Genomic DNA, 72,089 nt, shown 5'->3' with positions numbered 1-72,089 from the left:
AAACTGTTTTCCTACTTTCTCTTCTCTATACAATCTTTGTGCTAGCAATACATTCCCACCAATGCTGGATGAAGTTTTCTGACTGTTTAAGTTCTTAATCTCAAGATAAAGTAGGGAAAGTGGCATTGAACTAATCCATTCTTGAAAACATCTTAACATTATAAGCAGAACAAAGTGGTACAAAATGTATTCAGCCTCACGGATTTCTCTAGATTGTAACCAGAATAGAAAATGGCAGAATGTATTAATTCCTAAGATAAAATTATAATGAGAACAGAAAATGGTGCGAGATGAATTAATGTAACGGCAGGCTTCTGTCTGCAGAACTCGGCACTCTCTAAATACCACATTGCAGCGCTCTGTAGTCAGCCTCTGCCTTGTAATCTATATTTTAAAGATGCTCTAAAGATAAAGCCAGACCATATTCTCGTCTCCAGGAGCACCTGCCACAGCACTCTGGACACTGAGGGGCCCCAGGGAAGGGGCGAGCAGACTTACCTTGAGGGAACAAAGCAGATTTTGCATAGATAGTGGGAAGATTTTTATTATTGCAAACATACACTGACATGCTTCCTTCCACTGCAGATCATCTTAAATCTGGAACTCCAAAAAAACCTTAGTTGAAGTGGTCGTGGTTACAAAAGAAAAATTTGCTCTTTGTCCAAAAAAAAAAAAAAAAAATTCACATTTTGCAGTGTGTAACTACTTGGTGTTTTCTGTTATTGCTTTTGGGGGGTCCAGGGATGACCCTCATCCAGGGTGGGATGAAAATCCAGGGTGATTGTCAAACAGATACTGACCCAGTATGTGTCTGATGCTAGATTGTCTTTTTCAGTATCTTTTATCGGTATTATAAATATACTTACTAATAGACCCAGCGTGAATTTAGGGAGAGAGTTGGTAAATGCAGATGAATATTATAGTAACATACCTGCATTGTCATTCTGATGCATATTTTTATAAGCTTTGTGCTGTTCAATGAAGTCAAATGCGTCCCCATAATAAGCAACTTGAGGTTCACAGCTTCAAACACTTCAAAGGTGACTGTGGTTCCAGAAGGCACAGAGGAAAACCTCGAGTGGTCATACTGGAACTTTCAGATATTCAATAATGCTGGTTCCACATAGCTTTGCATCCTCCAAAACCTGATCTGATTGCAAATGTTTAATCTAGAAATCTGGTCTCTGAATCAGAACAGGTTTGAAGATTTGATTGGCAGCAATATTGCTCTTGTTTTGAATTTTCATGATGCAGGAAATTTGAATCCAGATTTTTCCCTCTCTCCGTTAATACCACGACATGGGGCATGGCTAGTTTATCCAAACCATGAATCAGAGTTTTAAATAACATCAGAGCAAAGCATTAGCAGTCCTATCTTATCATGACTGTTTGTGATTTCGGAAGAAATCTGCTAACTCGATGATAATAAGCAAGAACGAATTGCGAATTACCAGAATGTGCAAACTCCAGATGATATTGAGACCCAGGCTTAGGCACTTTTAAGTTTTTCTTTTCACGTATACCTGCCAAAACAGTTCTGTGGCATAACCTCCTTAAACAAACTTGGTGACTTATGACTGTACCTTTCCCAGGACAAATTTTTGCCTCCCTGCCCCCCTCCATCTGTCCCTTTGGTCCTGCCCTTACACAGTCAGGCATTATTGCCTTAGAAGTACCTTGGAAATAAAGCTGTTTGTTTGTTTTCAGCCCTCTGACCTGTCTCTAAACATGCAACCAATAGTATTATAGCCCCTTTCATGTTTCATTAAAAGACAGAGAAAGAGACTCAGGATGAAAACCCCAATTTCCTTCGGAAATCAACACCTTTAAGTGAATAGTACTTTTGAACTCATATTTTGGAAACTGGCAGCTTCTTTCTCTGGAGAAATTTAACCTAACGTATCTTCTCCCCACTATTTGCACACTCAGTACAGGCAACATTTGCATTTTCCTTTAAAACCATAATAAGGAGAATTAAAACCCTATGATTAAGCATTTAACATAAAATTAAAGGGACATGGCTATTCATCTGGAAAGTACTACATACCTAAAATTCAATCAGATCTCAGATTTTTGTTTCTATACAAATTGCATTTCATAGATTTGATATTTATGCCCATATTTTTTTCAGACATGGTTTACAATATTTTATTCATATCTATAGCATCTTAGGGGTGGGGTGACAAATTTTGGTGAGTTTACCACGGGTTGGACTTTAACTTCTCTGAATAAATTCCAATTCTTCTTTGCTTACCTGACTTTCATTAGGCCGAACAGAGAGGGGTACATAATAGGCATGAGGCGACTACAATAAATATGCCTGACTTCATGAAGCTTATACTCTAGAAGGTAAGGCAGTATTCTGAAACCAACTTTTGTACAAAAAAGAACTTTACATATGCTTAAAAAAAAACCTAACAATTTAACAGTAAAGTTTGAATATTTGGAAACAGAGTTCAATGTAGATTCTAATCTTCTGCTGTATTCCATGATAAATACCAGGTATATTAAAATAAAAACTGTAAAGAGGAAACAAAAGTTGAATATTTACCTGTTCTCTGTATGTGGAGGGACTGTCTGCATTTGAAAACAAGAGAAAAGTACTACATGGAAAGAAAACAAATTTAACTAATTTTTAAAAGCCCAATTCAAAAAAATAAATAAGATTAAGAAACAAGAAACAAGGAAAAGCATTTGCCACAATGATGTAAAAGGTCTAAGTCACTTATTACATCAGGAGCCCATGCGCATCAGTATGCACACAAGACTGCAGAAAGAAATAGGCACGGAGGCAACAAAGGACAAAAGAGGGAACTCAAGGGTCCAAAGAGAAGAAGACATTTACCTTCACAAATGTGCAAATAAACATAACATAAAGCTAGAATAAGTTACCGTTAAATAGCAAAGATTATAACGGAGGCAATATTTGGTGATGGCGCTAGTAGAATGAGATGGTCACTTCATACCCCACTCATGAGAGTGGAATTGATGGGGCCTTTCTGGACATCAGTTTTACATATGTCAACAGCCTTAAAAATATTATTTTCTTTGTGTCCACAGTGTATTGTTAGGCAAAAACAGCAAATTACAAAACAGTTTTTAATCATATGATTCCATTGCTCTTCCATAGAAAGAGGGGAAGGATGGACAGAGGAAGGCAGAGAGGGTAGGAGGGAAAAAGGAAGGAAGGAAGGGAGGGAGGAAGGAAGGGAGGAAGGAAGGAATTGGTACAAAGACAGTGGTAATTTTGTTTTCTTCTTTAAGTATCAGGGCTTTTGTTTGTTTCTTTGTTTTTGCAATAATTCTGCAATGCAATCAGAACAGAGACTAAGAAACTTGCAAAAAAAGGCTCACATCCTTTGACCTACTAGCTCCCCATTTAGAAAATCATCCAAAAGAAATGGCAAAAATGTAGACAAAGAGTTACATACAAATATGTGGTTAAAAATGAAGACAACATCAGGAGACTTTAAATAAATTCTGGAACATCCAAAAGATAGGCTATTATGCAGTTGTTATAAATTATATGTCTAGGTTTTCAGTGACATGGTAAAATACACTTGACAAATTTTAAGCAAACAAAATAAAACAAAACAGGGTATAAACTGGATAAAAAGGATGACCTCAAACTCAAAAAATGTGAAAAAGACTAGAAAAATAAAACCCCAAATGCTAATGGTTGTTATCCATGAATAGATTAATTATTGAGAATTTTTTCTTGTCTTTTGCTATGCTTTTAAAAAAATTTTTATGCCCTGTTATATTATGTACTTTTGTGGTACATTTTCTTTTTGTATTATGTACTTTTATAAGCAGGGGGAAAAAAATCCCTAGATCTTCTGACTCTCCAAATGAAGTTCTTTCCATTATATCAGAGTGTAACAGTTTTCTTCAATAGAGAGCTTTGCCTCGGACCAGAAATGATAAAGTGTTCGAAAAGGGCCATGATGTCTGCACACCACTGGGAAAATAAAATTTCTCCCAACAAGCAGCAGGCATCACTGTCCTCTACCTACTTTGCCCAATGACACACCAGCTAGCTAATGTCCATTATTTAGAATGACATACTACAGTACTAAACACAAGCAGCCAATAATCCATACTCGGGGGGACATCATTTCTAGAAACACAACCTCCAGAAGGTCTGCTTTCCATTAATGATGTGCTAACTCTCAGAAGCAAGGATCGGTGCATCGCCACGTGCAGTACCTCGGATGGCTGCAACGCTGGGTGCATTGAATAATCGCTAGATAAACATCTGAGCACCAATTGCAAAAAGATACTCCTGTGGGTAGTAAAAAATGTTCTCTGTTTGCAAGTTGAGGCTTACCCCTGTGTTTTGGAGATACCTGAATTGGTTTGGCTCTTTTCCAATTACAATCTGTTCGTAATCACCTAGGGTCTGTAACATCAAGCAGTGTTATGAGGGAATTAATTCTTTCTATGTGACAGTTGTTAGTGTAATTCATGTCCTTGTTTTTAATTGCTGGATCAAATTACTTTGTAGATTATTTCATATTTCATCCCAAGAGAAAGGAATAGAAAAAATGTACAGTGCCTGTGGTGACTTATTTGTTTAGTCTACCCAGAAAAAAAAAAAAAGGCAGAATTAAAAAGATTGACTTTCTAAACAACATGGCTCTTCTCTATCCTTGGAGTATATTTTGGATGAATTTAGATGGAAAGTTAGCCTGAGTATATTCTTTCTGTTTAAACACTCTAGGAACAAAGTTTATTTTCATAATGGTTCTGCCAAAATAATGGCCATAAAGGTCACAAAGCAATATCTCCTAATAAATACCTTGGAAAGGATTTACAATTCAATGCTCTTTCGTTAAAAGAAGCACCTTGAAGAAATTAATGAGATTTAGAATAATTTATTAAGGAGCACCTAATAGACTCTCTTGAGATTCAAATGTCAAGATGTTTAAAAAAAACACAAAAGAAACTTAGCAAATGCAAATTATATTTGGGAAAAAAAGACAAAGAGTATTTGAAAAATCTCACAAATGTTTGTTTTTGCCGTGCTGAAATCTAATTCTTGTATTTGAATATTTACCCCACATTTTATTCATTTTTCAGTCAGACCCATTAAATGCTTTTCAGCCTAATGTTTGGAATCTCAGAAAGAATTACCTAGGTATTTCTTAGGTGTCTTACGGGTTGAGAGTTTACTTGCAGGCTGACAGGGAGGTGAAAGCCCAGATGAAACAAGCTCAGCTAACTGGAAAAGCTATAGAGAAAAATTCATTGCTCTATTTATTTCCACTTTATGATGAGTTGAGTGGAGACCAGAATGTATTTATAACAATGGGACACTTGAAATGAACTGTTGCTGTAACTGTCCAAGGCCAGCCAACATTCATATTGCCTCGTAAATAGTCATCTTATAAAGTAGACCTGACTGATAAACTAAAGAGGAATTATAGATCAGTGATCACTTAAAAGCAAGCGGCAGGGACATTGATAAATACTGCCGGGCTGTGTGGCAAATAAAAAACCCAGTCATCATTAGAGACGGAGCGGCAATTTGCTGATTGCTGGGAAATGACGCCAATAGACAAATGAACAGACCCACTCACTTAGGGCAAAGGTACCTTGTAGTTCAGGTAACAAAGTACTGTCAGCATGGAAAGGTCCTTGAAATAGGAGCTGAACCTGCTTCCCCTAAAACAGAAGACATATATACAGACACAGTGTTGAAAAGCTGGCAGCCCTGAATCAGTTTTCTCAGCCAAAGTGCTGAATGTATTATCGTCACTGTCATTTTTGAAAAGGGAAAAGAGGTATCTGTAAAAATAGTTGTCTTTTCCACCTCTGGCACTATCAAATGATTACTAAGAATTCCTCTGGTCACTTACATCTCTCCTTGTAAACCCAGTCCATTCTAGTCTATTAGACGAAACTGAGATGGTTGCATTAGTTTAAACATAGGCTGTATGGTTCTCTATTTGAAATGTTGTTTGTTTGCTTATGTGTTGATCAAAAGAAGCAAGTTACCTGTTACAGGATAACTTGATTGACAACTGTAGGTTTTTCTAGCCACACTTGAGCCGCTACAAAGCAAGTCTCCAGAACTAGCTCAAAGGCCTCTAAATAAGTCTCTTTAGGAAGACAAGGGGAAGGTGTGGAACTACAAGGACTCCACGGGGTGGGATGCCCCATGACCTTTGTGCTTCACACCAATTTCATTTTGACTGGAAACAGAAAACCACCATCTGAGGACTTAAAGGCTGCTCATTTGTAACAATAACTTGCCTGTGCGCAGTGCATTAGCATTTACAAGGCTCTGTGAAGTGTGTGTTGTTACCCCCTTATGAAAGGAGACTGAGGCTCAGAGAGATGTGGGACTCACCCACAGAATGAGAGATGGAGTCTTCGTTCCGCCCCTTACAACTCAGATGTTCTGATTCTAGCTTTCAAAGCCCTTCCCCCAATTTCGCTGCAGTAAAAACATCATTTCCCCCTAGTTTGATTCAAAAAAAGACCTGTAGAAGAAAATCAAGAGCAGACATGTTATTCTTTCTATGGCTATCTTCAAATATACAAAAGAATTAAACTAAGAATGATCAAATGGCAACAATAGAAAGCAGAGACTTGCATACGTGGAGGTAGGTCATCTTGCATACTGGAAGCGATTGTGAAGCCAGATCTAGAAGAGTTGAAAGCATTCAAGAGGATGGTAAGTTAATACTCCCTAGAACATCATCACATGATAAAATATACAATCATTAGCAAATAGAACAGATGGACAACATATACTGATTTTAATTTTATATATTTGCTTCAAAAGAAGAGTTTTTATTTTAAAGTACAGTTAATATGATGAGTATTTCAAGATATTTACTGTAAGTTTTCACATATAGATTGACTGTTGTATTGATTACCTTTTGCTGGGTACACCAACCATTTAAAATTTGCTAGTTTAGGGGCGCCTGGGTGGCTCAGTTGGTTAAGCGTCTGACTTTAGCTCGGGTCATGATCTCACAGTTTGTGAGTTCAAGCTCCACGTTGGGCTCTATGCTACCAGCTCAGAGCCTGGAGCCTGCTTCAGATTCTGTGTCTCCCTCTTTATCGACTCCTCTCCTGCTTGTACTTTCTCCCTCTCTCAAAAATAAGTAAGCATTAAAAAAAATTGGTAGTTTATAACAACATTTATTTAATTTAGCTCACAATTTGGGTTGGCTAGGATAACTGGAATATCTGAAGTGGTTTTTTGGTTACGGTTAGCTTGGCCAGAGCTAGACGGTCTAGGATGATCTTACGCATCTCATTTTTGGCAGATTGGTCTATAAGGGTCTCAGTTGGATAGCTTGTCTTTGTTCCACATGGTCTCTCAATATTTGTTTGGCCAGCATAGATTTCTTCTCATGTTGGTTACAAAGTTCCAAAATGTAAGGAAGAGAGAGGACAAGCCCTAATATGGACAAGCCTGTCAAGACTCAATTTGTCTTGTGCTTACTAGGGGACAGGGAGATTGGTTTGTTAACAGACCTTATACTGAAAACTGAAAGATGAATGGAAGTTAGATAGACTCAAGAAGATGTGAGGTCCAGGATGTGAGATGTGAGGTCCAGATGTGAGGTCCACCCCATGGATGAAGGGGGTGTTAGGTACAAAGCCCAAAGGAAATAAAGCATCTGTGAAGAGATAGAGTCTGGTCTGTTTCAGGAACTGAAAGACTTTGGTTATGGATGAAGCCTGAGTGAAGTGCTAAGTTGCAAGAGGTAAATCTGGAGAGGAAGGCAAGGGATAGATGACAGGACTAAGGCTATTTTTTGGGTACAATGAGACATCATTAAATGTATTTTAATAGGGATATAATAAAACCAGGCTAGTATTCTAGAAGAACCACTTTGTAGCTGAAGATTTGATTAGAGAGAACAAAGCTGTAGGAAAAGAGACTCATTAGAAGGCTCTTGTAGTGACTTGTTGCTTTAAAATCTATTTCTGGCAGATATTAGTTTAGCTATTCTAGGCCCTTTTCTCCTTCTTTTTTTGTTGTTTTCATGGTCTGTCTTTTTTACATCCTTTTCCTTCCAACCTCTCTGCATCATTACATTTATGATATACCTCAGATACACAGCATATAACTGAGTTTTGTTTTTTTATCAAGTCTGGTAATATTTCTTTTCTAACTAGAATATTTAATCCATTTACATTTAACTTGATACATCAGGTTTAAATTTACCATCTTAGTACTTTTTCCCCATCTGTTCTTTGGTTCTTATATTCTTCTTTCTTGCCACATTTTATATTAATCAAATAATTTTTATTCTATTGCCTTCTCTAGTATCTTGTTAATTATATAAAAATATATGTATGTATATATATATATATATATTATTTTTAATGGTTACTTAGAGACTACAGTCTGCATCCTTGACTTACTAGGATCTCTTTTAAATTGGTACTTTTCTAACAAACCAGAAAATGCAAGGATTTTACAAAACTTTAAGTTGTACACATAGTTTTAATCACACTATATTTTTACAATTATTGTTCATTCTGTGTTCATCTGGATTTAGCTATTTTTTTTTTACCTTTTCTGTTGCTGTTTATTCCTTACTGTATTTCTGTGCTTCCATCTGGGATCATGAAGAATCCCTGTGTATTTATTTTAGTATAGAACTGGTGGTGAATAATTCTATCAATTTTGGTGTTCCTGTGTATGTCTTTATTTGGCCTTCATTTTTCAAGAAGACTTTTGTTGGGTATAGAATTTTAGATTGTTATTTTCTTTCAACAACTTAAAAGTGCACTTTCTTCTAGGGATGTTATCATCCAAGGCAGAAAGAGGGGGAGAACATCCAGGCTTCTCACATTCTTCTGCTCTCCTATTTCCTTCAGTGCCTCCTGCTACCTGAACCCAACTAGAAATCAGCAGACATAAGAGTCCTGTAAACACAGCCTGTTGATGTCTATCCTCTGTGACGGATCTCAGAACACAGGCCAGGCAAAGAATGGGTCTGAAGGCAAGGACACAAGCTTGCATAATAGCTAACATTTATAAAGTGTTTGCTTTGTACCTTGCACCATGCAAATCAAATTACATGGTGTATCCATTAGAATATACTAGATTATGCTGCAGTTTAAACAAACAAATAAACAAAAATCTCATGGTCTAATGAACACAAAAGTTTCTATCTCAGCTATGTTATGTGCTTCAAAGAGACTGGAGGCAAGTCCTGATCTACACATAGGGGCCCACACTGATGACAGCTCTTTAATCTTGTAGCTACACTAACTGAAATATGTCAACTCTTTGGTTGCCACCAAAGTGGAAAAGATCCTGGAAAATTGTGCCTTGCCTCTTCACTTCTCCTCAGAGCTCACTCAACAATACTAGCCACATGGCCCCCAGCTAATAGTATGGATGCTAGGAAGTGTTGAGAAGCACAGGGAGTATTGGTGAGTGTTACTGCCTTTCCTACGCATTGATGATCTCATTTAATACCCAGCTAATAGAGTCTGAAGGCCTCACTGCACAGGTCATTGGAATTTTGTTTTTCTAAGTTCCCCCTCCCAAGTACCTTCTGGGAATTCCTCACTCAAGCTCACATGTTCCACTACCCCCTTCCCAAAGTCAATTGTCATCTCTACCAGCCATCTTTCCTGGGTGCTGTATGAGACCCAGGAGGTAAATCAGCTCTTGCAACTTTTATTTGACTTCTCTGAACTACATCAGCTCTCTCCATTCTACTGTTTAATCCTAGGATGGACACATATAGCTCTCTTAACCATACACAGCACACATAGACGAGACAGTGGTATTTAACAAAATTCTACAGACGGCTTGGGGATACTAAAAGGTAGTTAGAAACAGAAGGGGAAAACTAAGATATTAGCTAACTTCTACTTCTAGATCTTGTGCTTTAATAAGTGGTTACCTTCTGGTTATAACCCTTTTCTTGGACTCCTCAGCCTGCTGTAACATTTACAGTGGTCAGACCACAATGGCAGTTCTGTTTCATGTCCCTCCTACTCAAGAGGACAGATTTGCTCCTGGCATTCAAGAGAAGAGAAATACTTCTCTCTCAGCTTTACAGCTATTTTCTTCAGGGAAAAAGTCAACTCTTAGACCACAGTGTGTGGTCTGGTCCTAAGAGCGCAGACAGGGCAATCACAAAGTTTGATGTTCAATTTCCCCAAATCTAGATTATACCACCTGAAATAACATCACAAGTGGGTTTTCAGTCCAGAGTAGACTTTTGCATTTCCCATCTGGTTCCTTTTAGGTCTCTGCACCCTCCAGTTAAAGGTAAAGATATGCTTCTCCATCTATCCTATCAATCATCTGGTTTCTGCTCCTGATCTCCAGTGAGTAATTTTAAGACGGAACCTATGTGTATGTGAGCATATGCATATACATATACCCAAGAACAAAGAACAATGTGGTGACAATTAAGTTTTAAAAAATCACATTTAGGAAAAAAATCTTTTCAAGTGCATAATCCTACTAAAAATATATTAATTTGCATTTCTAAACAAAATGTGCGACATGTCAACTTGAGGCATTTACAGGTTAATGGGTGACAATCTTCAAAAATGATGTGTGCCACATTTGCTTTACCTTGGAGTCAGAAAAGGTAATTATTTTCATAAGTCAATTATTTTCTTAAATCAAAGAAAGGCTTTTCCAAAGATAAACTGATGTCTTTACTGGTGGAGATAGAAAATGGCTAGAAACTTTTAAAGGACATCTCACTAGTATTAAAATAAATGCCTACCCCATTGGATATCTCACTACATTTGGGATTGATGCCTAGGGGAAGGAGCTGGGATGGAGATATATTTAATGGTTGCATTATAGGAGATTTTATGGTTGCACAGTTGTTTGTGTTTACAGTTGTAGATGTAAACAAGAGCAACAACAAAGTAAATTTTCAGTGATAGAAATTAAAAGTCTAGAGCACCATAGTCCGAGAGAAATATAACGTGAGCCACACATGTAATTTTAAATGTTCTAGTAGCCACACTAAATAACTAAAAGAAAAAAAAAAAAAAACTAAAACAAAAAACAACCAACAGGCAAAATTAATTTTAATAATATAATTTAATAACCTGATATATAAAAAAGGTACTAGAGGGTATTTAATATATTTACATTCTGTATAAATATAAAATATACTAAAATATATAAAGTGTTTAATAGCTATGGGTGGCTAGTGGATACCAGGTTGGAGTGTGTAGGTCGAGAGGCATGGCTGGATATAGAGATTCAAATGGGGCAACAGGATCCATTTTTCTCCCCAGTTTCTCTATTATGTTTTCTCTTTTGGGTTCATTCTCAAAGATGCTCCCTCCTCGTGGTGGCAAAATGGCTGTCGTACCTCCAACCTACATCTTTTCAGGTTCAGGGCCCATATTAAAGGAAGCTTCTCTTTCCTCAACAGTGGGAACAGAAGTCCTGAGCCAGGTGGCTGTGTATCCATATCTGAAGCAATTCCTGGAGCAAAGAGACCAGAACGAAGGTTCTAAACACATGACCACTCCAAATTCAGTCCCATCAAACCACAGATGCTAAGAATAAGGGGAGGGCCTAAGAGCAAAAGGTGCTATCACCAGAAGAAAAGTGGCTGCTACTAGGCAGCAAATACTGAAACAGAAACAAATGGAAAAAAAAAAAAAAGCAGAGGTTCTCTTCTAGAAATCAGCAGAGTGCAGATGGCAACTGAAGCCCAGGTGTTGATAAAATGTTTCAGGATTACATGGAGAGAGTGTGAGGACAGCAGAGCCCTGACGGGCCTCCACATGCCTGGCACATGCCACGGGCCTCCACATGCCAGGGAAGAGAGACAGAAAAGGGGGAAGAGAAGGCTCAGCTGTGACGCTGACAGAAGGGGGCTGGGGAGACTGCTAACCCACAGAAGCCAAAAGGCAGAAATTGTTTTGAGTAGGGTATGGCATTGAAGGCTGCCAAGGCCCCAGCCAGATCATCACCAGCAAGTGTTCAATCGCTTGAATGAAACATGGGCCTGACTGACCTTGGCAAGAGCAGTGTTGGTGGAGCACTGGTGCAGGAGGTAGATCTCAATAGGTGGAGGGTAGGTTCAGACGGAGGTGAAGAAATGCTGTCCAAGCATGAGAACCCTCTCAAGAAGCCTTGGTGCAAACGGGAAGAGAAATCTAAGGTGGTAGCTTGAGGAGGTCACTACATTGAGAAAAGGCTTATTAAATACACTGTATACAATTTATTTAAGTACCAAATGTTTTTACAGGAAACCAAAAAATGTGCAGTCCAGTGTAGAATTGGGTTTTAATTCTAGCTCAATGACTAGACCACCTTTAGCAAGTTACTTGGCTGCCCTGCCTTAGTTTTCTCATTTGTAAAATGGAAGTATTTACGCTGTCTTCATAGGTATGTTAGGAGGAGTGAGTGAAATAATGAATGTAAAAAGTCCTCAGGTACTGTAATGATTATTATGTCCCTCTTCATCAGCCATTGGTGAATGAGCATACTGTTTCTTATTTCTGTGCTTCTTTGCTTTGTTTAGGATGCTTCTTGTCTTCTACCATTAGCCTGGTGAACTACCGCTCACTCTACAGGATCCACATAAGAATGACTTTCTTTCTCCTGCCTCCTTCTCTGTCTATCCTCCTTCCACAGATGCTCTCGGCAGAGATGAAGCATGGCTTTGCCTCCACGGCCCCTGTGCTGATCCAAATTGCCTGCCATCACTGAAGCGGATACCTAGACGCTCCCGGTATCAAGTCTTCCTGTCTGTAATTCTAGAAATTCAGTCTTCACAAAACAAGAACCTTCCCTTTTGAACTATTCAGACTTCATCGTTTGCATTTCTCTTTCTAGCTTTGTGTGTTCCTCTTGGTGACAGCATAATTCTATGCAACACAGAAAAGCTGGAGGTACAGTTCTCCATGTGTTGCCTTCAGATGACAAATGTATTCTGCTGATGCCTTGGGCAAAATGCCTCCTCCAAAATGCCATTGTCTGAGAATGCTTCCTCCTGCAAAACTCTAGCCGTGGTTACAGGGTGAGGGATTTTATGGACAGAAAGCAAAGTTGTGTTTCTCTCTTCCGGATCACTCAGAAGTTCAGTCCTCTATGGCTGCTTTCTGCAATCCACTCTGTAATGTGGCTCCTGGGGTCTTTCTGCACCTTCCACCGGCATCCTTATCCTTCGGCTTCTGCAGCTGGACTTAGATCTGCCTCCTGCCTCCTCAGCGGCTTTTGTTACTTAACTCTTTCCCACCTTCTTGTGTGTGATGACGGTGACTGGCCTTTGCACGGAGGAGGGGTAATGGGGGCAAGGAGATTGTGACTTTGTATTTTGTGTAAGTCTTTGTGTCTGCTTTCTTTGAATACGTTCTGCCTTTTTACTTCATTTAAACTACAAGAATATACACCTGCTATGTTTATACACTCAGGATTTCTCTGTACATCCCTCCCATTCAGGGAAAAACTAAATGTGAATGGTATTGTCATGTTCTGGTGCCCCAGAAACCGCAGTGCCTCTGTGTGGATGGGGCAGAGGGTTAAACCCTGAGGGTTAGCAATCCTCACCTTTCAAATGACTGCAGCTCTTGAGGGACTTGCTTGATAGCTGTAGGTTATAGAAAAAAGTTCAGGAGAGAATGGGTTTCAGATATTACCATTTTGTTGGTTATCTCAAAGTACTGCTATTGAGATATAATTGCTTAGAAACGGTTAAGAGGTATGGATGTATGTATGGATCAATGGATACAAAGATAGATAGATGGAGAAACTTGGGACATATCCAATTGGCTGTATTTCTGAAACTAAATATTTTGCTGTTTAGATGTGTTTATTTCATGATGGGGATTTCTTTATATTCTGGGAGCCCAGAAGATTAAGATAGACTCCGTGCTGCTGAGGCAGAGTCCGGAACGCATGGCACAGTGTCTGGAACATAGCAGAGGACCAGTGAATGTTTACGAGGGGAACTAATGCTCCATTTGGTCTATTCAAGTCAGAGCCAGCTCCTCTGTGCTCTGTCCTTGTCAACAGACTCCCAGCCATGGAGGTAAACCAGAACAGACTGATGGATTTCACCCAAAGTTGTTAATCCGTTAACAATTGGCTGTAAAAGTATGCTTATGAAAACAAAACGGGAAAACTAAAAACCAGATTTGCAGTTGCAGTGTAAAAATATAATTGCCATGCGTTAGCAGAAAGAAGGGCCCCATGCAGATTGCAAATGATATTTTAATACATAAGGAAAATGTACTGGATTTAATGAATTTGCTTTAGCCATCAGCAAAACAGAATTTTGGATTCACCAGACCCGAATTTTTTGGTTCCTGCTGCTATTCATTTTTTTTTTCATTCAATCATTATGGGGGGGGCGGGGGAGGTTGGCGGGAAGGGCTCCTGACCAGGCAATTCTACCACTTATCAGGTGTGTGACCATGGGTAATTCACTTAGCTCTCTCAGTCTTGATTTCCTCATTTGTAAAATGGGTGTAAAAATCTTCACTTGTTGGGTGGTTGGAGGAGATGATGTGTATAAAACATCAAGCAGAGTGCCTGGATCACAGAATCGGACTCAAAAAAATAGCAGAATGTGCTGCCATGGCTGCTGCTACTGCTCGATATTGGGTGGGCTTATACCCCCTGTATTAGTCCTGACTCCAGACAAAGAGAACCAGTATACTGTGTGTGTATTGATATATGTATGTATATGTTTATATGTATGTGTGTGCGTATGTGTAGAGAGACAGAGAGAGATTTATTTTAAGGAATTGGCTCGCGTAATTATGGAGGCTAGCAAGTCCAAAATCCACAGGGTGGGCTGGCAGGCTACAGACCCAGCAGAGAGAGCCCATGTTGCAATTCAAGTCCAAAGGCCGTCTGCTGCAGAATTCACTCTGGCTCAGGGGATGTCAGGCTTTCAGTTGATTGGTTGAGGCCTACCCACATTATGGAGGGCAATCTGCTTTACTCAAAGTCCAGTGATTTAAATGTTCATCTCATCCAAAATACCCTCACATAAACATACAGACTGATGTTTGAGTACATATCGAGGCACGGTGGCCAGCCAAGTTGACACATAACATTAGCCACCATATCCCTGTTTCTTTATTACCCAGTGCTACGTAAGATGACAACGGCCTCCCGATGGGTCTCTTGGCTTCTACTCTCATTTCATTTCAGGACATTTACAAACAGTAGCAAGAAAGAAAACCTGGATTCCTTCTCTTTCATGCTTAACCCTAATGACCTCCCACTGCACTTAGAATAAAAGCCAGTTTCTTATCAGTGCTTACTTATAAGGCATCATACAACCTGGGCCCCTCTGACCTCACTTTACAAGAACCATGTGTTTTGCTCCTGCCCTGTGTGACTTAAGGTAATGCCAGCTGCTATAACTGATATAACACCTGGAATCTCAGTGGCTTAGCACAACAGAGGTTTACACCTTACTCACAGTGGAAGGCAGCTTCTGACATGGCTCGGAAGATTTGTGCCTCCCAGAATTCTTGCCCAGCGCATCTCAAGGAAAGCCTTGACCGACTGCTAAAGGTCAGAGGTAGGGGCCCAAGCAAGCCAATGGGCTCCCTATGAGGCAAGCAGAGAAATCTGGGCTTTTACTCCTGGGTTGGGGAAAGAAGAGGAGCAAAGCAAGCAAATGGAGAGAGAAAGACCAGTCAGCCAGAAAGGCATCGGAAAGTTGGATGTTTCTGGAAATGACAGAGAACATGAGAAATTCTCAGGGGCAGAACTAACATGGATGGGAAGTTGTTGGCTATGCAAATTGCAATGTAATCCATAAATCTCCATGACCTATAACGTTTTAGCAGGATCTACCTTCCTCACGTGTACTTTATGGGAGTGAAGAGAGTACATGGATGTGTGTGTGTGCGTGCATGCCATACAGCGTCATCCAAAACGAAAAAGGGGCTGTGTTTTGCCTATACACTGACCCACTGCAGAGTGCAGACAGCAGATACAGAAAGTGGGAGTCTGAAGGCAGAAGTCATCTTGAGAATTTCAATCCCCAAGAATTCACCAAGATCTCTGTAAGAATCCCAGGCGTGCCACGGGGTGTGGGAAAGTTCGATTTCCACACTGAGTTTTAACTGGTCTCAGCACTGCCAGCTGACATGCTCCTCACCAGCCTTCTCACTTCCTGTCATTGCAATCTTCACCACCAACATGCTGATGCCCAGCTGGGGAGGACATTTGCCAGCTCCACTTAAATAGAGGTAAGATCTCGTATCTAGTTCTGGCCAGGGGAACATGCACAGAAGTAATGTTTTCCACAGCAGGCCTGGCATGTCAAAATCCTCCCTGCATTCTTCAACTTGGCTCTTCTTCATTTACCAGCTGGGTATTAAGGTCTGTGGGTGACCTCAGAAGCCATACACCAAAGACGGTGGTCTCTGGGAGCTTAGGCTCCCAGATGTCTCCACGTTTCAGAGAATTTCAGGTGTATTTGAGAAAATGTCTCCATAAAAAATGAGACAAGCAAATGCGAAATCATCACCACAATCCTTGCCTAAATGCGCCTTATGTACTCGTGGAAGAAAGACAAAGGACACAGTCATAAGCCTTTGGAACCAGAGGGGCTCACTCAGTCATTGTCATATAACCAAATGGAGCAGCTCATTTAAGTCAACCATTTCCAGTGGTCTGTTAAAAACTACTTAGTAGGTGGGAACTTCCCTGTGCATGCGTTTAAACTCCCAGGCCTGAGAGGATGTTTGAGTCTCCCCAGCAACCTTCACAGGCAGCAATGAGATAAGGAAATGAAGAACTTCTGTCCGTGGGCCACCAGAGTAAAGGTCTTGTGTACCTACGGAGTGGGGAAAGGGTGGGGGTAATTGTTAGGAGCTGTCTTTTCTCCTTATACAGAGGTAGTGGGAGGCTTTGCAGGGAGCAATGAAGTCAGCAAGGTTTGCTGGGATAGGGAAAAGGCCACACTGTTCCAGACGGTAACTTCAGTACAAAGGCAGTGGCTTCCGGTGAGTCGCTGGTGCCATACAAAGTAAGTGATGCAAGAGTGACTTCCCAAGAATGGAGGTACCCAAGAACCTTTGTCTTTTCCACAGAAAAGTCTTCATACCTCTAGAGAAGGGATCCTATTTAATTTTTCTCTTGAAATGAATGCCTCGTGGTGAGATTTATGCCATATCCTCTCCTTGTTAAATAAGACACCTTGGAGGAAGCCTGGCAGAATCCTAGCTTGAGAACATCTTTTTGGAAGCTGGAATGGTGCTTGAAAGTTAAAGGAAAGGAACAGTGCTTCCCCAACTTCAGTTCTAGGAAAGCATCTGTCTTCTTCATCCTCATCCAGACTAACAGTTTGTGCTTACGAGAGACAGATGTGTCCTGCAGGTCTTTCCAACCTCACATGACGAAGGCGTCAGTGCATCACACCTTGCTTGCGAACAAACAGAGAATATCAGCTTCCATTTCGCAAATACATCCATTCACTTGGAGGAGTTTTTTCTTCCTCTGGCTGAGGGAGCAAAATGCCCATTACAGTGTATTCTCCCTGTCCCCAGGCTTTAATACATCTTGGAGCAGGCTCTCCTCAGCCTTCCACATTATAAAATCAATCTCTATTTAAGTAAGAGGGGGATATTTATTTCTTAATTTTTTAATAATGTATTTTGTGATTTGTTATAGCTTCAGTGTTGTATTATTTATTTATTGTGCCTATAGGGTGCACTGCCACTTGGTAATAGAGGAGCTATCGAAACTTGAGACCTAAGCAGAAATGAGTTCAATAATATTGCTGCACTCTAGGACTTTATCCAAAATTAACAAAAGAACAAAAGTGTAAGGCAATGATAACCCATCGGACAGCATTTGGCGAGTGTTTGCAAAAGCAGTCATGATGGAGATTTTGAAAGAATAGCGGTCCATCCAAAGACAGATGGATGGACTGTTTTACGATTCGGAACCATTTCATAAACCTCGTAAAACTGGATTTACTATGTTCGTGTGTGTATGTGTGTGTGTGTGTGTGTGTGTGTGTGTTTAATGTTTTACTTGAAAAAAGCTGCATAAGGACTTTATCAAACTTATATCTTCCCCCCACCCCCTCCTCTTGCAAACCACACAGACAAGAATGTAGCTTGGAACAGAGACGCCTTCACTTGGATTCCCAAGCCTGCTGACAATTTGTTGAAAAGAAGGGAGACCTTCAAATGGAAACCAGGGAATGGTTTTCTTTGTTTGTTCTTGTCATTTGTTAAACAGCATACATGTGCTTCTGACGCTTGATTTTCGTCTCCCAAAGTCAAAGCAGTAGGAAGTAACCTATAACAGCTGAAAATTCTCTAATATGCATACAAATCGTGTCATAAAAATTGGGGACATCAGATAAAATCAGCGTTAAATTGGCATGTTTAACTCAAAGATTTCTACCCCTACAAGATATTACTGAAGTCCTGCTACTAATGATATGATACTAATTGGGACCAAAACCCCCAAACAATTTGGAATTCTCTACCCCTCTTATTAATCCTGATGTGCATTTCAGGAAAATTATACCATGCTGATGACACCATTTGACATTAAGCAATAAATAAAGGCAGTGAAGGACACTTGCCCTTGGTGGAGAGATGCCATTTTTAGTCAGGCAGTCAGCCAGTCTGTCAACAACATTTATTGAGTGCCTAATGAGAGAAGGTGCCATGAGACAGAGAGGAGACGTGGGCTCTGGCCTTGAGGGGCAGCCAGGACAATGACAGAGTCAGAGAAAAGAGACAAGCCTACAGAACGCCCTGGAAGCAGCAACGCAACAAGGGCAACCAGGAGGACGGGCAAGTCACGTTACCGCAGTCCACGCTAAGGGCCTTTTTATCAGTGAGCTCCTTGATCCTCACGCGACGCCACGACGGACGCGGTTTTACCTTCTCCAAGCCTCAGTTTCCTCAGTTGCAAAACGAGCCCAAACCAGGCGTCCACGAAGGGTGAAGCCAGGGTCCCCGCGGCTCCTTCCACCACGCAGGGGTCAGAGGGCACCGGAAGTGCGGAGGAGGGCACGTGGGAACCGCAGCGCTTCCACTCCAGCTGTGTGAGACTCCTCACCCTTTCGGGTCTGTTAAGACAATGTCAGGTTTCAAATGAGGGCAGAGCTATGAAATTACTGTTTTAAGGTCTGGTTGAGGAGATGACAAAAGAATCGCAATATGCACATTTGGCTCCAGCACATGTTCAGTTCTGTCATGTTTGTGTGATTTATGCTGGTGGAAGCAAGTTTATGGCTGGATGCCTGTGTAATCTAGTAACTCCTCAGTAGCAGAGTAGGGCAGAGCCTGCTGACTCTCCCTTCTGTTTCCCTTTAGGGTGCAGCTTCGGGGTGGTTCTTTCATGGGCTACAAATCCTCATCCACCTCCTGGTAGCCCGAAGACAGAACCTGCAATGGGAGGGTGCCGTAAACTCACTGACTGTTGTCTCATGGAGAGGGCTGCTCACGTGCTCTCAGTGAACCCACATTTGTGGTCCTTGGAGATCACCGCACAGGAGGGACATGAATTGGCCTTTGGGAATAGACAAGAGCCATGAGGGCTTCAGTGGTAGCCATCTAAAGCTACCACAGACTGGCTGAAATAAAGACCATTCTTCATCAGTAAACTAGTTCTTCAGTCTTGACAAAAGCACAAAGGTAAAATTTGATTTTTCTCTCTTTTTCCTTCAACTGATTGATTTGGAGAAGGTAAAGCTGAGGCAGAATGGCCACGTCCTTATGAGACAGACACAGGGAACGTAGGCTGCTCCTTAGGAAGCCAAGTCATAGTTCCCATGTATGGAATTGAGGCCATCAAAAGATGGGTATAACATATTTGTCTGCTGGAAGATGTGAATATGGGATGTACTTATTCTTTATCTCCACATAAATTCCTTCCAAATTAAATAGGCTTAAATTTCAGTACGATTTGGCAGTTCATTCACTCAACAAATATATGTGGATCACCAACCGTGGATCACACAGTAAACACCAGGTATAGGGAGTTTAGAAAAGACTGCCCCACCTTTGTGCTTCGAGCTTGTCTATGGGGAGGAGAAGGTATAAGGAAGATCACGGAACACGATGTGGTACCGCATATGGTAGATGTAAGCACGAGGTACCCTGGCTGTCCAGAAGAGGCCATGTTTCACGGTACACATGTGTCCTGGGATTCGGCGGTGCTGTAAAACCAGGTGAATGGCCCAAGGCGTGGAGAACTGTGGAAAGTCTCCTTCTGGTTTACAAGTGTAAGTCCTCACCCCCTGGAAGGTAGAGACTTAGCTGCTCTGCAGTGGGCTAATGCGTGGAAATGGGCTGAGATCAGCTTGGCAGTGCAGGGCTTGTCTTTGCTCAAAAGCCGAATGCCCATTTACCCCCAATCCCACCGTAGGTCTTCCAACTGGAAGTGAAGAAATATTTTCAGTTTCCCAGGGCGGTGTAATCAGGGTGTCGGCCTGACTGAATCTCCGAATGTTCAGAGTTGCCCTAGCCACAGTGAGAAGGGAAGCAGGACCATCAACCAGAACTACGAGGGGAGAAATGGATGGGTATGTTATATATGTATATACCCATGGATGTACCCATGCACTCCTGAACTTTGGCAGGTGGTGGGGGAAGTGAAGTGAATTTTGATCTGTTGAATCGCGATTTTAACATATTAGGAAATTAAAATCGCCCTATGAATAAAATAAAGGCATGTATTTTGGAGTAAAAACTAGAGGGGCACCTGGGTGGCTCAGCTGGTTAAGCATCTGACTTCGGCTTAGGTCATGATCTCACAGTTCGTAGTTTGAGCCCCGTGTGGGGCTCTGTGCTGACAGCTCAGAGCTTGGAGCCTGCTTCAGATTCTGTGTCTCTCCCTCTCTCTGCCCCTCCCCTGCTCACATTCTGTCTCTCTCTCTCTCTCTCTCTCAAAAATAAATAAACATTAAAAAAATGAAAAAAAAAAAACTTGAACCCAAATCAAATCAAATCAGGGTTTAAAAAAGAACAGAGTATCACTAGAGGCAATGAGAAGCAAAATGAACAAAGGCAAGGAGCAGTAGAGGATCTGGATTTGGTTTTTGTTTTTCTCCTTTCATAACAGAAAATTTCAAACATCATCAGAAATAGAGGGGTTGGTGTAACAAGTGCTGCTGTACCCAATTACTCGGGTGCAATCATTCCACGAGCTTGTGACCAAACTCATTTGGTTTACAGCACCCATTCCCCCCCTCCCCCACCCCACCAGCCCAGGGACTGAGACGGTAATGTGGACTGTGAATTCAGGACCAGGCATGGCAAAAGAAGAGAGTGGTGAGCAGGGAGGACGCTCTGCCAACTGTGAGGTTGTGCCAGGTGGCACCGAGTGAGGTGGTGGCATCTGTGTCCCCATGCTTGTTTGTTCCCTTGCCTGCGTCTCAGCTTTCTGTTTCTTTCCAGCGCCTGGAGTTTAAGATTCCAGGAAGTAAGGTACAAGCAGTTTAGGTATTTTCCACTCTAATCAAGGACCATATCTGACAGGAAGAGGGGAGGGAGGGAGAGAGAATGGAAACATGGAAGGAGGATGGCAGGGCTGAGGAGTGGAGGACAGTGATTAAGCTTGCAAATGGCCAGCCCTCCTCTTGGAAGACTGGGAGAACCAGCCACACTCCTCAGCCCCCCCATCCATCCTTCCCACACCCCAGGCTATGGATGGACAGGCTGAACCACTGCCAACTCCCCGGTAATCCTGGTCTCTGATCAGTTTAGATTTCTTTGAGTGCTAGCCCTCAGCCTTCAGTGCCGCCCCTCCCTTTTATACTGCCTCCACAAGAGATCCCCTGAGCTCCCAGGTCCGGGTGGAGTGCCCTTCTTCCTACACGCATACTCGTAGTGTCATGTAACTCGCTGTTAAATCACTTGCCTTCTCCTGCAGACCATGGACTCCATAAGGACAGGAGCTGGGAATGTTTTGTATCCCTGTGTATATCAAGGGCCCAGCATTCAGTAGATCATAAATATAATTGCTGATGTATGCATATAAAATAAGCTGAAACAGAGTATGTTGGATATGCAGCAATGCACACCTGGGAATAGGGGAATGACCCAGGGCCTCCTTTGCGGAAATTAGACAAAAAATAACCCTCATTTAAAAACTGTTGCCACCTCCAAATGAGGGCACACTGTGTACGGGCTGAATTTCAGTCCTCACTGGTCCTTCAGTCAGATGTCCTTGGGCAGTGGACAACCTGCCCAACCATGGACCTATTAGGATCTTTATACCAGCGGTTCTCAAGTCTGGCCACATGTTAGAAAAACCTGGGTCACTCTTTGAGAATATCCTTGTCCAAGTCGCAATCTTGGAGATTCAGATTTAATTGATCCTGGGGCACTGATTTGTTTTTAAAGCACTCCAGGCATCGCAGCCTGGGCTGGGAACTGTAACTTTAGACCTCATGGTTGTGAACATCTCAAACTAGGCTCTGTTGCAGATGTGTGTTTGCATCATATAGGCATGTGTTGACACGGCAGTGGGTTCACGTTCCAGCTGCAAAGTTAACACCAACATCAACCACTGGCACTTCTTGATTTGCTGCCAGGAGTCTTTGCATTCACCACCCACCTCCATATGTCTGGGTATGCCCTGCCAATGCGTCCCTCATCAAGGAGGGAGCCAACAGGGAGCTGAACCATTACCCTGTAACTCCAACGCAAGACTGTGGGAACAGGAGTTCTGAAGTCCTTGGACACCTGAACCTGGCTGTGCAACCTTGAGAAGGTTCCTTTCTAATTCCCTGCTTCAGTGACCTTGGCTAGAAAATTACACTAATGGTGTGGACCCATTTGCCAGAAGTGTCATAAGATTTAACGAGCAAATAATTGCAAAGTGCGCCATAAAGACAAATTGTTGTGCAATTGCTAAATAACTTCATTGTACAAAATTCCACAGAACTCTATGCTGTTCCTTTGGGTTTTTAAAATCACTATTTATTTGATTTATGCATATAAGACAGCATTTGCCTAAAAACCCTTTCTTACATGGGTTTTCTCTTTGATTTATGCTCTTTCCTTCTGCCAGCACACAGCCTGACATATGTATAAAGGATTTGCAAGAAAAATCACTTAATGCATAGCATTTCCTTTGTTGTGACTGTCTTATCACTAACTGCTACAGTTGTCACTTATTCTCAGAATTGTTTGTCTAGTTTTTACTCAGGCTTATAAATACTCACCTTGGACATGGTTTATAGACACTGTAGGGAAAACAAATACATATGCTGGAATAGTCAACTTAGATTTATTCTTACTTAAGGAAAAAAAGGCTTAAAGGTTTAATGTGCACTTGATACGCTATAATTCAGCCTGAAAGATGCAAGTGGTTTATATTTACTCTCTGGGGTAAGCTGAACATTTATGGTGTCAACCCTTCTTACTACCTCTTCAGTAGGTTATGTCTTTCCCAGAAGAATGTATCTCAAAGCGCAATTTCCAAGAATGCGATTACCAGAGGAATGGGGACTTTTAACCAACTGTATCCTGTAGAGAAGGAGACCATGAGAAACTCAAGAATTTTGAGTGTTTGTGAAGTACCATGAGTAGGCTTGGCTACTGATGTACCTGAGGCCACTTAGAGTGCCAGCCCTTTGAAAATCTGCGAAGTAGAAAGTTTGCTCTCCGAGCCCCCAAATATCTTAACAACAACCCTCACTTCTAGAACATTACCTCTCCTATTCCAGAAGGAAGCCATCCAGTTTTACCAGGCAAGAGTCTTAGGTCTGCTCTCTGGAGAAGGCCCAAGAGCCAGGTGTTAAAGCAGGAGGTACCATACATCACCCTTCATCAGAGATGCAGCATGCTGTGGTTTGGAATCTCACGACTCAGCTTTTCCTCACACCCTGGGTCTTTGGGCAAGTCATTTCATTTTCTGAGCCTCGGTTTCCTAGCCTGTAAGATGAAGGCGAAGGTACAAATGCCCAATGGGAATATTGTGGGGAACAAACAACATCGCCTACATGATGTGTGTAAAACAGCGTCAGGTACACAAAATGAATTCTTCAAAGGCTTGCCGAATCTGAATGATAAAATATCCAGCATCTTAATCCACAGAGAAAGGCTGCACTTCAAATGAGAGCAGGGTACACATTGTAAAGGAAAAACAACAGGCTTTAGTTTCGGGAGAAGTGTATACCTCTCCCTGCCACCAACCGGCTGTATAACCTCGGATAGGTCACTTAATGTCTCCCACCCCCGTTTCCTGAGCTGGAAAATGGAGATAATGGTGTCTACCTACTTCACAGGGTACTAGCATTACTATTACATAAAATAATACAACTGAATCCCTGGAAAAAATGGAAGGGCTTGATGGAGTCAATGACAATGATTTTCATTGCCTCACTTTTAGGAAATAACTCTTCAATAGTCCTTGAATCACTGATGGATTGGAGATTTAAAAAACAATGTTATTTTTACAGAGCTCAGAAACTCTTTATTGACTACACACTGAAAAGTCTCTTACTAGTTATTTTCTGCAGAAAGAAATAGAGATCAAATACTCTGTGCAAGGCTGGTGTTTCTCGGAGCTAAGATATTGCACGGCAGCAATGATTAATGCCCTCTGAGCCACTTGTAAGCCTTTCCTCTCATAGCATGTTAATAGGTTAAGTTTTCTTCACGATTACTAATTTCATATGACTTCATGGGATGATTACATATTTATGTATTATTTATTATGCAAATCTAGCATTATACATTATTTAAAGCCATATTAACAGTATGTATTATTTATGATGGAACTGTATTAATATATATTATTTCAAGTAACTTTGGCTAGGGCTTTTTTTTTTTTCTTCCTGTGGATCACGGGCATTGGAAGTTAGTATTCCACTCAAGAATCCATGCAGCTCTCCTTCCAGGGACATTGCCAGCAAGCTCCCTATCAGCGCAACTTCTGCATAGCCATTGTCTGTTAAATGACTCTAACATTAAGGGTTCTGTGATTGCCCACAGTCATGGTTCGATAGTGCCACCCCTTTGAAAAATTGTGAAGTAGGTGGTTTGCCATTGGGATTCCACCTTCTCTGATAGCAACCGCTATTCTCAGAACATCATCTTTCCTATTCTGGAAGAAACTAATCAGGTAAATCTGAGAAACTGAGTCATGGTAAAAGTACTTATCACTTAAGATGTATTTGGCTGCAAGTCACAGAACTCCTCAACAACAGTGGCTTAAATGTTAGGAATGTACATTATCTCATTTAACAGGAAGTTCAAAGGTAGGTAAGTCCAGGGATTTTTTCATATTTCATTTTTTTTCATATTTCAATTTCTTAAAAACAAAATTGATTCCTTAAACAAAAATAATAACCATGTATTGTACACCCTGTAACATCCATACAAGTTAAATATATAACAACAACAGTACAACAGCCTGGAGAGGTAAAATGTAAGCATTACTGGTGAAAGACTTTTAAATTATGCTTATAAAAATACTCTGCATGGAGTGGTATAGTGTGACTTGAAGGTAGACTGATAGGTGTATGAGAGGTACTTTAAGTTCCTCATACCATGCTGTGAGGAGACCGGTCACTTGGCCACAGTTGATTACATTAGACCTTCTCCACCCTAGAAGGGGCAACTATTTATCTTGATTGACACCAGCACATGTTTTGAATATGGTTTTGCCTTCTAAAGTGTTTGACTCACTAACAAAAGATTGCACATAACATCACATTAGACCATGGGGCCCAAATTCCCACAAAGGAGATGCAGCATGCACATGACCATAGCATTCACTAGTTTTATCATATTCCTCACCTTCCAGAAGCTTCTGGGCTTCTAGAACGACCTTTTGACAGGGCAGATGAGGTGCCATCTTAGAGAAGATGCCCTAACAGAATGGGATGGCATCCGCCAGGTTGCAATATATACCCTAAGTCAATCACGTGATATATTCCCCTGGAAAATGTCCAAGAACCTAGAGGGAAAGGTAGCATCAATGGCAGTGACCTGGGGAATTTCTAGTTTCTGTTCCTGACTAGGATATGTAGGTCTAAAGTGATAGTTCTGAAAGGAGTGATTGTTTCTCCCAGAGGACACAGTGAGAAGCCAATTAAACTGGAAGCTACCATTGCTGCCCAGTCACTTTGGGCTCCTGTGCCAATCTAGGTCTTGCAGAGGTTATACAAGCAAGGCAGGAAATTCTTCAGTAAATCAGTGATCCGCTAGACCATCTCTTGGTATTCCTTTGACCCACCTTCACAACACATGGACTCAAGGAGCAGCCGTGACCTGAGATGGTGACAGTGACCAGTGTCTCAGAACATTCAGGGATTAGGAGTGTATGGCCCCACCAGCTTAGCCACCAAGACCTTCAGAGATACAACTGAGTGGGAGGAATCTAGAATGGGTAGCAAAGGAAGGAGAGGAAAAGTATCAGTAATGGCTTTGAGACCAGCTGCAGAGGTGGGGGGTATAGTTCATTCCACTGTCTTAATATTGTTAAGTTTTCTTGTGAAGAGAACCAACCAAAATCCTGAGAGGCTGTTTCCAGATGGGCTAAACTCCATTTGGAGGAAGACTCGGTATAATGGAGAACTATAGTGATATGCCTCTGAGATCCTCTTGCAGGACTTTTATAACTGCTTGGAGTGTTGGTTAGTGACAACTCATACCCAAATCCCTCCCCAGGAATTTCCCTCTGCTAACGGGACCTGCCTTACCCAAGCTGATAACAGTGTGTGGTCTATTCTCAATAACTGGTCATGGGGTGGGGCCCCATTCTCTTTCCTCAACTTGTACAAATATAAAGGACTATCTCAACTCCAGAATTATCTATAGATTATCTGAGATCCTTGTTGCAACTTCATGACAGCTCACCTTGTCCCTATGTTGAATCCTTCTTCTTTTATTGGAATTGGTGTCAATTCCAAGAGCGTTCCCCTGTAAACCTCCTGCATGAAAATCTGACTCACAGTCTCTCCTCTAGAGAATCCAATATATGACATCCACCATGCTCACCATGTCACATACAGAGCACAAGAGGCAGAGGCTGGCAAGTGGTATGCTTAACACACAAAAAGAACTGCTAATACAGACTATAAGGTACTAAACCACCCTCGAGTGAAGAGAACTTGAAAAGTCTTTGAGGCTACCACCTCCACAGACTTGGAAGGCTAGCCTTGGTCTCAACAGAAATGTACAAGTGGGTATCATATTTTGAAAATGGGTGGGAAAGTTCTTAGAATTCGCTATATTGGCATAATCTCAGAGCAAAATGTCGTTAGCAGATGAGAACCCAAATCTCTTTCATGACAAAGCCTCAAGATGTTGAAGGCAGATAAAATGGCAATATAAGATGGCAGGTTTATATCTTTATAAAATATAAAGTGGCAGATGAAAGGACAACTTCATTAATTCACTGAAAAAATTCATCTGGATTGGTCTTCTAAAACAGTACCCAAAAGCCAGTTATAAACTCAACTCCTCAGCACAATGATGAACATATCTCCCCAACACCAAACCTTTGGGCAGAATCTCTGAAGGACTCTTCCAGTCCCCTGAAGACCACTGTTCCTCCTTGCTTGCCTTTACTGTGACAAAATGTCCAAAATCCAGATGACCTAAGATGATCTGAACAACTGTCTGGAGTAGTAAAACCTTTGTGAAATGCCAGTTCTTATATCCAACTTTCCATTATTTCCTGCTTATTTATTCTACATGTGTATTGTCCAGTTCTCTTTGTACTCTGGCTTCCTGGTCATTAAAATTTTTTTTCAACTTTTAATTTAGATTTACAGAAAAGTGGCAAAGATAGAACAAAGCGTTCCTGTCTCCTCTTCACCTGGCTTTCCCTAATGTTAACATCTTACATAACCACTGTACATTGTTAAAACAAAGAAATTAACATTGGTATGATACTATAAAATAAACTACAGACTTTATTTGGGTTTCACCAGTTTTTCCACTAATCTCCTCTTTCTGTTCCAGGATCCAATCCAAGATACCACATCACATTTGGTTGTCGTGTTTTCTTAGTTTCCTCCAATCTGGAGCACTTTCTTATTCTTTTCTAGTTTTTCATGACCTTACAATTTTAAACTCGTATTCAATCGTTCTGTAGAATGTCCTTCAATGTCTCTTTATTGATGTGTTTTCCTGATTAGACTAGTTCTGGGTTTTGGGGAAGTATACCACACAGGTAATGTGTCCCCATCACATCTCAGCCGGCACATGCTGCCAACAGAGTTTATCGCTGCTGATGTTAACAATTCCCTACTCCCCTTTTTTCCTTCAATACTTTATTTTTTGAAAGCAAGTCACTAAGTCTAGCCCACATTCATGAGGAAAAGGAGCTAAGCTCCACCTCCTGGAGAGAAATACCTGTATGTATTACATGGAGTTCTTCTGTAAGATTTATTTCTTCTCCCCATTTATTTATTCAATTATTTATTTACATCCATATGGACTTATGAATATTTATTTTATTATGTTATAATCCTTAACGTTTTATTTTTTTTTTTAGTTTTATTTTAGAGAGAATGAATGTGAGCAGAGGAGAGAGGCAGGGTAAAAGATAATCTTGGGCCGGCTCCACATGCACCCTGAGATCATGACCTGAGCTGAGATCAAGAGTCAGACAATTAACTGACTGAGCCACCCAGGCGCCCCTGCTGTAATCCCTTAGAGGAACTATTTTGTTGCTCCAATTGTCCCAGCTTTGGACACCGGAAACGTCTATGTCTTTTTGACATGCAGGTATTATTTTTTTGTTTGTTTGTTAGCACTTCCTTACTTTCTTAATTTCTGGCATTATAAGATGCTCCAGGTTCATCTGGTGTTTTCCTTTTCCCAGCCCCAAATTAACCACTTTCCCATGGACCCTTAGTTCCTTTTTTTTGGAGAATGGTTGTTAAAAACCAAGACCTGGGTGCTGCATGTGTTTGTTGCTACTGGGCTGAAACTATCCAGATTCTCTCAGTGGTCAGACCTATGTGTGTATACGAACCCATATGTACACATATAACTCTACTTCTGTATATATCTATGTGCATCCATATTGAAACAAACATGAGTCCATATGATATCTCTGACTCTAGTCCTTTACCCCAGGGTCATTTCTAGCTAATCTTCCTTGTTTATCTGTAATGTTTTTTTCTGAACCATGAGAATCTGACTCCCATTATCTATAATTTATTTATTTATTTATTTGTTCAATACCCATGTACATGTAGTTTCAGAATTGCTAACTTACATTCCCTCAAGAAACAAATTTACCAGGTATCGTGTGTGGTTCTTTTTATTTTTGGCTTTGCAGTAATCCCTAAAAATACCATTTTCCAAAGTTAGTTAGGTCAGCTCCTTTTCCCCCACTCCCTTCAGGAAGGTTATGTTGGACATTTACAGTGCACCTAGATTCATTTGTCACAGTCTTTATTCCATCTTGAGATTCTCTGACATTCTGGTTGGTTTTTAAATAATCTGAATAAAGTTCATTCTTTGTGGCGTACAAACATATGGGATTTAGCAAATGCATAGTCATGTAGCCATCATCCCAGTATTACACAGAGCAGTTCTATTACCTACAAAGTTTCCATGTGTAACATCCCTGCAGTCAACTGCTCCCTATATCCTCAACCTCTGGCAACCAGTGGTCCGTTTTACCCACGTATAGTTAGCCCTTTCCTGAATATCACATAAACGGAATTTTACAATATATAACCTCTAGGTCTAGCATTTTTCCCTTAGTGAAATGTGTTTAAGATCTATCCAGGGTGGGGGCACCTGGGTGGCTCAGTCAGTTGGACATCCGCCTCTTGATTTCAGCTCTGTTCACGATCCCAGGGTCATGAGATTGAGCCCTAGCCTAGGGGCCATGCTGAGCATGGCGCCCGCTTGAGATGCTCTACCTCCCTCTACCTCTCTCCCCAATTCACACACTCCCTCTCTCTCTCTAAAATAACAACAACAACATTAATAACAATAACAAATATATCCAGGGTGTTGCATAAATCAATACCTCATTCATTTTCATTGCTGACCAGTAGTCCATCCTATGATTATAGCACAGTTTATTCATTCATCTATTGAAAGACATCTTGATTGTTTCCAGATTTTTGTCAATTATGAATAAACTTATATAAACATGATGTATAGGTTTTTGTGGTATAAACTTAAGTTTTCAATTCACTTGGGTAAATACTTAGCAGTGGAGTTACTGGGTTGCATAAATGTGTGTTTATAACAAACTGCCAAACTGTTTTCCAAAGTAGCTATAGAATTTTGCATTCTTACCAACAGTGGATGAACTTTCATTTGCTCTGCAATCTCAACAGCACTTGGTTTTATCAGTTTTTAAAAACAATTTTAATAGATGTGCAGCGATACCTCACAGCGGTTTTCATTTGCATTTCCCTAGTGACTTAGTAATTTTTAACATTGCTCTTTGCTTGGTTTTTAAAACTTCATTGACATCAGCCTTGGGAAATAGATGGAAAGAAAGGATATAGAAAGTATGAGATTGTAGGACAGGGAACAAAGGAGGGGAAGTGATGCAAAGTAGAAAGGAGGTTTACGTGTAATTGGAAGACCAAGATCTAAATTGTGGACCCACCACTGGTGGTCTTGCAAAAGTCACTGAACTTCAGGACCTCAGTCTTCTCATAAATAAATTGGACGTAAGTTGTGGAAATTGTGTATGTCTGTAAACACAATCTGCAAGTTGTACAGTGTAAGGAGACAGGATTTGCATTCTAGTCTCTCTCCTTCCTTAGCCAGTTAACCTTCAGAAGTACATCCTGTATGTCTCTACCTTCACTTTTATCCAGCACCTTCAGGCTTTCCCTGGTCACCATCCCACACACAATGCCTCATCACCTTCCATTTTCCTAATCTTTACCTCATTTGTCATAATTTACCTTTTCTTTGGGAAGATGGGAGTTGTAAGAAGGAAGGGCCATGACTAGTAAAGGCAAATGCAGACCTGCACCATGAAAAGAACATGATAACTAAACTCCTAAGAGCTCTAACTCTGCTACTAAATGCCTCCAAGTCATTTAATCTTTCCAATTCTTCGTTTTTTCACCTAGAAAATGGAAACACTCAAGAGCCGTGATGAGGTGCAAATGAATAAATGAATGTCAATGTTCACAGACCTGTTTGCACTTTTGCGTGACCCATAAGTTCTACTTATAAGCATGGGCTTCAATGTCCACTCCCTTCAGGGTGTTTCTAGAGATTCCTGGAGTCCTTGAAATACTGCACATTTGCTCAAGGCCCGTCCCTTCTTGTCTTCCCTTCACAAGCCCTACTGACATCTGCTGTGTCTATGAGGATGCTGCTTTCTGACTAGGCTAGGGGTTGCCTCCTGGGCTACTAAAGCCACCAAACCCTTGAGGTGCCAAAGAATACTACAAGTTCTTTACCTCTGCCTGCGTCACTGCAGTGGCACCATATTCCATGAACAAATGGGCTGACTACCCACACTCTTCACATTTCTGTACCACAGAAAGTAATTTGGATCACAAAGAGCACTTGCTTGGGCTCCCAGTCTTAGCCCCTCAGGAAAGTTGCTCTTTCAGGACTTCCTGAAGACTATCTCCTTCAACAGAGGCTCAAAGGTCAGTGTGGGGCTGGGCTGGAGCCAAGTTATGACTTCTCTAACATCTCAGCCTATGTCCCATGCTCTGCCTCCCAGAGACCTTGAAAGCAAATACTTTCTCCTGATTGAGTCCTTCTTACCATGCAAACCACACAGGGAAATAGTTGCAAGAGGAGGATTATGAGGGTGAGGTTTTTCTAGAACCATCCATACAATTTCAGGTGAAGTTGGTTCACCTGGGACCATCCTGCAAAAATGCAGTGAAATAAAAGCATTTTATAAACCTTAAGGTTCTATCAGATTTTTATTATCATGATTACATATATAGTCTCCATGCTACTATGTGAGCTACTTTCAGGAAGCTAGAATGCCATCACCATGGAGTTAAGATAATGGGAATTTCAGGGCCTGGGAAAGTGGCTAGAATCACACCCCTCAGACGCCCCTTCCCTAGCACACTTTCCTGATAAGTGTGGCCCTGCCGCTCCCTCTCTCTTTAAGCAACAACTCGTGTTACTGAACATACAACTCAATTCCTGCTAGAGACAATGTTGACCTGGTGGATCAGAAGCAACGAGCCTAACACAGGGCACAGCAGCAGCCACATCTTTCACACACTGCTTAGAAACACATTTTAAATAAAGAATGTAAGCGAGACAGAAGAACTGGCCTCCCATCCGTTCCCCAGCTCTGGGGAGCCCTCAGAAAACTCACTCCATGGGAGAACAGAGCTCAGGCGATGGCATGCTTGCATTGGATGAGGAATGGAAGAAAAAGTGCCTAATACCAAGTTCTGAAACAGAGATAGGAACCAATGACAATTTGCTTGGCTGTGGGCTTGTCTGGCTACCTGCAGAAAGGTAGGGCAAAGGCAAAGCATTTGCCAAAATATCCTCCTTTTAGTGTCCTCCCCAACCTCAGTCTCTGGTGTGAGCTTTGCAGTACACATTTTAGCCCAACATAGAGGCTTACTGAATAAAGAGCGGGAAGCTCAACCAAAGTCTGGGTTCAGGACTCCATGAAGGCAGGAGTCACACAAAGGCCACAGTGTAGGGTCCTGGTGAGCCTTTCCAAGCTCTCCTTTGATAATTCTTTCTTTATAGAGAGGACCTGTGTGGGCATGTCTGCTGGTTGGGAGAAGAGAAAGAACAGGTGATTTGGTTCCTTTTTGAAAAGCAAAGCAAACAAACAGCAACACAACTCTCTCAGTTATTCTTTTCTCCACTGCAAAACCAAAGACCTTCAAGAGGCCATCTTTGGTCGCTGCCGGCAGTTATGACCTTAACCCATTCCCCCAGTTAGAAAACTGAACTCTTCTCCTCTCCCACTTTTCATGCATTAAAATGAGGGGAATGTGTAACCAGCTATACCCCATGCCCAGCCATTCTCAGACACTGGGGATCCCCAGCAGGGAGGCTGGGCTTACAGGAAGTGTTTGAGTTGCCGTCCACTTGTCCACTGCACAACAGATCCTCATGGTGGTCCATTCATTCTTGCCTTGCAGTGGTTCTGAGAGTTTTGCAGTGAAGGTGGATAGCAGCCCTGGGCCCAGAAGCCATCACCAGAGATTCTACTATGTAGACAGGACAACAAGTAGATGAAGCCACCTCTCGGAGGGCTGGACTTTTCTTGCCCTCCTACTGTTCACAGAAGCCACTGAGTAAGCTCTGGCCCAGGAGGAGTGAACAGGTGCCCCTAACAGAAAAGATGGCATCAGTCTGTTGTGGTTCTCTATCATTCCTCCATGGAAGATGCTCAGGGCAACACATTCAGTGGCTTAGGGACAACTGTCCCACAGGCTGAAACTCCCTCACTTTCCCTCCCACTCAGGAGAGCAAACTGTCACATAAAAGAATGAGAGCTACTTATTTTAGGTTTACCTCTGAACCTACAATCCTGTATTAAAATTCACTTATTTTCCAACTTCGGTGTTTATCTGTGGCAGATAATTTGCAAAATGACTTCTGAAAGTGGGTTCTGAGAGCACAGTGAAGAATACTATTCTACAGAGTGAGCGATTTGTTGGGGGGTGGTGGTGAAGGGAGAGTCATGTGCGTAAAAAGACTGTTGAAAATAATTTTTCTCCTTTTCCTTTCTTTATACCATCACCCATGGCTTTTGATCTAGATCTGCCACTCCAGAAATGCAGAAAGGCCAGGAAAACAACGAAGAGGGATATGTGTTCACAACTTGGGAAAAACAAGGTGCCTTAAAAATTAGAAATAAGGTGTTGAAGAAAAGAGTGAGTCTTAAGTATGTCACTTAATCATGTCGCATAAGCTAACTGCATATATTTTTGGAATCTGGGAAGAAAAGGGAAAAAGCTGTTAGCATTCTTTTTAAAAAGTTCACAAGAATTATCTGGTATCTCTCTACACTAATCATGGCAACGGTCTCACTAGGTTCTACCTAGAGAAGATGTTTCCCTAAACCAAGCAGGCAGTACCCTCTGGGAGGTATTAATGTATAGGCGATGGATTTTGAAACTGCAGACATTATATAAATAATACAAATTATTTAAATGGTCTTGCTACTTGGTGGCAGAATGACTCAGGCCAAATCAGGTAATAGTCAAGTTGAAAAATCCAGATGGGCTCAAATGGAGTGGGAGAAGAAATCTGGCTGCAAATCACCCCTAATTCACCTCATACTTTTTTTCTGGAGCAAAAAAGAGCCTAAAGCTCTAACAGGACTGTGAATGAAAAACAATTCTGGAAACAAAATTAGCATGACTCAGAGCAGAGCAGTCTGGAAGCCTGGGCTGGCCTGGCATGCTCCAGGCTGACCTTATTAACAACAGGAGAGAGAGGAAGCTGCCTTCGTGGCCCCCAGTGACATAGGTGTGAATGGCACAAGAACAACAGACTAGAAGTCCCACAGACAAGCAGAAAGAGTCACAACAGACACAGGAGGGGCCAGACCTGGGCACAGATCTGGATGCCAATTATTTGAAAGAGAGTATGGTCTAAAGCCAATTGGAAAGCCCAGTGCTATGGCACAGGTATGACAGGTTGAAGGACAGTTAGAGGTCATGGAGTAAGTGGAGTCGGAGACCACTCTGTATTTTTGCACATACACACACGCACACGCTCTGAGCCCCTTGAGGACAGGAATGTTTCTTACTCCCTATCTCCAGCAACTTACAAGAATTCCAGGCAATAGCAGGTGCTTCCTAAGTGTTGTTGAAAGTAAAAATGTGGAAGTGAGTTAGCTCAAATGAGAAGCTGGTCCTGGGCAGGTACAGATGCAATGGTTGGTCCATCTGAGCTGGCTTTAGGGGATGAGCTAGGAATCAGAGGGAAGAGAAGTGTTACGAGCAGCAGCCAGTCTAGGCAGTTGAGACACAGCTCTAGCAACAAGGAGCTGTCAACTCTGAAGCCATCTTGTAGCAAGACGTACTATAGCACAGTGTTGAGGAGTGCAGGGCTGTGGTTAGGCTCCCTGCACCCATGTCTCAGCCTGCTGTTTAGTAACTGCGACACTTATTGGACCACTTACTGGTTCTTTCAATTCTTGATTTCTTCATCCGCAAATGGGAGTAACAACGGTGCTCAGCATACAGAGTGGTGTGAACTAAATGAGCTATTGCAATTAAGTATTTAGTGCCTGGGATACAGGAAGTGCCCAATAAACATTAGTGATTACTACTATTAATTATCCTTCTCCTCCATCCATAAAGTTTCTGTGTACTTTGTGCCATCATAGAACAAGTCCCCAAGGCTCTGCTAGGAATACAAGCCGACCTACCTCTCAAGCATCTGGCTTGCATGACCCTTGAGTCATTCAAGACATCAACTCCCCCCCCCCCCCCCCCCCCCCCACCGCATGGACTGGTGCAGTAGTCTCTCTGACTCTGCCTGTAGTCTCAGTCTCATCCAGCCAGAAGTGATATTTCTAAAATAGGAATCTAATCATAAGCTCTCACTTGACTGCCTAATATCATGATTTTCATTTGTCCTCCAGATCCTTTGGGTTTCCTTTCCTAAAAAGGATGAGAGAGCTCCTTGGAAAAATAGCTGACTCTGAGACTGGAGCAGGAAGTATATAAAAAGAACCTGGAACATCTAGTGGTGCCAGAAAGTAAGGAAGTGCTCACACAAACACAAAACCCCCCAGTGATGGGGGCATGTGAAAGGGACAGAGGAACCAACTGAACAGAGCCTCCAAGGGTCAAAGCTGGAACCGTTTGAACACAAAATAAATAACATAGTATTAGATTATAACCCAAAGTATAAAGTAAATATCCATGAGTTCATATTAATGTAAGTAAATGATTGAATGAATAAATAAATGGTAGAGAAGGGACAAATTCCCCCTGCAGAAGAATTCCAAATAAATTATGTAGCTGCTTCATCCTCAAGTAGGGAGCCTAACTCCTCACTCCTTAAGTGTGGGCTGTGCCTGCTGACTTCTTTCCAAGGCTACAGAGTATGGTAAGGGGGAAAAGACTAATTTTATAGTGGAAAAACTTGGCAAACATTAGCTTAGCCAGGTGATCAAGGTCAGCCTTAGCGAAATGACTCATACGTGATAGAGTTCTTACATTAATAGCCTGTACCTTCGATAGAATGTGATGAGAATGACACTTCCTCTAGGGTCTTCTTCCAAAACTTGTAACTCCAGACAACTCATGTTATAAACGTCAGACCAATCCGGTACCTGACCAGTACTCTTTGAAACTGTCCCAGTCATCAAAAACAAGAAAGTCTGAGAAACTGCTACAGCCAAGAGGAGCCTAAGGAGACATGACAATTAAATGTGATGTGGTATCCTAGATGGGATTCTGGAACAGAGAAAGAACCTTACATAAAAACTAAGGAAATCTGAATAAAGTGAATCAAGTGTTGACTTCAGTTAATAACAATGTTTTAATAGTAGCTCATCAGTTGTGACTCATGTACCCTACTGATATCTGGCCCCTACCAGGTCTCTATGCGATGTTCACAATTTTTTTTCTAAATCTAAAACTGTTATAAAAATTAAAGGTCACTAAAATGAAAGAAAACAAATAGGAGAGAATCAAAAGACAAACGTCACCTGTTTTGGAATTCTGGTAGGCTCAGTTACCATTAGACCAAAGCACATTCCAAATCAGCGGCAACATCTCCCCCACCCACAGGCACACTCAAGCTCTGAGTTCTTCAGAGAGGTGACAACAGGGTCACCCCACTTTCTTCCATCTGGAACATAGAAAGCACCCAGGTTCACTACCTCATCATACAGAGGCAGCCGGGCACAGGGTTGATGGGAAGCTCAGTGTCTGAAATGAGGCCAGTTGGCTCTGCCATAAACTCAGGCAAGCTCCTGACCCTCTGCGAACCAGTTTCCTCATCTATAAAATGATGAAACAATAACACTTAGCACATAGAGCTGTTGGGATAATATATAAAAATGGTTAACGCAGTGCCTGGCAGATAATGATTATGGAGTGTGACCATCTTCTTCTTTCCAGAACTTGCTGAGTAGAGCCCAGTGTGTGGATTCGACACACAGGAAAAACAGAAATGCTTCCTGCTCTCTAGAAGCTTCTTGTCAGAACCAAAGTGGACAGATATGGTGGTAGTTAGAGTCTATATCAGGCAGTGAATTGTCTAAGTGACTTGGCCAGATCTAGCTGAGAAGCCCAAGCGACAGTTTATTATGGAACTGAGGCTGTACGTACATTTGGAAGGGAAGCCACGTTGAGGTCTAACATTTACCCCGAGGCGACTCACTTGGCCATTTGCTGACTGGATTGATTTCCAGAGGATCGGAAAGCTCTGTTTTAATACATTCCAGCCAGTTTTCAGCCTACACAATGATTACAATCAGATCCAAACCAGTTTGAGCAGAATTTGCCAGTAAAATGTCGTAAGACGGCAGAGCGAATTCTTTATTACTTCAATAAATCTAAACATACAGCAACTACAGTTTTAACAACAACCCGTTGTGTTGGTGTAATTTTAACACAAATAGCAATTGAGTGTGTCTGGTATGATGTGTTCCCACAATTTTGAGGTCACCCTGCTGACTGAGCAGAATCCCCTCCCCTCCCCCCCCATTCCCACCCCCACCACTGATAGTTACTGAGGGTCTCCTTCATAACCACTTGGCTATTTGACCAGGTAGAGATGCCAGCTCTTGCTGGTGTCACTGTCCTTCCTTTCTGAGGACCAGGAGAGCAATCCCCAGACACCATCCAGCTGGGCAATTTCCTGGCCGAGTGGAGAAGCTCCTGGGTGCTGGATGTGGAGGCCGAGCTTCCAGCCGTTATAAGTCCCTGCTCACACTCCAGCTCTGGTAAGCCAGTCTCTCAGAAAAGGCAAAGAATGGAAGATTCCCGTGAACCTCAGGCCGAGGCCAGGCCATCCCGTAGGGTGCCGTGCAATCCTGTTCTCTTCTAGAAATTTGGTACATTCTCATTTCTGTGCAATTAAAAATTACATATTCAGTAGGTATACTAGTCAGAGCCTTTTAACATAATAGCAGTCAATCTCTACGTATCTACTGTGAATCCACTATGTCAAGTATCGTGGGAGGACCTTTTGGTTATCCTCTGAAGCAGGTCACTTGTAATACATGTTTTGTGTTTTCTTCCAGCATGATCTTTCCCACTTTAGGTGCCTCACCGATTTCACAATACTTTCAGCATGTTATATTTTAAGGTTTTCTTTGTTTCACTTTCCTTTTTTCTTCTTTCATATTCGATAGTTCTTTCATGCAGGGGAAAGAAAATAATAAACAGTCATCTGATAAATGCAACTAAAGCACAATAACAATTGAGTCCTTCTGGTTAAATGAAAGTTTCTAATAAGAATTTCCTATTCACTCCACTCTACTGTAAATAGTTGATTAATTCTATTCCCAGCCATTAGGGGAAAGTTAACTAATGTTTATTGAACACCTACTATGTGCTTTATAGACATAATTTCACTTGGACTTGGTTATTATAGTCATCACAGATTTGCACTTTTTTTTTTTTTAGTTTTCAGGAAGTTGAAGTTCACATTTCCCTGAACACACCCACAATAGCACAGCAGAACAAATGACCTACCTGATGGGTGCCTTAATACCTGACCTTCACCAGGGCAGTATTCTCCTATGGAATCCTGCATTTTTATATACTGGCTACTCAGTAAGAGTTGTTGAATTGAATAGATAATCTTGTTTAAATCTTTATATCTACTCATCTCTATGTACAATGATGTAAAGAAATCTTATGAAAAAAAGCTAAGTTAACATTAAAAATTATTCAAAATGTATACAAATGTTTTCGAGTGATTTCTGACATTTAGATCTGTCTTTGCCCAATATTTGGATGTCTTGATAAGAAAACAAGAACTAAACCAATATTTGAGATTCTCAAAAGATCAAGTGATAGGTTAACTCATTTTGAATGCTATTTTGGCTTCAGAAAACTCCACGTGCAAAAGTAAAAATTAAATATTGGCAAAGGCTCCCCGTGCGTAAGTGAGCACAGTCAACTCAAGTTTTGCACTCCATGCAACGTCAGTCAGTCTTGCTTTGTATACGTGATGGGCCCACGTCACATGACATCACACGTATGGAAGAAAATCAAATGTTTGATCATTCACCCAAAATTAATTTACTGAAAATCCATTGCAGGTATATCTGTAGACTACCATCTGGGGAATACAAAGGATTAATAAGATAGGGTCCCTCTCCTCTTGGAGAGAGAAGATTGGCACAGTTAAAAAATATATATAAAGGAATACAAAAGTAGGATCCAACTCAATTTATTTATTATCTGATTGAAAACCATTAAAACTTAATTCAACAAATCCTTTTTGTGCACTAAGTACATACAGGGCTTAGTCATCTTTCAACTTTGAACATCCGTTCCTACCAAATGCTTGGCAATCAGCAGGGAAACAATACACTATGAATGTACGAATAAATGAATCTTACTGTATGGAAAAAGCTTACGAGGGAGTAAACAGGGAAGATGAATATATAAAGAACTGTAACGTTCACTAGCAAATGATCACAATTCAGTGTTATGAAAGTGTACAAGTGGAGAAATCACAAGGCTGAAAATTAGCCATATAGGTTCAGTGCCAGATAATGTAATTGTAGTGAATTCTAGGGCAATGGTTGAGGGTGAGGATGTAAAGTTGAGCTGAGGCATACAGTGAAGGCCTATCCTAGGCAAGGGGAGCCATAATGGGGTTTAAAAACAGAACAGTCTAATTGAGCTATGCAGTGTTAAGAGTAAGTCAGAAAGTTGGGTCAAGCAGATTGGGGTGGGAAGAAAACAGAGGTAGGAACATGGTTGAGGAGGGTCTCTAACAATTGTATACAGATAATAAGAAATAAGAGGTTGAACTAAAGTGGACAGTAGGATAAAGAAAAGAAGTAATTTTTCAAATATGTAACAAAACCAACTCTTTGCTCTCTAGAAGCTTCTGGTCAAAACCAGGTTATAGGTTTCACTTCCTGAGTGTATATGAAGCATTGGGATGAGGGATGGAGAATAAATCTAAATTTGAGGCTGAGAAGAACATAGCTGCTTTATGTTGTCTGTTAAAGATTAGAACTTTATAGTAATTTAGGGAAACGAGATTTCACTCCTAGCTGGAGAAGCAGGGACGGTGAGGATTTGGGGCATACACTGAGCTGGATAGAAAGACAAGAACAGTATTGTTCAGAACAGTGAGGAACAACAGGCAAAGCTCTGTTTACATATCTGTTATTAACAGCAATTATTTAATCTGAGACCTCTTGAGTTTATTGAGGCAATTATTTAGATGTTAGGTCTACACAATGCCAAACACTGGAATATTTTGTAATAACCCAATAAATTACAAGGATTTTGTTTGTTTGTTTGTTTCATTTTGTTTTTAATCTATGAGATCATGTAGTAACAGATTCAGCATTTGGCTAGTTTTTTCATATTAAGGTTTTTAATCTCTTGGAAGATCCATCCAAGCCAGAGAGTATATTAAATGCCATCAATTTAGCCAGAATGTCATAAGGAGATCATAAATTACATAAGGATATGTATTTTGGAAAATGTTATTTTCCAAGTGAAATTTTTGTTTGTCAGGAAAATTAAGATCTACAAAACAAAAGAGACAAAAAATCATTTTGTTCATTTTGGAAGTAAGTCACAAAATTCTAAATTATTTCTAAAGGAGAGAGGCATCTTTATAAAGTGAGGGAAATAAATGGAAGAATAATTAAATAAAAAAAGTGGTGAATCCTCTCTGTTTCATTCTCAATTGACAAAGGGTCAATTCTGGGAAAAAAATTAAAATTATTTTGTATCAGCAAGATCAATTTTGGCAACACACCATCTTTGAGATTAGTAGTAACATGGCATTCCTGATTTTTAAATATTTTGTTTAATGTTACGACTCAAATTTTACTGTTTTGGTCACGAATCACTTTGGGGAGCTGATAAAAACTGTATACACTGTCCTCCAGAGAACCTACAACTTCAAATAAACAAAGAATGGTTGCATAAACAGACTCCAAGTTGACATCCTCTGCTACCCATTTCATTCTTGAAAATAGCAGCTCAAACAAAGCTCCTATTTGCAATTGCTAGATGAATGGAAATATGGCTTTGAAGGATTTACCACTCCAGTGGTATTTGGTCCTTGGTTCTGTTTGAAATCATGATAATAATAATTCTCCTAATCCTTCACATTCTTTAGAGAAGCTTTCATTCTTTATAAAAGCTGTTTGGGCCTGAGATGTGAGGTAAATCTACATCCAATGACCCATACACACAACTGGACCCAATTCCATCTGCCAGGATCCCATGGTGGAGTGGGCCTGGTGCCCAGCCCTGGAGCCACAGTCCCCAGCCGTTCTCAGTGGCCTGTTGGTGGTGAAGCAAGGTCTCAGGAACACCACCGGATACCTAATATTTTTGAAAAAAACACAGTGACATGTGTCAGACAGCATGAGAACCACTGGCCCGAGGTAGTTCATAGTTTCTATGTTAGATCAGACTACATCTTTTTCAGTGACATCATATCCTTGTGAAGCCGGATAGGGCAGTAGCTGTGTGAAAAGCAAGCACTGCATGAAAATCAGGGCAGAGTAGGAAATGACGGTGGGGACTTCCAATTGGAGTCTAAGATTTAAGAAGCTGTGCAATACCTAATAAGGATACATATCTCGTTGGCAAGTAATTATCATTGTTTTGAAATGGAATAAAAATCTTAATATTTCCCTTCAATGTGTATGTATTATTTTTTCTCAAAAAGCTGCTGAGTTGTTAGGACATAAATATTTATGGTTTTTTGGACCTAACTATTGAATAAGCGAAACTATTAGGTATTTCTATGGGCCTATGGGCATCCTGAAAAATTGCTGACACATCAAGGGCATTGTGAACTGAAAGTGTGGGAAAGACTGTCCTACAGGGGAACTAACTTAGATAAAACCCAGTCCCTGCTTTGTAGCTGCTCAGAGAGATATAGGTCCTACAATCAGTCATTCAGGATATTTGCCATAACAAGAATATAGACAAAATTCAAAGAGCTAAGAAATCCCAGATGCCATTCTGTTAGAGGCAGGAGAGACAACATGAGGTGGCATTTGAGTTTAACCTTAAAAGACAGTGAGACTTTAATAGGTGAGAAAAAGAGGAAGAACATTCTTCTAGAAGGGAACAGCATGAGCAATGGCACAGAGGCATAAAATAAACACCTTGTTTGGCTGGAAAGAATAAGGGTAAGGAGTGGAAGAGCTGCAAATTTTTACCTTGGATGATAGCAAGGCAAAGGAAGCTTCCAGGCAATTGTGCCTTAGAAAGCTAAATATTACAGTGATATGAAAGGTGGGTTGGAGACAGGAAGTTAGGGGGGGAATATATTGAAGACGACTATCATTTCCAGCTTGGATTAAACCTCTTGTTTGCACAAACTGTGCTTTATTAATCTATGTATGGATATTACCCGGGACAAGCCGGATAATTTGAGACACTGAATAAACTTTGGAATTTGAGGTACCTGGCAAGACAGGGAAATAGCTCATGGTAACTACGGGGAAATATCCTATGGCACAGTAGAGAGGTCAAACTTGCCATGTCAATTTGGAAATCATCCACCTAGAAATGAGAGAAGGAACTGACAAAATAAAATTTCACAGGGAGCAAATAGAGATTAAAGAGAGAAGCCCAGTGACAGATCCCTGGGGAACATCCGCCCCTGGGAAATGAGGATGAGCTGCCAGCAGAAGAGACAGGGAAGGATGGAGGGGCATTGACGGGGTGAGAACCAGAGGGAGCGCTGGCCCGGGAAAAAAGCAGGGCAGACTTTCAGGATGGAGACAATAGTCTATAATATCTAAGGGAGGGGGACATCCTGCAAGGGAGCTACTGGATATGGTTCATCAACAGGTCCTTAATGCCTTCATGGAGGACAGGTTCAGAAAGATTTAGAGGTGAAAGTCGGACTGTGGTGGATATGATCAGAGAGGCCCTTCTGGAGAAACTCGGGGGGTGAAATGGATCTGAAATAGGAGGATTAGGTGAAAAGAAGTTTGTGGAGGGAGCCTGGGTGGCTTGGTCGGTTAAGCATCTGACTTTGGCTCAGGTCATGATATCATGAACCGTGAGTTCAAGCCCCAGGTTGGGCTCTGTGCTGACAGCTCAGAGCCTGCAGCCTGCTTTGGATTCTGGGTCTCCCTCTCTCTCCTCCCCTCCCCTGCTCGTGCTCTGTCTCTCTCTCAAAAATAAATAAATACTAAAAAAAAATTAAAAAGAAAAAGAAAAGAAGTGTGTGGGAAGATAGTTTGAGGACAGGAGTAGCCTGCAGGGAGAATGCAGTGGAGAGGAATAGAACACAATCAGGTCTGTGTTCAAGAGAAGAGATCATTCCAGTTTCCAGTGAGAGGGAGGGAGTGGGATTAAAAATATGATCAGTTTCTTCTCTCATCCTCCCTTTCTTTCTTCCCTTCCTTTCAATTCCTCTTACTCAGAGCCAGAGCAGGGTGAGGAGGGTGACCAAGCAGGGGTGGATGAGAGCAGCGTGCACATGGCAGGGAGTAGAAGGGAGGGCACTGGACAGGTGAGGCAGCTGTCCATGCAGGAGTAGAAGCAGGGTAAGGAGTCCGGCGGAGCAGAGTGGGGTGCAGAGGGGAGACACTGATGCCATGGGGTATTTCTTATGTACAAGAAGACTGACCAAGTAAGTAAACATGTGAAGAATAAGGGGGGCTGAATTGCTCACCGCTGAAGAAGGGAATCACAAGTATGAAAGGAGAGAAACCTAGAATGAACTCTGGTTTGGGATTGGAAATGAAGATACCGGTGTAAGCTTATGGATTCTGATCTATGTAATTATAAAGAGAAGTAAACATACACACAAGTGCAGGCATGTATAATACAACACACACACATTTCCCTAGCTTTGTCTGCTAAGAGGGTTGAAAAGGCCTGGCAACAGCAATGAACACACCTAGTACAAACATGACTTTTAACTAGCATTCTTAGCTAAAAGAAACCAGGAGAGATGGATGATTCCAGGGTTGGGCACCGAGAAGTACAAGATGAATCCGGCATTTCTTTTTGACTCTGAAGATAAGGAAGCACTCATGGGAGGCAGGTCAAAAGGACGCCGAAGCCAGCCTGAAGTGGCTTCCACTGGCCAAAAGGGTGACGAGCTGAGACCAACAGAATGCCAATAGAAGGTTATGCCCATTGACTAAAATAGGGTATCATGAGTCCATACAAACAAATTAGTTGATTGAGAGTTTGCTAAGGAACAGGATATTGACCTAGCTGGAAAGGACCTCCCACAAGGCATTTTTTAACCACAAAGGAGCAAGGAGGAACTTTACAAAGAGGAGGCTGGGCGACACCACTTGACTCCAGTCCAAGTGAACATCATCAGTAACAGGTCAAACTGCAATCATGGGCCACCTGAGAGGTGGCAACGGGGACCCAACATCGCTCCTGGGTTATTCCTGCTAGAGATGCTTACGTTGAATCTAATCATCAGGAAACATCCGATGAACTCGAATTGAGGGACCGTCTGCAAAATAACCTACCTGTAATCTTCAAATATGTCATGAAAGTTAAGGAAAGACTATGGAAGTGTTCCAGACTGAAAGAGTCTCAGTATATTTTGTGCATAAAAGCAAGTCATAGAATAATAGAGTTTAATACTATTTAAATATAGTTTAAAACACTGCAGGGGCACCTGGGTGGCTCAGTCGGTTGAGTGTCTGACTTTGGCTCAGGTCATGATCTCACTGTTGGTTGGTTTGAGCTCCACATTGGGCTCTGTGCTGACAGCTTAGAGCCTGCTTCGGATTCTGTGTCTCCCTCTCTCTCCATCCGTCCTCCACTCACTCTCTCTCTGTCTCTCTCTCTTTGAAAAATAAATTAACATTACAAAATTAAAAAACCACTAAAACAGTATTATATATTTTTTAAGGAAGCACAAATATGTAGCAACATGCTAAAAGCATGCATTGAAATGACAGTGTTTATCTTTTTGCGGGGGAGGAATATAGAGAATGAGTTTGAGGAGGGTGTCCACAGCGTGGCCTTGGTTATCGATTGCTGCAATTAACAGACTGTCCCAAAAAAGAGTGGCTTTAAAGCCACAGCTATGTATTTGCTCATGACTCTATGGGTTGGCCGTTGGGCAAGGCTCACTTGGTGTGGGTCATCTCTCCTCTACATAGTGTCAACAGTGCTTGCTCATAGCTCTTTGTCCAGTTGGCTTGTCAGCTGCAGCTGCCTGTCCAAGATGTCCTCACTCACAGCTCTGGGGCCTCAGCTTTGATGCCTGACCCTCTCTCTGTATGAGAGCTCTCTCCATGCACTCTCTCTCAAGGAGAGAGAGCCTGGGCTTGTTCACAAAGTGGCAGCATTCCAAGACGCTGAAAGAGGAAGCTGTGAGGTTTCTCTCTTAAGGCTAAGGCTCAGAAGCCATATAATGTCATTCCATTATATCCTATTGTCCGAAAAAGCCACAGGGCCAGCCCACAGTCAAGGGATGGAGAAATAGGTTCTTGCTGGGAGGAGATGCAAAGAACTTGCATTTCACTTTTTAACGTGCCACTTAAGAGCTCCCATTGGGTATATAATATTTTATTTATGCAAATATAGCAATATCTATACGATGTGATAATATTGAGTACTGGACATAGTTGTCTTTTACATTATTTCCTATACTTGGGCTTTGTGTATGAAATACTTCACAGTTTAGAAAAAGCAAATGAAATTAAAATGGTTCCAACTGACTTCTCCCCCTAGAGGCATCCCACACATGCAGTAGAGACTACAGCTTCTTTCATGCTCTTCGGGGCCCCAGATCTGTTCAAGTTCCTGCCCTCTCAGAACCTGACTGTTCAGCTGCCTTTGCAATTCTAGAATATAATCCATAGACTTAAAAAATACACTTTATGATAAAAAGCAAATTATACTTGGAGAACAATTTTTTGTGTGTAAGAGGAGAACACGGCTGAGTAGGAGTTGGAGCTTCTGGAACATGCACTTTAGGCATCTATTTATTGCCACTGATTTTCACTGAGACTGACAGACTCTTGGGCTAAACTCTGTCCATATATAATATTCAGAGATACACAGATAGAGGGTGAACTGGGGTAGCCCTGATGGGAGCCAGATTACAGAGTGAAAAGTGATGGAGGTCCCCGGATGAACAAGGACCGTAAGGGGAAAGGAATGACTGGTCAAGCACACAACAGCAGGGTTTGATTGTGGGATGAGGTCGTGGCTCCTGGCATGTATGCCTTCCAGTATTGAAAGTGACCCCAGGCCAGCCTGTGCATCAGAAAGAAAAGAGCCTCTGAGTATTGAAAGCGTTACTTTGCTAAAAGCTCTAATGTTTTTGAACCCAAGTGGTTGTGCTTGGGAGCCCCAAAAGATTTAATAAAGGAGTGTTTTCCTTCTCAATTTGTACGAGCTGTAGTGAAATTCTGACTTCAAAGCATTTTGATGCTTGCTTAGTATCATCAAGATGGGGTGGGGCAAATCCACCTTATGAATGACCTTGGGGCCAGCGGCCATGTGAAGAGAGCCCACAGACTCACAGTGTTTCCTCTGTGAAAATATAGGCCTGGGCTAGACAGTGTAGACTTGAGGGCTAACCGGCTAACAGGCCACTTTGTGAATACACATAAGCATGGCCTTGGGGTTTCCAGAAATATCTTAGGAGGAAGGCTTTTCAAAAAGCATCTTCTGATAGCAAAAGGGATGGGGCCTTGGGTCTACCAGCACTGAAGTTTCACTCTTAAAGGGATTTAAGAGTTGAGCCAACTCTCAATGGCTTCAGACTATGTATTTGTATTTCTTCAGCATTAATGCAACTAACATTTAGCATGTCTTTAATTACAAGAAGTTTATGGCATCTATATAGAACTCATTTCAGACTCTAAAGCCTCAGGACACTGTAAACATGTTTATAATGTGTTTTCTTTAAGCATTGAATTTACTCAGACTATTCCAGAGAACAAACTGCCCTACCAGCATTGGGTATTTACAGGCTCTAGAGAAAGAGACTTTTATTATCTGATGATTAATGGTGAGAATAATGACCACCAACTGCTAAGGTGGATCTGATACCTTTCCCTCTTCTTCCTTAGATCAACCTGTAATGAATCCCTAATTCTTCTATTGTGGCTTAGCTTTTGTATTAGTCAGGGTTCTCCACAGAAGCAGAACCAAAACAATTGTGTGTGTGTGTGTATGTGTGTGTACATATATTCATTCATTCATTCATTCATTCATTCATCGTAAGGCCTTACCTCACATGACTATGGACGCTGAGAAGCCCAAGGTCTCCAATCGGCAAGTTGGAGACCCAGAACTGATACCCTGAGTTTCAGTCTCGATCCCAAGACCCAAGAACCCTGAGAACCAATGGTGCAGTTCCATCCTGGAAGCCAGCAGGCTCGAGACCCAAGAAGAGCCAATATTTCGATTCAAGTCTGGAGGCCAGAACACACAGATGTCCCAGCAGCTCAAGGTGATTAGGCAAGAAAATTTCCCTCTTCACCGCAAGAGGGTCAAGCCTTTTAGGTCTATTCAGGCCTCCAACTGATTGGATGAAGCCCACCCACGTTAGGGAAGCCAACCTGCTTTATTCCGTCTACCAATTCAAATGTTAACCTCCTCCACAAACACCCTCACAGAAGCACCATGAGGTCAACTCCAGTCAACACATAAAGTTAACCATCACAGTTTTATTATGCATAAGATTCACAAGTTTTAAATGTGCAATTCAGTGGGTTTTGGCAAGTGCATAAGGCAGTGTAACCAACACCATGATCATAATACAGAACATTTTCATCAGCCCCAAAAGTTTCCTTGTGCCCTTGCCCCTGAGCCCCCAGCCCCTGGCAACCACAGAAATGCTTGCTATCACTATAGCTTTGCCTTCTCTAAAAGTTCATATAAATGGAACGACAAAAGATGGTTTTTTTTTTTATGTCTGGGCTTTTCACTTAGCATAATGCTTTCAAGATCCATCCATAATGTTTAGTATCTCCGTAGTTCATTCCATTTTATTGCTGAATAGTATTCCACTATATAGACGAACCACAATTGTTTACCTATTCACTCGGTGAAGGAAATTTAGGTTGTTTCGAGTTTCTTTCTTTCTTCCTTTCTTTATTCCTTCCTTCCTTCCTTTCTTTCTCTCTCTTTTTTTTTTTTTTTGGCAATTATTAAAAGAGCTGCTGTAAACATTTAGGTGTCCATTTTTGTGACAGCACAAGTTTTTATTTTTCTAAGTTAAGCACCCTGGAGTGGGACTGCTGGGTCTCCTAGGAAAATCTATGTGTACGTTTATAAGAAGGTGCCAAACTGTTTTCCAGAGGGGCTAAAGGATGTTACATTCCCACCTGCAATGTATGAGAGGTCTAGTCGCTACGTATATTCCTAATAAATAGTATTTCAGGACAACCATGGAAGGAAGTGTGAGGAGGAGCAGACGGAGAGAAACCCAACAGGAATTGGTTGTTCTAGAAATAAACTAAGCTCCTATCACTGCGAAAACTTTAGAGTTGAGATATTTGAGGCAAGAGAAGGAAAAAGGGTAATAAAAAGGCAATTATGACTTCAAAATGTAGGGGATATTTGTTGAAACAAAAACAATCACTGGCTATGAAAATGGCCTGTGGCAGAGAGAGTCGCAAGAAAAATAAACAAGTCTTATTTAGGAAACAAGACCTAATGAATGAAGATAGAGAAAAGCATTCAGTTCAGGACATTACCCGCCCTGTCTTTTGCGTAACTCTAACTGCAGTGTGTCCTTGTTATCTCTCCTCAGAGATTTATGTTCTTAATATTAATTAACTATTACTATACATACAAGACATAGATCTGTATGAGGGTGCCTAGCATAGTACAGCGTTTCTTAAACCTTAATATGCGTAGGAATCACCTGGGGACCTTGTTAAATGCAGCTTCTAGCTCAGCAGGTCTGGGCAGGGCCTGCACTTCTGTATTCTAAAGAGGTGGTAAGTGAGGACACTATTGCTGGCCTGCAGACTGCAGGTTAGTGGCTATGAGTAAAGACCCTGGAGCCAGAATCCACAAGTTCCAGTCCTCCCTGTACAATTTTCAGCCGCGTAAATCAGAGCACATTCCTTAACCTCTCTGCCTTAGTTTTCTCATCTGTAAAGTGGGGGCGATAGCAGTGCACAAGTATCTCACAGGGGTGCTGTGAGGATTCCACGAATTACTATGTGTCAAGCACTTAGATGAGCGCTGGACATACAGTAGGTGCTGGGTCATATTCCTCTAGCTTTCCAGTAGATTCCAATGGCCAAGGCAGCAGGATGCCTAACGGCTTTAAACCACGCTGATTGAGTGTGCAGTGCTTTACTTCCTCCTAGGTCCTGCGCCATACTCCTGGCAGTCACCAGTTCTCCTAGTGGTAATTAAGGGAGCCCCTTCACAGCCACTAGGCTGAGAGTGCCTTGGAAAAAGAAAACCCACTGAAAGGATTTCAAAGAGAGAGACTGACCATTCAGTGTGCTTTACCTGTCGGAAGTGTCAGCAGGTTCACCCCCTTGGGGAGACTGGGGCCTCCACACGATAGATATTCCTACATGCAGGACTAGGACGGTGCTCAGGCAGTGCATTTGAAAGAATTTCCAGCCTAACCCGAGGCCCGGCTGATAGCTAAGAGAGCTGCGCCCGCCCATGTGCCCTTCTCTCCAGGAGTGCCAGGCTGTCGCTCGGCCACACCAGCCAGTGAATAGACGCTCTATTGTTGTTTGCATCCTGCCCCTTTAATCTGCCTCCAGCACCCCTGTAGACATCCTAATTGGTCCTATGGATCCAGCCTTCTCTGGCCTGTCAGCTCAGCTCTGTGTTCATGGCCCGCTTTCATCTCCCTGCTCGCTTGGCACATTGCTCTATTCTCGTAGTTTCTGATGTTAAAATGCAGCTTGTAGAGCTTGGATGATCTTCATACCATTTCTGCCTCCCTGTTAGTAACTGTACTAGAAAAACAGCTGTTAATCTCAATTAGGTTTTGATTGCTAATTAGCAGCTACCTGTCAGGATCAAGCAGCCCTCATCCTGGTCCCTTCAGCTCCTTCTCATGCAACTGGTACGCTTGGTTTCCATGAGAACCGTTTAGCTAGATGCCTCCTCTCCCCAAACTGCCATCTCTTCTGTGGCTTTTGTAATGTCTCCCCGGTAAGCTCTGAGAGCCCTGGTCTATTCCCCTGCTTCCCGGTTTTCTTCATTTCGTTGTCCAGCCAGAGTTTCCAATGAAAGCCACTTTATCTCTACTGCCAGTGTAGGCTGGAATAGAAATCAGGTGATTAATAAGCCCATTCATTAAATTCAGGTTAAGAACCCATTCCTTAAGATTTCATCTTTCGACTTCTGGTTTCCAGTTCTGCATGGAAGAAGCTTGGCACTCCGTCCTAACAAGTAAAGGGCTGAACAAACTGAGAAGTCAACAACTTTTCTTCAACCCATATGAGAAGTATGGTTGTAGGGCAAATGGCAGCCCTTAAAAGTGGCGAGACTGACAGGCAAACAGAACCACCATCCACCAGAGCACAGCGTCTGCAGGAAGGAGCATGCAGGAGGAAAACTTGAACTACAGCTGACAAACCGGTGGACACTAAGTGAGGACAAACTCTGAGAGGGAAAAACTCTAGAAGGATCCAGTCTTTGCGGGGGCGGTGGGGGGGGGAGTCCCCACCCTTGAGAGAGTTTTACCTCCAGGAGTGTTACCAGGTCCTCACGGTGCACATCAGAGCAAAACCCCCACATGCTTCCCCAGTGAGAGGGGGAAAGGAACTATTTTGAACAATGTCAGAGCATTCTGTTCTTAACAATATCTGCCCACAGGAGAAACTATTTAACCACAGCCTCACGTGCTGGGCTTTTTCCAGAACCTAACCCAAAGGAAGGGAAATATCCAACTCTGGCCCCTTCTAGCCCTACTGTCCTACCTAAGGGGCAGGGGCCTGGGGTTCACCTGTGTGGGGTTCACAGTCCAGGATAGGCTCACTCGAACACGGAGATCTGCTAATAGGACTATAGAACACTTCTCTGTCCCCACACTTTACACGGCATTACTAATGGCTTACTCACAGCAGTTTCTTTCACCCAGCCCATTGTGTCTGGCTATCAGAAAAAAATTACAAGGCATAGTGAAAGGTGAAAAACACAGATTGAGGAGACAGAGCAAGCATTAGAACCAGACGCAGATAATGGCAGGGATGCTGGAATCATCAGACCAGGCAGGAATTTAAAACCACTACGATTAACATACGCAGGGCAAAGTAGACAGCATGTGAGAACAGATGGGCACTGTGAGCAGAGAGATGGAAATTCCAAGAAAGAACCAAAAAGAAATGTCAGAGATCAAAAACACTAACAGAAATGAAGAATGCCTTTGATGAGAGACTGGACAGGGCTGAGCAAAGAATCTCTGAGCTTTAGGATAGCTCAACAGAAATGACCACAACTGAAAACCAAAGAGAAAAAAGACTGAACAACAACAACAACAACAACAACAAAATCCAGAACAGAGTGGCCAGGAACTATAAGACACTAGACATCAACAAAGGGTATAATGTGAGTAATGGGAGGAACAGAAGGAGAAGACAGAAAGGAATAGAAGAAACATTTGAAATCATGATGACTGAGAACTTCCCAAATTAATGTCAGAAAGTAAAGCACATATCCAGGAAGCTCAGAGAACACCCAGTGGGATATGTGCCAGGAAAACGGCTCCTACTGTATACACACACACTGTGCATGTGCTCCCTGGCTGCTGTTGTGCCACTGTGGCAGAGCTGAGTAGCTGGGACAGAGAACTGATGTGCAAAGCCAAAAGCATTTACTATCTGACTCTCTATAGAAAACAATGGCTACTCTAAGCCGAAGGCAAATTTTCCAAAGCTGTATGGCACGCTTGTCTGCCTGTTGATGAGTAAGAGTTCTGAATATAGGTGAGTGCAGTGGACAAGATGGGGACAGATGGCGAGGGATATTTTGACTTCCAGATGAGGAGGCTCAGTTTCTACCTGGTGGCAGTGACTTGTCTGGGGTGCATGCCTGCTTCCTCAGCTCCACGACAACTCTTAAGAGTCCCCCTTGTCAGAACAACCACTTCAGAGAGCCATGTTGTATATAAATCACTCTGGGGAGAAAAATCTCTTCCTCCTCTCTCTGCTAGCATTAAGGGGGTATGAAATTCTCAGTCTCTGCTCCACTTTCCCTACTGCCCCCACGCTGACATTAGGCACTTTCCCTACACAAAAAGTTGTCCTCAATGTTATCGGCAGTAAAGAGGGGGTTCTATGGGCCCAGCTGCTAGGAATGTAGACCATTATGTAATTATCCTGCTGATTATCCCTTTAACATCTGTGTTTGTCCATGGAGTTTTCCTAGAACAGTTTTTTTTTTTTTTTTAATGTTTATTGTTTTTGAGAGACAGAGAGAGACAGTGAGAGCAGGGGTGGGGCAGAGAGAGAGAGAGACACAGAATCTGAAGCAGGCTCCAGGCTCTGAGCTGACAGCACATAGCTCAATGTGGGGCTTGAACTCATGAACCGTGAGATCATGACCTGAGCCAAAGTTGGACACTTAACTGACTGAGCCACCCAGGAGCCCTCCTAGAAAAGGAGTTCTTGAATGCTATGTGTATCAGAACCACCTGGAAGGCATGTTAAAATCCAGATGGTTGGGACCCACCCCACAAATTTCTAACTCTGTAGGTCTGCACTGAGACTTAGGAATTTGCATTTTTAATAAGTTCCCAGGAGCTTCTGCTGCTGGTCGGGGGACCATCCTCAAGAATGCCTGCTTTAGGGCTTTATTGGGGAGAATAGTTCTTATCTTAGGAAGACCTTTCCTTTGTTGCTTTGGACTATAGTTTCTCTACTTTCTATCTTCCAGAGCTTTATCACTTTCTGGTAACAGTACTTACTTTATTTGTTTGTTTTACGTAGGATTTGATTCTTTCAGTCTATTCTTTCTTATCTATTTCATGGGCACTGAGGACAAGAGAGGAGACAGACACATATGCTACATCTTCTATTGTGATTTACTTTCCTTATGATTTCTTCTGATTCATTTATGCTGAAAGAGTACTTCTCATTCTATATTTACCTCTAGCATTTAATAGGTCAAAGGTCACCCACTGCAATTTATTTTAGAGTGGTAATTTGACTGTGTTCTTCCAAATAGTTGACCATCGGTTCCAGGGCCACTTATTCAATAATGGTTCCTTTTTTCACTGATTTGTGATGCCACCTTTAATATATACTAAGCTCGCATCTATACTGGGGTCGATTTCTGGGCTATCAAATCCATTACATTGATCCATCTGCCAATTCTGTTGTCAGTAGCGCACTGCTTTAATTATTGGAGTTGCGTTATCTGGTAAGGCAGATTCTCTTTCATTAGTCTTTACTTTCAATATATTCTTGATTATTTTGGCCCTTCGTCTTTAAAATTACTGTATCACACTCACTTCTCCCCATTTATCTTGGGTTTTTATGAGGATTTCATAAATCTACTAAGTATTTTGTGTAAGACTGACATTACTTTTTCAACACAAAACCATTATATTAAGCTATTTATTCGACTTCTTTTATAGATGTCAAACTTTTGTACTCTTCTGCAAATAGGTCACATATTTTTCTAGGTGTTTTATCTTTTTGTTGAAATTATGAAATAGGACTTTATTTTCCATTACAGTTTCTTGTTCCCATTTGGATACAGTTTTGGGGTGGAGTAGAGGGAAGGCTGGCAAGAAGGCCCTTTTTGTAATAAAAGAATTCAACATGATTGGGAGTTTTGGCTCTTGAAAGTGGGTATTTATTTTGGATTTCAGTATATTTGAATTAATGGCAATGCTTGGTGGTTCTTGACTTAAAACCCATAATAATATGCTTGCATTAGGCTGAATTTTTTCAATAAAACAAAGAGAATGTTAAAAATCGAATAATAACAGAAATGTAATTCACAGTTAAGTTTGCCCACCAGTAGGCAGGGACAATGGAGTGCATCAAGCATACAATTAAGCAGATACACTCTTTTTCATTTCATCCAAGGCCAGTTCATTCAGTGCTTGAATAGCGCTAGAATATGTCAGCCCCTTAACAATATTTTTTAATTTAGTTGATATTCCCAAATGATCTCTCCACTTTTGGACGATGTTTTGCATATTGCCTTTAGTTCACAAACGAGAATGTATTGTTCAGGTAATAAAATCTTACCCTGGCATTAAAGTTCAACTAGGCATGCTCTGGAGATGTGCTAACCTGAAAATACAGCTTTATAATATTGGGGGTTATTGCAAACTTAAAGAAAAGATTATCTTAGAACAAAAGCTTACTTAAAGCACTAAAAGCCAGAAGTAGAAAGAAAGAAATCCCAAAGCCTAAAGTAGTCATCAAATCTATACTAGTTCATCCGATATAAGACACCACATTTTAAGACACAATATTATCCTATGTATTGCAAAGAAGAAAGAAGATTCTACGAATAAACTATGCTGTACTATAGACTGTAAGACTGATTACAGTTTTAGAGATTTTAAAATTGGGTTGGGGAGTGTGGTTCTTAGAATCAATTATATATGTTAGGGTGTTTCAGACTAGCAGAAATCTGATTCAGAAATCACATCCCTGGAAGCTGAAAGGAAGTGGCAGCTTCAAGAAGGGGCTGATCCAGCAGCTTAATACTGTCATTAAAGACTCACTATCCCATCACAGGATCAATTTCATTCTCTAAGGCTGCTTCCCCTTATAGGCAAAACACAGATGCCAGCAGAAAATGGACTGCAGAATTCTATGTTCACACTGAGTCAAAGAAAGAGGATTATTTCTGAAAAATTAAAAAGAAATTTCCCAGACATCCCTAACTTCTCACTGTTTTCTCAGTAGTCCAACTCCAGAGTCACCTACCCTGTACCCATAGTATTCTGTGACCTGTGCTGCCCAACATGATAATGACTCACTGTTATGGTCACCTTGAGAGGCAAATGAACCCTCACCCAAAATTTGGTTTGGATGTCAAAGCTGATGATGCCATATATACACCAGGAGGATATGAAAGGTTTGATAGCTTACATAATTCAGGTCTCTCTCGAGAGCACAGCAGCCCTTTCAAGCAGGTTCAAAATAGTTCAAGAGAGCAGGGAAAGGGGGCTGGCCCGGTTCTTTATTATAGTCATGGGTGGGACCAGTAAGAGAGTTCCTGGGTGCAGGCAAGGGCTTGGGTGGTTAGAATCTCCCATTGCTGCAAAGGAGGAGCTCCTAGGCTTTCTTATCTGCTTGCATAGATGCAGGCACAAGGGGAAGACAGAGGCGTGAGGCCTAAAAGCTGTCAGCAAACATCAAAAATGAAGATTCCTTATTACGTTAGCCAAAGGAGATTGTTTACATTTAAATTATTTAAAATTAAATAGAATTAAAACACAATAATTCACCTCAGACACATTTCGAGTACTCAAAGTCACATGTGGCCACTTATAGAACATTTCCACTATCCCTCAAAATGCTGTTAGAAGTGCTGGTCCCTAGAACAAGTGTCAACAGACTAAAGCCCACGGGCCAGATTCAACCCAGTGTCTGGTTTTGTACCGCCTGCCAGCTGAAAAAACGGTTTTTATATTTTCAAGTGGTTGAAAAGAATCAAAAAAGAGAACGACATTTTATGAGGTGAGCACTATAAGGAATTAACAATTTAGTGTTCTCAAGTAAAGTTTTCTTGGAACTCAGCCGCACCCATTCATTTATGTGTTGTTTGAGCTGCTTTTGCACTACAGTGGCCTGAGTGGTCGCCACAGGGGTGTCTGACCACAGAGCCTAAAGTTTACTATCTGGCCCTTCACAGGAAAGGCTTGCTCACCTCTCCTCTGCAGGAACAAGATGATCCTTATTAAATCAGGCTCACTACTGGGAACTGTGGAGTGGGGGGTCAGCTTCCCGTGTCTCCTGGGGTGTGTGGAAGCCTGGGGGATACCCGAACAAGTCCAAGTTCTGTTGGGACAGGACAAAACAGAGTTGGATGCTGAGAAGATCACCACCAGTGCCCACAACAGCTAATAGGAAACACAGGCTAACATTTCACTTCTGTGTGGAACCAAACTGATGGTCTCTGAAGCACAGCTCTCTACTCACTAAACAAATGGCATTTCTTACTACAGCATTACAAGCTTTCCATAGGAAGACATAGCCCTTGGACTCCACTTTATGTTCATGATGTCACTCAACATCCATGCTTTCTCAGTCCTGGCACAAACATTTTCTGTTCATCCATCTTCCTTCATCGTTACTTCTGGTATGCAGAAAGCACAAAATTGCAAACCAATGCCTTGTGTCAAAATTGTCATCCCCACTTTGTCCCTCTTTCTCCTCACCTGCCCCCACCTGCCTCCAGTTTTTTTGTCAATCACTTAGATTTCTTGCTCTAAAACATCTCTGCCTAATTAGCTTTGGTCAATGGCATTTATTTTTTTTCAAGTTTCATTTAAATTCCAGTCACTTAACGTATAGTATAATATTAGGTTCAGATGTAGAATTGAGTGATTCGTCACTTACATACAACACCCAGTGCTCATCTCAACAAGTGCTCTCCGTAGTACCATCACCCATTTAACCCAACCCCTGCCTACCTTCCGTCCATCAACCCCCAGTTTGTTCTCTATAGTTAAAAGTTTGTTTTATGGTTTGTCTCTCTTCCCTGCACCCATGTTCATTTATTTTGTTTCTTAAATTCCACATATAAGTGAAATCACATGTTATTTGTCTTTATCCAACTGACGTATTTCACTTAGCATTATACTCTCTAGCTCTGCCCTCATTGTTGCAATTGGCAAGATTTCATTCTTTTTGATGGCTGACTAGTATTCCATTGCATACATATACCACATCTTCTCTATCCATTCAGCAGTCTTTGGACGTTTGGGCTCTTTCCATAATTTGGCTATTGTTGATAGTGCTGCTATAAACATCGGGGTACCTCTATCCTTTCAAATCAGTATTTTTGGACCCTTTGGGTAAATACCTAGTATTTAACCCTGCTGGATAGTAAGGTAATTCTATTTTTAACTTTTTGAGGAAACTTCATACTGTTTTCCAGAGTTGCTACACCAGTTTGCATTCCCACCAACAGTGGAAGAGGGTTCCCCTTTCTCTGCATCAGACAGTTTTAAAAAGTAATACCCACGTTAAAAAGTTTTAACATTAAAAATGATTGATCTTTTAATCTGTAGAAGTTTCATTACTACCCATTCATAGATACTCCCCTCAGAATAGGACATGAATTCTAGAATATGTAATGGAGCAGATTTGATTGATATTACAGGAAAAAATTATTAAAACATCTTTTCATCTGGCTAGAGTATCAGGGTTATGAATACCTAGGATGGACTAGAATTAGAGAAGTTTTTTCAAAAGGGATCTCTTATCTAGAGAATTTGAGGAAAATTTGAGTCTAAAACATCTCACTTTTGAGGGGGCACCTGGGTGGTTCAGTAAGCTTAGCACCTGACTCTTGATTTCAGCTCAGGTCATGATCCCAGGGTCATGGGATCAAGCCCTGTGTCAGGCTTCATGCTGAGTGTGGAGCCTGCTTAAAATTCTCTCTCTCTCTCTGCCCCTCTCCCCCAATCACATGAGCTCTCTCTTAAGTAAGTAAGTAACTAACTAACTAAATAAATAAATATCTTACCTTTGTAAAAAACTATTTCTTCCAGAGGGTTTCTCAAAGTGGAATTTCACTGCAAGTCAAAGAGAGGAGTGTTCCTGTGAGTGGTCAGTGAGTTTTAAATGAGAGGCTTTGGCCCTGCCTTTGTAAATGCTATAAGTCACACTTCTTTCCATTGCTTGCCAATGAATAAAGTTTGTGGATTTAAAGAAAAGTAAACCAAAAAAGGGGAGGGGGGTGGGTTAACAACAACAACAAAAAGGGATGTCAGGTGAGAATATTTCAACTCAGCTAGCTTGGGAAGAGCTATTGTGGTACTGATGCTGCGGGAAGCCCAGAAAAAGCCCACTGTCGCTCTGATTGCTAATTGGTTTTGAATGGAACAAATTGTGGACTTTAAAATTTATGTTGTCCCCCACCACGCTATTCTCTTCTTAGAAACAAAAGAGAAAATGCCTTTATTGAAAGTATTTATAGGTTTTGGCAGAGATGGAATTTTTTTTTGTTTGTTTGTTTTGTTTTTTTAAATGGACACAGCCCTCTTGAAAGAGCTCACCACATCACCCTCTGCCCACCAGGGTGGAAGGACCAGCAGCCTCTTCCATCAGAAATGCTGCTGTGGATCACGGGAGGGAGGGAGGCCTCCTAGTCCAAAAAATGGGCTGTAGGGACCCAATGGGGTTGAGTTTCAGGACACCGAGAGCGGAGAGGAAAAGCTTCAGGAGCATGCTCAACTTATCTTCTAGCTTCTCAGGGAGTGTAAGATTTAATCTTCAGGTGGGTAATACGGTAGTAAAAGGCATGGTGAATAAGTCGTTCGCAAAATACATTCTAGTCAGGTAGAGGACAGACCCAGGGCTACATCTGCCCACTGCAAGGTCCTCTGAGGCCAGGCAGGGAAGATCATCCCCAGCAGTGGCCCCCACTATTACAGTCCACCTGTGCATCCACAGTCACTATCCATAGCCACCCAGTATTCCAAAGCCTTCAGCCTGCCCAGCACAACAGCAATGGAAGGGATCAGGTGGAGCTTTGTTCTGCCCGTTTATATATGAACAGATTTTGTTTGGGGGAAGAAGCCAAGGCGTAGGGGGCTTGAGATACTAGGCATCATCTGAGCATAAAATGTTAATACTTTCCTTACCTCACACATCTGATTCTCCAGTTTGCACATGCTTTTTTCTGTATATCCTTTGAAGCTCTTTGAAGACAAAGAAGCCCTCTATCCTTTGCCCAGAAAAGTTCCACATGCAAAGAGGTCCTTTCAAGTGAGCTTTTAATCACACCAGAGACAAGTTTGCCCTGTAGTTTCCTGTATGTGGCTGGCATACTGCAGACCATGTTATTCTCAAATTGGAGATGCTATTTCCCAATACCTGAAGATTATGTGTCTAGATATCTTAGAATAGAAGGGATGTGCTGATAACCATATTAAAATCATAAAAATACCATTATGTTTTTCAAGGTAGAGTCAGGTTTAGTTAATCAGGATTGGTTTGCAAGATTCCATTTGTTTCTGTGTTTAAAATAGTGTCAGGTTGACAAGTCTTTTGTTCTCACGCTATCACACTGGCTTCTATTCTAATCTGTGTGATACCAGGACAATACAGATAAGCTAAATATGGTTTAATCAATTCTGACTCTTCTGATCTGACTGATATTTTTGCGTGGATTTTGATTAATCAGAAATGTATAGAATATTCATGCCTCATCCCATAGTTATGACAGGTGCAGACTTTGCTTTTCATACGTTCAGAATAATGCCACAATTCAAAGTGTCCCTTTCATCTGACATACTACTAATTGAATGATTTCTTTTATTTTTTGAAATAATGGAATAGCCTGTTGGCTTTATACCTTTGAAATAGGAAATGGGAAATGTGGTTTAGGAAAGCTTCTGTGAAGTGTTATCAAGGGTAAATAAATTTGTAATAACGTAATTCATGTGTTCTCTCAACACATGAGAATTTCTGAAGATTTTATTGACTTGATCAGGAGAATAATGAAAAAATATCCAAAATGGACTCTATAGCAAATATCAAATGATTCAAATCAATATAGGAGGTGGATACCATTTTACCTCCAAGGGGAGTGTATTTTTCAGTTCTCCATTAGGACCTTTAATTCCAAATACCTAAAATCACTGCCACAAGAAAGGGAGAGGCATGGAGGGACAGAATGGGATCTGGTCTCAAACACACGGCAGATTTCCAGTTGTCTTATCAAAAGCAAAAAGACACTTTCTGCTCCATCTGGGGACACAGAAAGCTGGAAAGAGTATCACACTCATCCTTACAAAAACAGTAGCAGCAAACACAGCAACAACATACACACACAAAAGCAGGCAAATGGCACATCCACACCTTCTCTTTACCCTATCAGAGAGGTAAGGAATGACAGCTGCTTACAAAGACAGAGGAGGTGAGGCCATTTTCTTACCTGGGACACATGCACCTGGACAATGGTAAGAAGAACTTAGCTAAAATTGTGAACAAATTGGTGAGGATTGAGTGTAGGTCAACAAAGGTGGGGTATAAGTGAGTAATGGAGAGAATATAGGATTGCCGGGGGCTTTAGATTTTTACACACGTGTACACTCTTTTCTAACTAACCTACCCATGTGCTCACAAAACATAATGGTGAGGGTCATGAGAAAGCATCCTTTGGAGTATATGCTTGTAGAAGGTGAATGGCAGGGCTGTGGGAAAGCGAGGGCTCCCTTCTCCATGATCCTTCGCATACTTCCCCTATGGAACACAAGCCTTATACAGTGGGAAGAAGGGAAACAAACATGGTCACTCTGAGGCACTGTCAAAAACCTATTGTAGCTGAGGAAGAAAAAAGAAAAACGAAATCTTCTAAACTCAGGGCAGAGGCAGGAGGACTGACAAAGCAGTGAAAGCCCATAAGACACAAGGGCCCAGTGACTATCTAAGTCTGACATATTATCTGAACAATAGAGGCCCCTGTCAACATCACCAAGCTAACGCATGTCAAGTAACAATGGGCTTCTGTAGGGAGTATTGCAATAGTGTGGAAAGAGACTGTCTCTGAGGTGCAGCAAAAATGGATGACCTAATGCTCAGGGTAAGGCAGCCACTGAGAAAAACCCCATAGTGAACCAGCCCCCAACCTGAACTTGAGGCATCTGGAGCATGCGATGCATTGTGGGTAACCATGGCAACAATAAACCCTAAACACAGCTCAAGTCCTTACTGGATTCATTTAAAACTGCAGAGTAAAGGACTAGCATAAGAAAACCATGCCCAGTTTCAGCATAAAATTCTCTCAGCCTCTAACGTTCTACAGAAGATGTCCAGCTCTCAACAAAAAAGTTATGAAGCAAGTGAAAAAAAAAAAACAAGGGTAAACAAGACACTGCAAAGAGACAAAGCAAACAAAAGAACCAAACCAGATATGATGCAAATGTTGGAACTTTCAGACCTGGAAGTTCATATAACTATGATTAATATATTAAGGACTCTAATATGAAAGGAGGACAAAATGCAAGATAAGATAGGTAATTTCAGCAAAGAAATGAAAACTATAAGCAAAAGTCACATAAAAATGCTTAAGTGAAAAAAGTACAGTAGCAGAGCCTTCAGTGATGCCTTCAAAGACCTCATCAGTAGGCTCGACACAGCTGAAGGAAGAATCCGTGAACTTGAAGATATGTCAACATAAATTACAAAAACTGAAACACAGAGAGTAACGCTAATGCTAAATAAACAAATATGGGGTTTTTCTCAGTGGCTGCCTTACCCTGAGCATTAGGTCATCCATTTTTGCTGCATCTCAGACATCTCAGAGACAGCCTCTTTCCATCTCAGGGCTGTCAGAAAATAAGTGGTCTAGTGTATGTATACTTAGAATCCCAGAAAGAAAAGAGAGGAAAAGAGAAGAAATAATGGCTGCAAAATTTCCAAAATCAATGACAAGTATCAAATATCAACTTTAAGAAATTCAGAGAAGACTAAGCAAGATAAATACTAAACACACACACACACACACACACACACACACACACACCCCTCTACCAGCATCATATCCAAACTGCTCAAAGCCAAAGGAGAGGGCAAGAAATATTAAAGACAGCTAGAGAAAAAGAACACAATACAGATAAACAAAGATGAGAATTATAATACACTTCTTGTCAGCAACTATACAATCCAAAGAACAATGAAATGACCAAAAGGAAAAAAAAAATCTGTCAATTCAGAATTCTACCCCTGGAAAAAATATCTTCTAAAAATGAAGGAGGAATAAAGAATTTGTCAGACAAAGAAAAACATAATATTTATTGCCATCATATGTAGCCTGCAAGACATGTTTTTAAAAAGGTCTTCCAGTAGAAGGGATATGATATCAGACAAAAACTTAGTTCTATATAAAATTAAGAAATGTGGTATGATATAAATTCACAATTTCACTTTTAGCTTCTCTAAAAGATAACAGAGAATCTAAAGCAAAAAATCATTATTTGATTCTTGAAATGGATGCAAAATTTTCTTGGCAGAATCCAACATCCATTCATGATTAAAACCTCCCAGGAAACTAGGAATAGAGAGGAACTCTCTTAAGATAAAAGACATATGCTGGGAGCCTACAGCTAACATCATATATGGAGACTCACTGCCTTGCTCCTAAGATGGGGAACAGACAGGAATTTCTTCTCTTACCATTCTTCTTCAACATTGTACTAGAAGTCCTAGTCAGGGCAATAAGGCAATAAAAACAAATAAAATCCATACAGATTGAAAAAGAAGACATAAAATTCTCTGTCACAGATGACATGATTGTCTGTTATGAAATTCCAAACAATCTACAAAAAGGTCTTAGAACTAATAGGTCAGTTCAGCAAGGCCATGAGGTACATGGTCAATATGCAAAAATCATTTGTATTTTTATATACAAGCAATAAAAAATTGGAATGTGAAATTAAAAAAAATATATATATATAGGGGCGCCTGGGTGGCTCAGTCGGTTGAGTGTCCGACTTCGGCTCAGGTCACGATCTCACGGTTCGTGAGTTCAAACCCCGCATCAGGCTCTGGGCTGATGGCTCGGAGCCTGGAGCCTGCTTCCGATTCTGTGTCTCCCTCTCTCTCTGCCCCTCCCCCATTCATGCTCTGTCTCTCTCTGTCTCAAAAATAAATAAAAAAACATTAAAAAAATTTAAATAAAAAAAATATATCATTTACAATAGCACCAAGTGCAGGATCCATACCTTTAAAAAAACTACTGATGAGAGAAATCAAAGAAACCTAAAGAAATGGAGAGATATCCTGTGTTCATGGATTGACCCAATATGTTAATATGTTTTTAATACTTATATGAAAGAAAAAAGGAACTAGAATAGCCTAAACAATTTTGAAAAAGAAGAACAAGGTTACAGGACTTACATTAGGTGATTTCAAGAATTACTACAAAGCTACAGTAATCAAGAAAGTGAGTTACTGGCAAAAGGATGGACACACACACCAGTGGAACAGAACAAATATTCTAGAAGTAGACTGACACATGGATGAGAACTGATTTTTGACAAAGAAGGACAATTCAAGAGGAAATGATAGTCTTTTCAAAAAATGGTGCTGGATATCCCTATGCAAAAAAATTTTGCCTTGACCCATACCTCATACCTATTACAAAGCTTAACTCAAAGTGGACCACTGACCTACAGATACAATGTAAATCTACAGAATTCTTAGAAGTCAAGGAAGTCAAATCTATGTCAAATTATACCTGATGAGAAATGGTCAGATTATGCAAAATTTTAAGTTCCTCTCCTATTGCAGGATTCTTAATATCCCTGAGCCTTGTCTGAGTACCTGCTCACACAGCACAAAGTCCACGTGCAGAACTTGGCACACACTGGCCCCAGCAAATGAGGGTCCCCACGAGTGTGTGTTGAACAGATTCCTTTCTGTTGCCCATCTTCTTCTCCATGTCTGTGTCGCCCCACTTGGCTATCACATTCTCATTTCATGCATTACAAGAAAGGTAAATCAAAACAGACCTAAAAATGTGGCTCTTCTCAGTTGCCTCTTGTTTCTGTCCAATCTTCCTTCTTTGGGGACCCCTTTGTGTCAGTCCCTGGCTGATCAGTGTTCACACCATGTCCTGATTTCGTATAACCTGCAATTTTTATGAACACAGAGAAAGATTCACTCCCTCTTCCAAATTAATGATGAAACTGTTAAATAAGGCCATCCCCGGCGGCCATCTCTGCACCTTCCTACCACCAGATACTTTGCAATTTATCAATAACCTTTCTTTGTGATCTTGTAGCTAATTTTGCAAATAAAATTTCCTGAGACATATCAAATCTTTACTAACATAAGATATATTACATCTCTTGCATTTCCCCACCATCTATTCATAACTCTGTCAAAAAAAAAAAAAAGCTATTGTGCTGGCATGATTTGTTTCTTTGAAGCCTAAGCCACTTATTGTTCCTGATATCATCACTTTCCTGCTACTTAACCACATGCGCGTGTGCGCACACACACACACACACATACACACACACACAGACACACACACACACACACACACACACACACACACACACACACACACTTATTACAGCTGGAACTGATGTTTACAGGGCGATAATTGCCAGGGTCTTTCTTTCCTTCCTTTTCACTTTGAAGAACAGGCTATGTTTCATATTCACAATGGTCCATTCATCTTGTAATTTTCCTGATTCTACACCAAGGGCTGAGTCCAATTTTCTATGATTGCCACGTGAATCTTACCAGGAGGCCCATCTTCTGGATCTTGAGCTACATCTTGAGTAATATAGGCCAATGTCAGGAAGGTCCCTTCCTCCTCCCAATGTGAAGAAAAAGCACTTTTCAGGCTTCAAGAGGAAGGCACAGGAGTACTGCGTTCTGCCATTGGTGGAAATATTTTTGTTTCAGGGAGTTCCTATGGAGATAAGGGGTTTTAGGAAATGGTACAGATTACAGAAGTCAGTTAAGAATAGAAGTTCTACCTCGTTTACATGTGGCCTAAAATAAATTTGAGACATTTGGCCATCTTAATCCCCTAAATATTTGAAGACTTCTGGTGTCTTGTCTTTGTAAGAAAAGAAACTGACGTTTATTGAAAGTCTATCCTGGGGCAGACACTCTTTTAGCTCTCATTTAGTCCACATAGCAACCCTTCATATATTTTTTATTATCCCCTTCCTATATATGACGTAGAAGCTGTGGTTATGTGGTTATGCCTCGGGCCATAGGGCAAAAGGTGGATCTGGGACACACATGCAGTCTGGGTAACTTCAGAGGCCTGTCATTCTACACAATCCATACTGTTCTTTATTTTGCAGGAAATCATTCTATGACTGTAGATAAGTCTCTTTAACTACTCCGACCCCAGTTTCCTCGCCTGTGAAAAGGAGAGGTTGGACCAGCTCAGTGCTAGGATCCCTGCCTGTTCTAACACTCTGAAAGTCTTGAATCTGACCTCAGGGCAAGAGAAGACTCCATTGTATTTCCTATAGGCAAGTACTAATTTAAAAAAAAATAGAAAAAAAATACAGAGAGAGAGAGAGAGAGAGAGAGAGAGAGCGAGCAGTAAGAGGTGGACAGTTTTGGCCTCAGTAAATGGGCATGAGTCTAATGGAGATTGAGAGAGCTCAGCAGCTAGAGGCGATTTTGCAGTTTGGGGATGTATGAGGAACTGAAGCTCCCATTTAAAGTTGCTTCAGACATCTGAAGGGAAAAAAAGGGAAACGCTAAGACTTAAATGTATATGACTTCTGAACTCCCGACTCCAACTCGAGTTGCATTCTTTCACCGGGTAATCCAAGAAGCTTCTAAAGTCAGTGTACTACTGAGTGAGGTCCAACCTTCTGAAGAGCATAATTCCATTTAGTGGTATTTCCAGAAATTTTTATTACTTAAAGAATTCAAATTACTAGTATGCCCTTCTCTTAATGTCTTACATCCCTCTCCCCCACCTTTATACATAGGATAAAAGATGTCTTTTCACATAATTTAGTACTTTTGATAGACAGAAAAGTGACCTGAAGCTCCGAGAGGAGAGGTGCCCTTACTTATATGGTTGATGACATTCTCAATGTTCTCCCTCCTCCCTCCTCTTTTTTTTTCTTCTTTTCTTTTTCTTCTGAGCAGAGTTTTGCTTCCAGGAATTACTATGTCCCAATTTGTAGCTTCTCTAATCAGTATCATACTTTAAAGAATTCAATGGGCACAATTTTAAAATGCTCTATATTTCCACCTTGTAAGGTCAGCCGAACTCTTTTGAAACCTTGAGACAGGGGCAACTGGGTGGTTCAGTGACTTACATGTCTAACTTTGGCTCAGGACATGATCTCATGGTTTGGGGTTCAAGCTCTGCATTGGGCTCTGTGCTGACAGCTCAGAGTCTGGAGCCTGCTTCAGATTCTGTGTCTCCCTCTCTCTTTGTCCCTCCCCCACTTGTGCTCTGTCTCTGTCTCAAAAATAAATAAAAACATTAAAACAAATTTTTTAAACCCTTAGATGGACAGACCAAGTACTTTAAATAAGTGCTCCTTTCTTGACAGCTTGGATACAATGAAATCTTCTAGAACAGATCCCTTTGCATTTTTGGATGCTAGGTGACAAATGAAGAAATGTGGGTTAGCTGGTAAAAACTGAAGGCCGAAGGACCCCTTCAATCATATTATACAACTGTATGTATTTAAAAAATTGGGATTCAAGTTCTTTTCTGACTTGATTGAACCAGAAACTCTCAGCAAGAGCTTGATTTCCAGCCCATTATCCAGACCAAAGAGGTCTGGATGAGCTTCTGTTAAGTATGCGATTCTTAAGCCCTATGAATTCTACTCATCACCAGTCAAGGCGTGTTGCAGACGCAAGCAGAGGAGCTTTTGTGCCCTTTAATTTCTACTGTCTGGGCCATCAGCAGTGCATTCCAATATGCGGTGCCAGCCAGAGCCCCTTCCCAGAGCGGCTACTTTGCTACTCCCTTTGGTTACTCCTCTAGGCTGGGAACAGACAGAGATGGCAAATCCAGCATAAGAAATGCCGCTGCGTTCGTACTGCATAAAGCGTCTCACGAAATGCAGAGCTACAGAGCACAGTCAAGTGCTTCTGGCTCCTGCGGTGGTCGACGTCGTGTAACGAGTGCAGCGAACACATATGGGGGGACCCCCTCACCTCTGTTTCTTGCCAGGCTCTGGGATGACAGACGTGAGGGCTCCCGTCCAGGGAAGGTCTGCGTACAGCCCTGTCACAGCCTGTGCTCTGCTCAGGCAAACGTGCCCATGAGAGGTCTCCTCGCGTGCTACCTCAGCTTGGGCAGCTCCCAGGGCCTGTTTTGCATGCAGGTGCGGGCACCGAGGACGCCTGTGCCGGCAAAAAAGAAAGTGGAGTTCTAAGTCCTTCCCCACCAATTCCTGAACCCAGATGGTCATGAAAATTGAGACCTATGCTCTTTACCTCCTGAGCCTCAAACTGCACGGAGTTTCTAGCCTAGGCCTAAAGGTGATTTGTTCTTTATGAATATAGCCAAGGTGTGAGCATTCAATATAAACATATCTTAAATTGTAGACACCACCCCCTTTTTTTTTTCAATGTTTTTATTACTTATTTTTGAGAAAGAGAGAGTGCGAACGGGGGAGGGGCAGAGAGACGGGCAGAATCTCAAACGGGCTCAGCGCTGTTAGCGTAGAGCTGGTCGCAGGGCTTGAACTCATGAACCCTGAGATCATGACCTGAGCGGAAGTCAAGAGTCAGACACTTAACTGACTGAGCCACCCAGGTGCCCTGATACGATGTCTTTTTTATGAAAAGGTTTGGGAAGCTGCAACCGTGTAGACTGTGCAGATAGTTTTAATAAGCGTGTGTGTGTGTGTGTGTGTGTGTGTGTGTGTATAGCATACATTATGCATGCTCTTTTAGAAAAATTATAAAATTGAGAGATACCAACAGAAACAAGAATGAATGTAAGTGACCCCAAATTCAGAGTCCATCATTGTTAATCTTCTAAACTCTTGTGGTTGTCCACATATGTGCCTCTAAATTAAAAATGTAGACATCCTGTAATAGAAAAGGGCCATATTTTACATACTGATTTTATTCCACTCAGTAATATTATAACTCTCTTTGCATGTCTCTGTCATAATATATATATTTACATTTTTATTCTAAATGACTATGAATAGTATAATTTATTTCATCAATTTCCTATTATCAGACTGCATGTTTTAATTTCTCATTCACAAACGTGACCTGAAAGTCTCAGGCTTTTTGCTAGCCAATGAACACAAATGTAATCCCAGTAACATAAATTTCCCCAATTTAATAATGCTAAGGCCCCAATTCCCATCATTTTCAGAATCTTTCTCCTTAAATGTTTCCAGGAGCCCCCAGGAGTATGTACCTGTGTCAATGGATCATTCCTGCCATCGCCTGCTTCCACGGCCAGCCAGGCCAGGGTGACAGACACATCCTGCGTAGGACAGTCCCACGGGGCGGGGGGGCACTTTAGGCTGGAGTTTTGTTTCTCTAGTTGTACCGACTCATCACGGTGTTCTGAAAATCCGCTATTCCCAATGTTGGCACAACCAAACTACCATTACTGTACTTCGAAATGGATGATCTTTATTGCTGGCACTACCCCTGTGAAGTGAGAAGGAAAACACACCTTTGCCATGCTCAGGTAGGGTCCCGTAGCAAGGCTACTCCAAGCCCAGTGTGTCCGGTGTGGGGGGACACGCTCTATCATTCTTACATAACTTCTTTCTCTGAGCGCGAACCTCGTCTCCCTGGTAGAGGTAGGGACCAGCTGTTCTAGTTTGCTGAGACTTTCCTGATTTCAGCACTGGGGGGCCCAGGTCCCAGGAAACTCCTCAGTCCCAGGCAAACCAAAAAGATCAGTCGCTAGCAGAGGGATTGGCTCAAGGGCTGGCATCAGCTAACATGCTGTGTTTCAAACCACTGGTTACTTCTAATGATGAGGTCCTGCCTGACTTGCCTCCTCCTACATGATAAAATTCATCTTAGCACTCCCCCCATCCGGTTTCCACTGAGGCCGCATTTACCAAACTGTCCTGTATATGTCTCAACCTCAAAAACAAAACAAAACAAAAAATAACCATAACGTTTCAGTTATTTTGTCAAGAGGCCCTTCAACTCCTGGCTTAGCCTGTGCTCAGCTTCTTAAACCAGTGAATGCAAATGCATATGGGAGAAGAGATGTTGCCTGAGCCCACTCAGCAGGAACTACAGAGTCCCGCTGCTTTTACCTAAACAACACTCTGATGAACATCTTGTACTTAGAGCTCTAAGTAGGAGTCTGACTGGTTCTTTAGGCTAAATCCCCCGAAATGTAATTGGCTTTTGGTTTTTGATATGAGTTGCCAGAGTGCCCCTCAGAAAGTCCATCCCAGTGTAGTGCTTTGAGTTTATATTTTTAGCCATGAAAATGTATGTCCAGAATGAAAAGAAGTTCTGACCTGTTTATAGGATAACGGAGTACATTCCATGCCAGAAAGTACTTGCCAGAGGGGAAGGGGAGAGAATATGAACAGACGGCTGGGGAAGAATAGTTCCAGAGTTGCCAGAAAGGATACAAAGCTTTAACAAGCCCCTTACATTCAGAGCTTTGTGCTTATTGTGCACACCTTCTCCTAGAATATCCATGCAGTCCCGTCTAATACAATGTTTCCTCTTTCCCTCAGGTCCAAATTCCTGCAGGCTGCTCAGGCAGAGCCCAGCCAGGGAACCCACACTTGGAAGGAAAAGAGAGGCTGGGAAGAATTCCACTCTGACTTGCCTTCTTGTCTTGTTCGATTCCCACAGAATCTATCGCTGTGTGGCCCCAGGAAATAAAACTGATGAGACACCCAGATGCAGGTCACTATTAATGAAAAGAAGTAATGGTCTAGTTAATTGCAGAGCTGTCCAAGGTGGGGTGGGGATTCTGCCTCGGGCAAAGTTCCAGAAACAATGTGCGAGACTGGTTGGGGTAACTGACGAGGTTTGGGGCATTGTGCAACCCCTGGTTACCAGGCCTCCAGGCTGCCAGGGCCCAGCTCCCAGAGTTGGCTTGAAGGGTTGTCTTGGCAGCTCCTAGAATCAGGCAGGGAAGGTGAAACCAGGGAACACGGAGCACATCAAGTGAATTTATCCCATAAGATAAACTCAATATATACCCTGGGATGAAAACCACAGGAGACGTACCAAGGGCATGTCCACCTATATCCTGTTTTAAATTTTTAAAAAAATGGAAGAAAAATGCATAAAAAATGCATTAAAAATAGAGAGAGCACCATGTTTGCATGAACAATTTGTAATTCTCCTCGTGCAGAAGTTACTGGCAATGATCTGCTCCTCACTGGGCAGTGCGGGAAGCAAACCAATACGACCATTAGATCTGATTTAAATGCTTAGGGCACTAAATAGACACATATTTACATAATTAACCATCCAAATGAACACAAATAAAAGACCCAATTCCCTCAGCACTACAGCAGAGTCCAGAGCAGGCAGATGGTTCTGATCTTGGTCCTAACTGACCAAGGGTTTCCAACCAGGAGCAGGCTTCCAAGAGGCTCCCACTTTGCTCATTCAAGACTCATTTCCCTGAACTTCCTGGACTTAAATGAAAAACAAGGAACAAGAACATCCTTGCACTGAAGATCATGGCTGAGACAGTGTTTCTACCTGGGTGCTTAACTCTCCTATGTCTCTGAAAGGGAAATATTCCAGCAGAAAAGACAGGAGGCTTGGGTTCCAGCCCCAGTAGGTCAGTCGTCCAGTTGTGGAACCACAGGCAAATCGCTTTCCTTAGAGAGCATCAGCCCTCTGCACCTCAAACTTAGGAGCTTGAACTAAATGGTCTCCCAAGATCTCTCCTGCTCTAACATTATCAGCAATAGCTCTCACCAAATACAGAAGCTGAGAGCAAGAGCTCCTGTCTCGTGCACTTGTTGTGACTATTAATGATATAATGGGTATAAAATCAAATGTTTGGCACGTAGTAAAAAGTGGAATAGAAGGTAGGTATCTAGAAAGTTTACTCAATTCGGTTGACGTTAGTTGGGGGACTGGCACGTGGTACGAAAAGTTCATTTTTATGTATTTTCCAGGTTTCACATTTCGCTGTAACACAAACGTAACTTCAGTGAAATCAACTGGAGAGCCCACAAAAGCCTTTCCAGTGGCCTCTACCAACCCCGGATTTAACAACATTAAGAGGGCTATTTAGACAGTTTAAGGCTACATATTTACAGATGGGATTTTAAGGGTGAAAGCCCATTTGTAACCCTAAGGTGTTTAAACAACACTGCAATTTGATCTCAGATTCCGCCGGCACTGAGCTAACTCCCCCAGCCTCCTGTCTGCCATCGCAAGCCTGACTTCCAGGACCACCTGTCAGCTGCCGCAGTGGCTGGGGCTTTGTGAGACTCCCAGCTGTAACCTGATCCCCACAACTGCTCCAGGGACGCTGCAGCTGCCACACAATTTGTAAGTTTTATGGTGCTGTACAGTGGCTGGTGTTCAATGGCATGCCTCTGGAAAGTTTCCATTCATTCAGCTGCTCATTCACCAAAACATGTTGAGTACTTACTAAGGGCCAGGCCCCCGTGCTAACTAGGCACTGGGAACAGAAAGGGAGTAAAACAGGGGCTCTGTCTTGTGGGGCTTACTGATTAGCAGCAGGCATGGACAAAGACATATTACAACTCGGCATCGTGGTACAAGAATAGAAAGGAACATACACCTGAGAGAAAGTTGTTACCCATCCAAGGTGGGGGGTGGAGGAAGGGTCGATTTCCCACAGGGGTGACACATGAGTGGACTGTGAAGCACTTCTCTTGGCTGCTCTACCAAGTCTTTGTCTAGTCAAACGAGTTCTCGCTTTCTTATTCACCTCATCTCTGTAGCCACGCCTCCTACCCCCAACACACACAGAGGCACCTAATTTCAACCTGAAATCCTGCTATTTCTTCTTCTGCCTGCTTTCTCTGTCCCACAGCTTGGGTCCAAACCATAATCGCTGCACACATGGACTCCTGCCTCCCAATCAGCTCCCCTTCCTCCAGCCTGTGGGGGTCCCCTCTCTTCTATTGGACACACATCATCTAGAATCATCTTCCTCCAGTGTCACTTAGATCACATCCCTCTCCTCTTCACACGCCCGTAAAGGCTCCCAGCTGCCTCCCAAATCATATTAAAACTCCTCCTGTCTTGGGCTTCAAAGCCCACTACCAATTAGCCCTGCTTTGCCTAACTGCCATCCTTCCTGCTAAGCTCAGGTTGGTGCGCTCCGCTTTAGCCAGGCAAAACTCTTCCACCTGCTTCTTTCCACCTGCACTGCTGTCCCTAAGCACGGGCTGGCTGAGATCACTGTGTGGGGGCACAGACTCACAGTGGTGGGGGGGGGCGTGTGTGAGGGGGCAGTTTGCAGGGGAGGGAAGAAGAGACAAGGGAAGCCGACTCTTCCCAA

General features: G+C 41.8%; 1 long non-coding RNA gene across 2 annotated transcripts; it reads right to left on the bottom strand.

Moving 5' to 3' along the window:
- Window positions 1-37,058: 37,058 nt before the first annotated feature.
- Window positions 37,059-68,253, bottom strand: LOC122220447. 2 transcript variants are annotated; one of them, XR_006202853.1, is made up of 7 exons: window positions 68,019-68,253; window positions 66,794-66,982; window positions 64,382-64,553; window positions 63,640-63,758; window positions 57,648-57,696; window positions 55,824-55,954; window positions 37,059-38,193 (listed from the first exon to the last, which is right to left on the bottom strand). It is a non-coding gene; the product is annotated as an uncharacterized LOC122220447 (long non-coding RNA). The 2 variants fall into 2 exon arrangements; XR_006202857.1 differs by lacking the exon at window positions 66,794-66,982.
- Window positions 68,254-72,089: the final 3,836 nt, after the last annotated feature.

The sequence above is a fragment of the Panthera leo genome, chromosome A1 (assembly GCF_018350215.1).
Source record: "Panthera leo isolate Ple1 chromosome A1, P.leo_Ple1_pat1.1, whole genome shotgun sequence".
In the NCBI taxonomy this organism is placed as follows: domain Eukaryota; kingdom Metazoa; phylum Chordata; class Mammalia; order Carnivora; family Felidae; genus Panthera; species Panthera leo.
Note: the sequence above shows the minus strand (reverse complement) of the source record. Positions and strands in the feature narration are given on the sequence as shown.